The sequence below is a fragment of the Glandiceps talaboti genome, chromosome 14 (genome assembly GCF_964340395.1).
Source record: "Glandiceps talaboti chromosome 14, keGlaTala1.1, whole genome shotgun sequence".
Taxonomy (NCBI): domain Eukaryota; kingdom Metazoa; phylum Hemichordata; class Enteropneusta; family Spengelidae; genus Glandiceps; species Glandiceps talaboti.
This window is the reverse complement of record NC_135562.1, coordinates 9,622,797-9,694,885: the sequence shown is the minus strand read 5'-3', so window position 1 is coordinate 9,694,885 and position 72,089 is coordinate 9,622,797. Positions and strand designations below refer to the sequence as shown.

At 37.0% G+C, this 72,089-nt stretch overlaps 4 protein-coding genes across 16 annotated transcripts in view; 3 read left to right on the top strand and 1 right to left on the bottom strand.

Annotated features, from left to right (window-relative positions):
* Positions 1–3,352, top strand: part of LOC144445939 (uncharacterized) — a 287,770-nt gene extending 284,418 nt beyond the window's left edge. For all 13 annotated transcript variants that reach the window (XM_078135586.1, XM_078135585.1, XM_078135584.1 and 10 more), the window contains one exon: positions 179–3,352. In XM_078135586.1, coding sequence (XP_077991712.1) covers positions 179–1,080 — 902 coding nt within the window. In that variant the 3' untranslated portion in view covers positions 1,081–3,352. The remainder of the gene's footprint in view (positions 1–178) is intronic.
* Positions 3,353–29,218: 25,866 nt separating this feature from the next.
* On the top strand, positions 29,219–48,056 carry LOC144445607 (TPR repeat-containing protein DDB_G0287407-like). Its single transcript, XM_078135217.1, has 24 exons — positions 29,219–29,921; positions 30,462–30,638; positions 31,501–31,644; positions 32,711–32,999; positions 33,326–33,433; positions 33,821–34,089; positions 34,968–35,129; positions 35,517–35,621; positions 36,010–36,077; positions 36,387–36,471; positions 36,587–36,726; positions 37,017–37,128; positions 37,539–37,684; positions 38,203–38,362; positions 39,459–39,554; positions 40,259–40,413; positions 41,264–41,357; positions 42,125–42,280; positions 43,270–43,388; positions 44,076–44,220; positions 44,839–44,950; positions 45,724–45,967; positions 46,441–46,648; positions 47,148–48,056. The coding sequence occupies exons 1-24, from the start codon at positions 29,583–29,585 to the stop codon at positions 47,406–47,408; spliced, it is 3,894 nt and encodes a 1,297-aa protein (XP_077991343.1). The 5' UTR covers positions 29,219–29,582; the 3' UTR covers positions 47,409–48,056.
* Positions 48,057–48,761: 705 nt separating this feature from the next.
* LOC144445658 (palmitoyl-protein thioesterase 1-like) lies at positions 48,762–57,394 on the bottom strand. Its single transcript, XM_078135285.1, has 8 exons — positions 57,237–57,394; positions 55,987–56,096; positions 55,543–55,670; positions 54,778–54,848; positions 54,123–54,316; positions 53,106–53,204; positions 50,707–50,778; positions 48,762–49,734 (listed from the first exon to the last, which is right to left on the bottom strand). The coding sequence occupies exons 1-8, from the start codon at positions 57,352–57,354 to the stop codon at positions 49,612–49,614; spliced, it is 915 nt and encodes a 304-aa protein (XP_077991411.1). The 5' UTR covers positions 57,355–57,394; the 3' UTR covers positions 48,762–49,611.
* A 2,177-nt stretch (positions 57,395–59,571) lies between these two features.
* LOC144445228 (pancreatic triacylglycerol lipase-like) lies at positions 59,572–65,783 on the top strand. The gene is made up of 6 exons (XM_078134769.1): positions 59,572–59,620; positions 60,176–60,468; positions 63,180–63,411; positions 64,053–64,192; positions 64,511–64,577; positions 65,578–65,783. Exons 1-6 carry the CDS (start codon positions 59,572–59,574, stop codon positions 65,781–65,783), a joined length of 987 nt encoding a protein of 328 aa, XP_077990895.1.
* The last annotated feature ends 6,306 nt before the right edge of the window (positions 65,784–72,089 follow it).

Sequence of the window (72,089 nt, the reverse complement as noted above, 5' to 3'; positions counted from 1 at the left end):
TTGTCTATATTAATGTGTTTTATACTAATCTTAACACTTTCAGTGATCTGCATGTCCTTAAGATTAAGCTTGCCAAAATATGCGTCTGCCAAAGCTACATTGATTGGTGGAAAAAACCAACAAGTAAGAATATTAAGTGTCTTGACAAAGACTAACTTTAGGATTCCTTTGTTTTTAGGTGCTGGTCCTGGTCATGTGCACCATGGCAAACAGACTCGCATAGATGGTCAAAAGACTCGTACAACCGCTGAAGTCCAGTCCAAAACCATTGGTGGTATGACCCGAGGTGAGATCACATTCCGAACAGAAACCTTGCAAACCAGGACCGTCACCATGCCGACCGTTAGTAGGACAACATACACACGTACGCCACACAAAACAACACCTAGAACTACTCCTTCCACACCAGCAGCCAGATCATCGCTTAAAAAGACTCCAACTCGATCCGCCAGTAGAGAGAGTTTATCCTCAACAAAGTCCGATAAAGAGTCAGTATTTGATCGATTGTCAACACCAAGAAAAACACCAACTCGGACAGCTAGCCGGGAGTCTCTGTCTTCGGACAAAGATACTCCAACTGGATCAAAATTTAAGAAAACACCAGGATTAAGGAAAACTCCAAGTAGAAGTGCTAGTCGGGAATCACTGGGGTCTGAGAAAGATGGTTCCGGAAGCTTCAGAGCAACAAAACCTAGTATGAGAAAGACGACAAGTCGTGAGTCACTCGGATCTGAGAAGGACACCCCAACAGGCAGACGTACTGGGCTCACACCTAGAAGGGTACCCAGTAAAGATTCACCAACGTCGGCAACAAAACGACCAACAACCCCAGGGTCTAAAATCCCTACCCCGGGATCTAAAATCCCAACAAAATCTTCAAAGGAGGCTGCAACCAAGACAACACCTGGTAAAGACACTAAACCTAAAAAGAGAACAACTCCAACAACGACGCCATCGAAAGAAAAGCCCACCGAATCTGAGGGCGTGGCACAAAATGGCACTGCTGGAGTACAAAATGGAGACAAATCACCTGATCAAGTTCCAAGCCCTGACAAAGTCGGAGGCGAGGACAAAGAATAAAGAACTCATGACACTATTTGAACTGGACTGAATTTAGAGATTTTTTATTTTAACCACAAGTGAACTGAACCTTGCATAAATATTGAAGACTTTCTGAACTGACAAACCTTACTGGATTTGATGTATCTGTACATAATATGGACGCATTGTGTCAACTTTATGCAAATCAAAACGAGGATAAAATTTGAATTTTGTATATAGCTCTCTCTTGCCAAGACTCGGCCTTGGCAATTTCATACTTTCTGCAAATAGTGTACCATGAAGAGGTATTGGTCTCACCAGTATTTTATTTTAACATAAGAATGCTGCAATTTTTTTTCCAAGTTTTTTGTTTCGCTCAATTTTGATGAAGTTTTTATTTTCTCGTCAAGCTGAAATATTTTATCTGTTTGTAAAAGATTTTTGGAGATTCTGGTTACTAAAAGATGTAAATAATTTGTGCAGCAGATCTAAAAAAAAAAAAAAAAAGAAGCAGTCTGTGACGCTTTATGACTATCTGCAGTTTAAGATATAACTGTAACCATGGAGATATTGTAACCATGGAGACAAGAATGGAGATATTGTAACCATGGAGATGTATCCATAGAGATGTTATAACCATGGAAATGTAACCATGGTGATATACATAGATGAAGATATTACAACCATGGAGATAAACCCAAATTTAGAGATGTAGCATAAAAAGAGAAGACAAAAATGGAGACTTGGTTCGTATTGCGGATCATGACACTAAAATAGAAGTCACCACAGAAGTTAAAACAGGACACTCAACAACAAAACAAGGAATAAAAAAACAGGAAACCCATGATCAAAGAAACTATAGTGGAGACTCGGGACATTAACATCAATATTTTTACAAAGTTTTCGTTGACCATGGGCTTTCTAGGTATAAGTATATTTTGATCAGTATACCATTCGTCTGCTTGCCAGTTTTATTTTTAACATAGCCACAGTAAGTTTTTTAATGTACTCGCTCATGACTTGTAAGAATTGATTCAAGTAGTAACAGTAAGATAAGAGTGTGCCAATTTATATTATCCATGTTACTGTCTTGTTTACCATTGATATTTCCACCTCCTTGTCCAGGGTTTTTAGGGGGCTGGACGTATAGCTTGGTAAACAAACAGCTGATCAGTCTTAGCTAGTAAATTGTTATAACACCCAAACCCTTCAGTCCCCCCATTTGCAACCAATATCTAAGAACTGCAACATAATTTTCGACACTTGTGTGAAAACTATGCCTCAAAATGTCCAGGGAATAAGAACCAAAATGTTGCAAGTTTTCAACATTACTGTGTATCAAATAAAATTGTTGCCAAGTTCCAAAAGTTGCAGATGGGAATTGCCAACTGTACCACAACGTACAGTTACCAAAGCATACATTTTATAAGTTAGTATAGTCGTCACTTTTTTAAAGCTAAACAAAAAAAAATAAACAAGACATATAAACCATCATATTTCTTAGATCACTACAAATAGCTAAAATGCAACAATATTGTCATGGAAACCGTAGCATAGAGTACTGAAAATGGTATAGCACAGTTGTAAGTCATATTAGTAAAGGTATATAAGGTGGAGGAATGAAACACAAACAAACAATCTTTTTTGACATTTACTTTCTCAAAAGGCAAGAGTATTTCTAAATGAAAGGTTTTCTATGAAAAAAAAAGAAACTCGAGACTGCCTTCAGTCTTTTGTCTATCTAGTGTGTGTAGTTGTCTGTGAGAATGATTTTTGGAGTGATAATAACTTTCACTGGGTGCTGTCTGTAACATATTTTTGTTACGTCGTCAAATTCAATTTCTCTTTCCAAAAAAAATTTACATGCGCTTTCTTATAGTTGTTCAGTTGTTTCATCATATAGCCGAGCAAGAATTTTTTATTTCGAAACATTATAACAACTTGTATAACTGTAACCAATGAGTCGTTCTCATTTTGAAGGGTCTGGGTTACCATAGTAACATGTTAGAAACTGTCCAATCAGTAACATTCATTCTGTATGTTGAATTGTAATTCCTAAGTTTAGAGTTATTGGTATATATTAAGTATGTACACACAGCAGTGATTATTCAGTGCACGCTGGGAAAGCTTAGGGGTTAAGGGTTATGTGTCAAAGTTCATATCAAATTGAGTAAGTGCTGTGATTTTGAATACTAATGATGCTAAGGATATAATGAATGTATTTGTGTTATTTCCAGCCCAGGATTCATCATGATATGCAAAAAGCATTTTAATCTTTTTATTTTGCAATAAATTAGCAACTTCACTATAATCTTTTTTGACTGTTTCTTTGTGAATCTGTGAGTGTATAGTTTGTTTATGGTGCTGTGTGTGACTCCGACTAACAAGTTAACAGCTATCTCTGTCTGACAGTTGGGCCCCTTTAATTAAATACTTTGTTTGCTGTCCTTGAATTTGCCAAAAACTTACCAGGCAGACAGTGAAAAAAACCACAATGCTAGCATGTCATGTAAAGTTCACTATTCTTTTGATTAATTTTCTGTTTGTACCTAAATCTACTAGACTGGTGAAATATAAATGTCAAAATCCAAAGCTTGATTGTCTTAAACAACTTTTTAGAAATATATGTAGTTGTTCTGAAGATTTTTGAATGGTCGAGTCTTTCCATTTACAATAGTGTGAAATATGGCCTTGCACAGAAATTTTGAGCAAAAATTTTTTTTTTGATATCTACCGACAAATAAACTACGCAGACAGCAAACAAAGAATTCGATTGGTTGCGCCTTAGTGCTATAAACAGACTGGTTGGTGTATGAGTTCAGAATTTTTACACTTTTAGAATTTTTGTAACTTGTCTTTCTGACGCAGATGTAGCAAAATACAGTCCCTGACGAGCAAAAATAATTGCAGTTAGTTATTTTAGACTATTCCTGAAAAATCTGTAAGCACGTATGTACTCCTTCATGTGACAGTTACAAGGGGAAAACATTTATGACTTTTAAAATAGCTTATATACACAATTATTTTGCATTTTGGCATGCATGGATTATTTTATCTCGCTTGTGACTGACTAAGGATAGCCTTCCTGTAAGGGTCTGGGTAACCAAGACTTTGTAGTTGTGGTAATATCTAATCTGGGGGTGATTGGAAAGATAGCCCTCCTGCAGGATTATGGGTCTACAAAGTGTAAATAAAACTATTCAGCAGACAGCACGTCATGAAATGAAGTTCGAAATTTCATATCATACTACCACAGTTGATAGTCTCTGTTACCCAGTCTCTGACCGTTGAGGGCGTAAACCCCAACGGCAATAGGTGCCCTTCATAGTATACGCAAATTAAACCACCTTGATTATCTACTTGCCAGCCATCTGTCGAAACATGTTATTCTAATTTATACTTAATTGAAATTCTAAGTGAGAAAACATGCTTTTGATCTCCATAAACTAGTCAACAAGCCTGACCGGTCAACCTTATATAGCTGACCCCGGCCAATTAACTTTTTTGAGATCACCACTTTTGTGACACAGTAACAGTTGTTATATGGCTATATTGTCTTAATTGTAACCTATAAAGAGATAGTAAGGCAGATACAAATATTCGCTTGATTATTGACTGCCTCGTAATTATGTAAATACATTCTAGGTAAGTGAATCAATGAATTTTGCAAACATACAACGTATACAACTGCGAGATATTATATATATATATATATATATATATATATATATATATATATATATATATATATATATATATATATATATATATATATATATATATATAGACATAGACATAGACATAGACACAAGGCATACACAAACACATTTTCATAGCCGTCACCCACGTCACCCACCTCATTATTAAAATAAGGTTTAAGATTTTATTGCGGTGAAGCCGCCAGATATTTTGCAAAATGTACATGTATCTAAGTAAACGATCGCTCCTGGGGTTTAATTTGGTTCAAACCCTGAGCAAAATATTTCCTTCCGGGCCCCTTTCAGACCATCAGAATTTTCATAACTCTCCCTCGCATCCAATTATTCCCCCCCCCCTTTTTCTCCTCAGGCCTTAAATTCTGCTTGTTCCCTTACACGAGGAACGGGACCCAGGTATCTAGCCAGGCATTCTGCATATGCAAATTTAAAGAACAATTTTGAAAATGTTGCGTCAATGTGACCCAGAAATTATTTCAGTCATGAATTATATTTGCTTGCCATTTGTCTGTTCTCCTCATATCCGTGGACTACGTTGGGTTAATGTAAATAGATGAATGGACATTAAATTGATTGTACTTTCAAGCAAATTAATACCAGAATTAATAAGACATTTGGAAAAGAGGTCATCACTTGATCAAATATTGTGTTTGTGTTGATGTATTAGTATTACTATGTATTATGGCTTTGATGGATTTTTTCAATTCAATTAAATTTTTGTGTGATGTGTGTGTTTCCGTTAATCCGTCCGACCCTTGTCATGTCTAAGTTACCGACTCACAACATTTTTTACGTTCAAAAGGACAAAATGGTGAGAAATTTAGTTCAATCTATGACTTTGACGGATTTTTTCAATTTATTGTGTGTGTGTGTGTGTGTGTGTGTGTGTGTGTGTGTCTTTCCGATAATTCGTCCGACCCTTGTCTAACTTACCGACTCACAACATTTTTTACGTTCAAAAAGGCAAACTGGTAAGAATTTAGTTCAATCTATTTCTGTGTAAATTTCTTTCCAGGAATCTTTGGTCATTTATTTAAAAAATACTATTTCAGTGAAACTATGTCTTCTCAGACTGCAAATTGAATTTATAAGGTACAGACAGTCTTGTATATATATTGTGTTCGTCTACTTCAAATGCTATAGTTGTCATCATTTACTTTACACCTTGCCAAACTATTATAGTAGTAATTTAACAACAACAACAACAACAACAACAACAACAACAAGAACAACAACAACAACCATACCTACATACCCTACATTATGAAGCCTTGTTATCGGAAAAGAACATTTTTTTAATGTTGCCTTATGTAATACAGTACATGTGTGCCCATCATCATGCACTCGCTTACAGTACACAATATGTAAAATTTGAGAACTTACAGTGCATCTGGGGTGAGGGTGGGGTTGTCTCGCAAATGCAACACTCTCTGAGAGTCTCTGAATCGGGAGTCCATAACTACGTACGACAAGCTTTCACGGTGTCGTAACTACATTAGAGACATGCAAATTTGAGAACATCTCTGCGAGTTTCCGTAGTCGTCATGGTAGTCGGTAATCTCCGGCATATGGTCTCGGGATAACTGTCGCTAAAAGCTGGTACGCTATCGTGTATACGTATGTAAACACAACACAAAGACAACAACCCACAGTCACTTGTGAACCAATATTTCGTTCAAGGAGCTGACAATCTATTCACGGATGGTCATATTACAAAATGACGCTATTAATATTGGTATTTTATGAATATTCCAAAAAAAATACCGTCATCGGTGTCTGCACCGGAAAGACCACAGTTGGGAAACCCCGGAAGAATCGATCCCATGAAATATCGATTTCGGAATTAAAACGGACTGTAGAAATCAACGTGGCATAGGGTTGATTTTAGTCTTTTTCCAATGCAGACACCGGTGACGGTATTTTTTGAATATTCGTAAATAACTAATGACGTCATTATTTTGAATTCTGACCATGCATGAATAGAATATCAGCTCCTTGAATGAAGTATTAGCTAACAAGTGAACATACAGCAATCCCATTATACTCTTCTACTTCCATGGGATTATCATGACTAGTAAATGTCCTTTGAAGCAAAAGTTGCACGACACAGACTGTTTTCAGACTGAATTACCGCACGGAGCTCGATTCTGATGTTTGCTACTGTAACACCAGAATGTCGACGTCACCCCAGATTATAATCTTGATTACACCCACAAACAAGGATGTGCTCACAAATTAGCATGTCATTGCGAGCAACAGGTCAAGTGATTGGCCAATTCATTTTGAATATGGCACTAGAGGAATCCGCGTTTCCATCAATTTGACTCGTCTGTGTTACACCTCTTCACGTGTCTAAACCCTTTGTGTCACAAGTAGCTGCAATAATTGTAACGTTTGGTGTGATTTTGAGGGTTTTTTCGTCTGTTTTTGTGCCTTTTTTCGTTCCGAAGTTTAACCCGAATCAAACGCTACAATTCCTCTAACGCAAACGTAAATAGACGAGACCACGTTGAAAACGTGAGCGAGGCGTCAGCGTACTGCCCGTTTCAAAATGCTGTATGCGTTGCTATATTTGCCGATTTTGGCGGAATTGGGGTACCTCTGAACACTTCTTGGGTCTTGAAGGCTTGGTAAATTAATGTTGGCGTTTGGAAATGACGGATATTTTGCCAGGTAAGGCGTAATTTAGCAGAAAAATCCGCCCAACTTTGCGATTCAGATCTGAATCGGTTCCGTCTATTTGCGTTTGCGTTAGAGGAATTGTAGCGTTTGATTCGGGTTAAACTTCGGAACGAAAAAAGGCACAAAAACAGACGAAAAAACCCTCAAAATCACATCAAACGCTACTGTAACAATTAATGCAGCTATGTCACGGGTACCTTATATAATACCTGATTGCATCGACATTGTGCAATATTGCATTGGTAGGATACAATATTAAGACAATGCCCTCCCGGAATGCTCTCCACTTGAAAAATCACTCATTTCATTTGCATCTAATAAAAATATTGTATAAAGCATAAACTGTGACGTGTTAGTTTTAAGTATTATGTCGCCAACATAGATGTAGTAATATTGGTGTTTCGCTTTGACCTTCAATTTTTCATTATTGAGCTTTTTATTCTTCCGAGGTTTGCACTCAAAAACTAACTTTAGAGCAAACCTTGGAATAATAAAAAGCTCAAACGAAAACAACAAAGAAAGCTAAAAAAACAACAACCCTAAACTACCATTATTGTAACTACTAGTCTCAAACTGACGTACTAAGTTCAATGCCCACACCTTGCTTAAATCAGAGCATCAAAGAATATGTGCTGATCAAATTCAAAGACTTTTTGGAGGTCGAAAATATAACTTTAACACCAAAGTTAGAGTCAAATATGAATCGCATGACAATACGATATTGCTGTACACACAAACAACAGAGTCACAATTGTGGTAAATGATGTCCCAAACTTGCTGCTAATTTTCGTAGGTTTTGATAATTTCAGAAGTTTGAATTCTATACTGACAAAATGCGAGTACGATACACATTTTGAAAAAAAACGTACCACACTCGGCACATGTACTACAACAGTGATTAATGAAATGACATCGAATGTACGTATACGTATACAGACTTAGAGAGAGGCGATAGTGATAACCCCGTGGTCAGTAAAACAAACTAGGATTTGAGGCACGCGGCGGAGATGATTTCAAGTCTTGTGGACGAAAACAAAATTCTTAGAAGGCGACGTAAACATTTAGAGGTTACAGGGATTCAATTTTACTCACCAGTCTGTTCGTCAAATCGTGGAGAAGACAAACCAGACTACTATCTCTACAAACGCCCCTCAACGTCCAGTGCCAACTACACGTGCTTCCATCAAAAAGCAAAGCCAATAGTTGCAAAATTGATGGAAACACGTGTTCCTCTAGTGCCACATGGTAAAAATGAATTGGCCAATCACTGGCCTGTTGCTCGCAATGACATGTTAATTTGGGAACACATCCTCAAAATATATTGGCCAATTTGTGACCACACACAGGTGTATTTGATTTCCATTCAAAAAATGATAATTCAAACACATTCATTAGCTTGATGTCTCAGCTCTTTTATTTGATGGCGTTACTCAGCTGCTTTTAACAATATTGGACCTAGAAATAAGTGTGTTAAACATTTGATTGGTACATGGTGTGAACGTGGAGTAAGCTACTTAGGGACGATAGACTATCGCACAGTGTAGCACACGCTCAATAAACGAAGTTCGTTCGTCCCCCTAAACGAACGTTCACACATGCGACATCGACACATTATATATGATGTAAACTATGATGAGAACTGTAGCGGTGACACCACTACGATCGATGCTATGTAAAAACATGATGATGACCCCATGCCCCCCCCCCCCCTCCCTCCCTAAACGAACAAAGTTCGTGTATTGAGCTTGTGTGACATCGATCGTGCGATCGTCCGTAATGAACTCGAGTCGTGCTATAGTTTAGATGATTGCACCAACAGAGTGCAACATTTTATCGCCTGGCTCAACAAACTTACTAACATTACATTTTATCGTCTTATACCCGACAAGTATCTCTGTTGGCAAGATTTTTGTTTAGCTAGGCGTTAAAATGTAGCAGTGTGGGTCAGATTTTTGTTGGCCTAAACGTTAAAATGTCGCAGTGTTAGTAAAATTTTTGTCGAGCCATACAACAGTTTGTTTCATGTTTCGTTATTTTAATTGTAATATTTCTAGTGGTGTCTATCATCATAATTCTATTTAAAGGTCATCTCCTATAAGAAAATTTCACATTCACAAAAGATTTTCTGAGTGTTACATTTCTATAAATATTCAAAAACTTGTATCAAATTGAATTGTAAATAATTGAATAAATAACAAAAAACAGTTGTGTATACCAGCACAATAAAAAAGCTAGAAAAATCATTTCAAAATCACTTCATACAAGGAATGTTTACTAAATGACAGAACTGTCTATAAAGGCCATCGGTCAGCCAATGCGCATGTCCATATGCTTGATTGTTGAAGAAGGCAGTGCGTCGCGTCACGACTGTACGTCAGCCCTTATTTACCCTTGGCAACCACATCGTTAACTTATCTGCATAACGCTAGACTTCACTTGGAGAAAAGGTCTTTCATAAGCTATATAGTACATTTATTTGATCACGATCAAAGGTTTCCAATGTTTGAGCGTTCCTTGGTACTGGATAGCTTGTCGTAGTGTGGAACCCCGAAATGCATGTGTGTGTGTGACTTGGGTGGCTGCCGTGTTTTGACCTCTCCTCGTCAGTTTTCACTAAATAAATGTCCATGATTCAAAGAAATATTTACAACGTATAAAATGTAGCATAAATCTGTTGAGATTGGCCTATGCTAATGCCTTGTTAACTCCACTCCTATGAAAAGTTGGAATCTAAGTTGCGACTAGTAGTTTGTAGCATGGGCACTTTGAAGTAGTGGTATCTGTGATAGAGACCTTTTTGACGAACAGGACACAACAAGCTGTGATAAAAGCACAACTAATATCATATCCTATGCAAGCATTTTACCTAGAGCTCCCAAAGAAAGCGTCTGTAAAATTCGACGTGTCGTGTTAACCTATTTCAACAAGAGAAGAATTGTTATGACAGTTATGTATGGCTGAACGACATGACTTATATATCTTCAATCTAAAAAACTTCATGTGATACTCCATAACATACAGGTACATGCACCATTGTGGAACTTATCTAGCGTTTTATTCCATAACATACAGGTACATGCACCATTGTGGAACTTATCTAGCGTTTTATTTCTATCCGGCAACAATTCACGAGGGGTAGTCTCGTTTACCCAGACTCCTCTGACTTCCACCAGCCCCAGTAGGCAGGGAGAATGCTGTATACAAGTTATTGGTACAAGATGGCTGTGTAGAGTCGAGGCTGACCGACAACACAACCTCTGAAGAAACAAAGACAATTTTTAAAAAAAACATACCTAGATTTCCGTGAAAAATGTACAATTACGAAATTAACATAAGGAATTTTTCAGAAACTCTCCAAGTCTAATGACAATCTTATGTTAAAATCACTTAAACGCTGCATTTTTCTGGACTCTATAGTGCCGGTGGAAGTCAGAGGATCTGGGTAACTGAGACTAGTGGTAGATGTTTGAAAATTTTGTTGATGGTGCCGAGTATATATTCTAAAACTTATCAGTTCATCCATAACCTTGTCTATGGTTTATCACATCTGAGTATTTTTATCAATTAACTTTTGGTTTGTTGTTGTTGACTGGTCAACTCATTTTAGAGTAGGCCGGTGAGGATGGAGAGACACAGTGTATCACAGTCAGTTGGATAGTCTCGGTTACCCAGACTGTCACTGCTGGGGGCTCTTCTACGAGACCACCCAGATGAGAGTCTGGGGAAATGACACTCCAACTATCCCGCACCAGAAGATACACAATGCATTTCTTCCAAGTCATGAATAATGGGCTTGTTAGGCCCGTTCGTTATATTATACATGTAAGATGTATCAGTCACTTGAGAAGTGGTTATCTGCGCAAAGATTCAGTCTGCAATGTTGGACGTGGAAGTATTCCCCAGCATGCACTGCTCCGGGAGATATATCTGGTGGGTGGGTGGGTGGGGGGTGGTAGTTGGAATGTCGTTTCCTCATACCTTCGTCTGGGTGGTCTCATAGAAAAGCCCCTAGCAGTGAGAAGTCTGGGTAACCGAGGCTATGTCTGGGTGGTCTCTTAGAAGAGCCCCCAGCGGTGAGAGTCTGGGTAACCGAGACTATCAATTGACCGGTAAACTGTTTCCTTGTCGCAGGGGTCAAGGAACTTTTCAAATGCCTACCATCGTGACTGAAATAAAATGTCTTCCAGTTAGAAGCAAAACCTGGATAAGTTCTGCAATGGTGGTTCTGCAACTAGAGTTGCTTTGTTTATTATCTCAAAGTCATTAGTTATTAGTTAGGTTTCTAAAATGGTATGTCTTTCATTCAAAAACTTTTTCAGCCTCTAACACTAAATTTTCAAACTATACATGAGGCAAAATATGTGTGTTTCAGATGAGATGACGTCACAGAAAATGGGACATTAGGTAAGTTGGAGTTTTATTTTATTTTATTTCATTTTTGTGGAGAAATTGATTGGACCCTAACATTAGCTAATCGTTGGTCACAATACTTCTAGGATAGTTTGGGGAGGTTTATAAGAAATTAATGTCATTGAAGACAGTTATATGTGATGTAGATGAACACATGCAATATGCAGACTGTACTGTACAAATTCAACTTACGGTCTTAAAAGACTCTGTTCCTCTGGAATGGGATTTTAAAAAAGAATTAACCAGTTGGATATTTTGACGAGAAAATGTACACGGAAATAAAAATAAAGTTTACTTTTTGAATGTAAAAAACAAACTGTTTAGGGTCGGCGGCTTAAACTAAGGTTGGTCGGGTTTTCGGAAACACATTAATTTTTTATTTGGCCTTATGTAACTGACAGTAAGGAGTCTGACGTCATATTATGCATAGAGATTTTGTAGATTTTCATATCATTAATAATCATGAGTTTGTGCTCGTTGAGTTTGTAACTAAGTCAATCGAATCCCACGACGGAACTCGAAAACTGAGATCGTACAGTTTGCGCCATCTATTAAAGACATACTTCTCGGTCAAAAAACGATGACTTTCCTTTTTATGTTCTTCACTTTTATTAAAGATGAAACACTCGTCGCCAGGACTTGGACCAAAATAATGATACGGCAGGTCCTTTTCAGCACGGTGTGTACTAGAAATGGGAAAGAAAGCACGAAAATATTAGTGACATCATTCCGCGACTCTAAGATACGCCCTCACCGGCCTGCTACTACAGTATCTAAAGATACTGCCTAATTATCAAAATCATTTAATTACACATATTACTCAATAAAACTAACAACTATACAAACAGGCTTTGTCAGATATATGTGCTTTGTCATGGTTGATGTATATGCCGAATTATCTGAATTTGAAGTGTGCATTTTTAAGTTGTAGCCTCATTACTGCAACTCATTAATTATGCAAATTATTCATTAAAACTACAACAAACTATATACGACATATGTGCTTTATTATGATTAACATATGTACCAAATTATGTTGAATTTGAAGCCTGCATTCTTAAGATAATATATAAAAATACCCCAATGGCGTTGTAGCAAAACTGTACAGTTTTTAAAAATGTTTATCCATATGCTAGTCCATGCTAACAATACGTGTTTATTTGCTCAATGACTATCCAGTTGCCTATCCAACCATGTTGCTATCTTTGTGATATACCGATCACTTGGCTGTTGCTATGGGCGTGATCATGTTGCTAGATATATTTGCATACATTTTTGAATGTTTTTGTTCACTTGTGTGTGAATTCCTAATATTATCTTTGCAATATATGTGATCATTTGGCTGTTGCTATGGGCATGGTCTTGTTGCTAGGCACATTTACATACATTTTTTTGAATGTTTATTCATTTGTCTATTAATCCCCGTTGTTATCTTCGCAATATATATGATTATTTGGCTGTTGCTTTGGGTGTGGTCATGGTTGATAGGGATATTTACATACATTTTTTGAATGTTTACTCACTTGCCTACCAGATGATGTTCTTATTTGATCAAAATATACTGCCATTTGGTTGTTGCTAAGGGCGTGGTCACGGTTGGTAGGGCAATTGTGTCAAAATATTTGAAGAAAATCTGCAGAATAACACTTCTAGAAACATCTCACCAAGTTTCAGTCTCATTGACCAAGTACTTTTTGAGATATAAATTTTTGACCAAAATTAACATTTTTACACCTAATTTGCATATTACTGATGAGATCATCATATGCTTAACATTTCTACATCTATACACCCACGGATGTATCCATGTTAAATTTCAGCCCAATCTGCTGAGTAGTTTTGGAATTCTACGTATTTTGACCAAAAAGACACATTTTAGCCCTAATTTGCATATTACCAAGAGACTCATCATGTCATGAACAAATCTTAATTCACTCACCCCTAAGAATGTTCCCACCAAATATCAAAGCAATCGGTCCAGCAGTTTTTGACTAGGAAGTTGTTCACACACACACAGACACACACACACATACACATCCACACAGACAGACAGACAGACAGACAGACACTTTGCCATGCTTATAGCACTACTGAACCTTATCAGTTCAGTTGTGCTAAAAACTGACATACACCATCAGTGTTGCAGCCAGAGGTTTTTTTGGGGGGTCATTTGATACACATTTTTTGGACCTGACCCACAATTTTGGAAGTGACGGGTCATAGATGACCCACACTAAAATTGTATGCAAATATGTTTAGCAACATGACCACGCCTATAACAACAGCCAAATGATTGCGTATATTGCATAGGTAACAACAGGGTTGGATAGGCAACTGCATAATCATTCAGCAAATATCTAGCATGGATCAGCATATGGGTAAATATTTTAAAAACTGTACAGTTGTGCTACAATGCCATTGGCGCTTTTTTTTTATAATGTCCCAAAAACATTTAAGATGACCCAGAGAAATGAAAGTATAGGGACACTATGTCCCACTCTTTCAAAAGGCTGGCTACAACACTGTACCATAGACCCTCAAAATATGTACATACACACTCCCTATTTATCATTTAATTTGTCTGTCACATGTTGTAAACTTGAGAACAATACACTTGTTCTCTATAGCCCCATTCAGACATCTCAACCATTCTGTAAACCAACAAAAGGTGGTTGTGACCCCGGCTATAGAAAATACTTCACGATATTAAAAGCCGAAAGGACTGTATAAATTAGGTACGCTTCAATGGTATCTTGTGTTGGTGGTGGCACTGATTACTAAAAATTGAGGTCACTGACAGTCTACTGAAATGGATTTTAACTCAAAGAAATAGTGAATGTTAGCAAACAATTTCAAAATTATTACACACATGATAAAACTGTCACTTTATGTTGTAGACAAATACAATTAGTACAGTGATTATTTTCAGATGTTCATATCTATTCATAAAATTCACATTATTGTATAATTGTTTTATCTGTACATGTATATGTATGGTTTGGTGTTAGGCCTTCATTTTAGAGAAAATTAAATCATTACATGTACGTCATTTATCATATCACAACTTCATTGTTTCCAGTGAGGCAGGTGTAAGGGTGGCAAATGTGGTAAAATTGTCATAGATTTTCAACATAATTTTTTACAAACTATAGAACCTAAGCAGGCTTGAGCAATCAACATAATACCCTTGTCGCATGACAATCACATAACATGAATGTATGCATTCGACCAATAAACCTAAACATACAAATTTATATGTCGAATGAAACAAAAAAGATTCAAACTCACATCTGTTTATTTACATTTCATGTGAGTGCACGACAAGCTATCAGATTTTTTTTTGGAATTTGTAACAGAGGAACGATGTATGAGACAGTAAAACATCATGCCATGCCACCTCATTGAATCTCTATAGTCTCTCTGGTTTGGTAGTACATGTATCAAATTACCTGCAGTACTGTGGATTAGTGATTCCATATACTGTTACTTTACTGCATGCTTTCAACGCTAATATCATAGTAAACCATCCTGTAGATAACCAGGTTTTTGTTTCTATCCTGTCAGAATCAACGAAAGAGTGACGATGTTATTTAACTTCACAGGGGCGTGTAGTATTTCTTAGATTGTTGTTTTCCTTGTCTACGGGCTAAATATAACAACATTTTGACTATAATTTCCTACCTGTGAGGGTGTTATATCTACTTGTATAGAGATTGATACATTTGTAGCAGCAGGATTCGTATGATATTTTCCTTAGGAAAACGGCAATCTAAACAATAATATGTGCCCCTGTGTGTAACATTAACGAGGGTGGGCAAGGAGTTCCTAGTACAGTTCACGGGAAAATTAAGTGTTCAATTACAAATCATGAAGAAAGAATTTCAGCTTTTACATTTACGATTTAAAAAAACACAATTTACGAATTACAAAATAAATCAATCGGAATTTACATTTTACAATTACTTCTGTAAGGGTATGTATGTATGTATGTATGTATGTATGTATGTATGTATGTATGTATGTATGTATGTATGTATGAATGTATGTATGTATGTATTTATATGTGTGTGTGTGTGTGTGTGTGTGCGTGCGTGCGTGCGGGTGCGCGTGCGCGCGATGCGTTTTTGAGAATACAGCTGTAGGTACTTGGACGTTCTTCAATTGTTCTATGTAACTTTCTGTAGAGATTACTTACTCACCTATCAAAACCAGTTTCTCTACGGAACACCGTTTCTGCAAAGTCGTACTGCAATTGATTCAACGTATAGAATCGGATGTCGGGGTGGAATTCTTGCAGCTGCTTCAATGCATTGTAAACATGGCTTTGCTTACTTTCGAAGGATGCTGGATTACCCCACAAGATAACAATATCAGGTTTTGAAATCCCAGTTAATAGACTCTTGCGTTCTGCAAGTACAGTCGGAACAGCGACATGGGAAATCATTCGAATGGTTGTTTTTTCACCAACGTCTCCAGAAAACTTCTGAGTTGGGTGGTTGTTCATTCTGATGACACATAACGTGGAGTCGATGTCGTGGCCAGCAGCTTGCTTTAATAAACGAGAAGATGACGAAACGAGGGCACATTCGCTGCAGTGAAAGTTGAGACCCTAAAAATGATAAAGAATGTCCATCTTAGTAATTTACACAAAATTTATATATTTATAAACATTATTAACATATATTGCCCTTGCTTCTATATCGACAACTGTATAAGTTTAAGAATTATGGACGAAAGTTGTATTTTTGTTTTTGAAATTTTTAGATTTATCTTTGTGGTGTAACAAGTCTCAGTTTACAGCTTAATGAAACACCGTTCTACAAAATGTCTGCTAATCTGCATGTGCCCAATGTTATGTTTTTACGTGCTGAGTCGATTGTTATTTACAAAACACGCCGACTGCAAGTTAAAGCTGACTAGGTCGATAGAAGCATATGGTAGATACGTTATGCAATAATCGCATAGTACATGTAACGAAACAAATTTAATGACACAATGAAAAGTGTATTACATTGGCCATATATATGGATGAGGATTGAATATTTATTTAGGATTTTTAATTATATAATATATACCACAGTTTTATTATTATGGTATCCTACTTGAAAAATCGATATGAAAAAAACAAATGCCAAGTCCTTGTTTGTAACTCAATACATTGCAAAAGATTGAGATAGTAAATGTGTAAAGGGTTTATTATTGTACGTACAATAACAGACACCTTACACATTTGTTAGCTATTTTGCAATTCTTTGATGACTTTAAGTTGGCATATGTTGTTTCATATTGATTTTTCGAGTAGGATGCCATAATAATAAAACTGTTTTATATAAATGCAAAATGAGTACCCAATCCTCATACGCTACTATTGATGAATAAAAAAGAGCTATTGAATTAATTAATTAAACTTGATATTCAGTCTACAGCCTTGAATGAAAATGCAGTCTCGAAACACTGCTTTGAACTGCAGTGAACGTTTCATCTCCTGTGTACGATTGAAGCGTCAGCAAGTTTAGTATGACGTAATTTAGTATGAAGTTTAGTATGACGTAATGTGTCAATTCTATAATATGATCGTATTTTTTTATTGTTCTAAAAAAGTATTATTCCCCAATATTTTTCGTCGTTCGGCCATGGAAAATACAAGTGCTCTATTAAAGGAAGGGCTAGGGGGGGGGGGCGGCTTGTCACTACGAAAGGCTAGACAAGTAGTGACAACCCCCTTAGGTCACAATTATTTGAATGAATGGTGGGAACGATAATTACACCTGCAGCATAATTTATGAAAAATCGGGAAATACAAGGGCGACTTGGAACATTTTGACTCGTATTTTGAACACCTTGCCCAATGACGTGCATGCACATGGGTTGTTGCGAAGTAGAAAAAACAATAATTTATATCATATTACTTATATCACCAGTGATATCGCAATTTCCATTCTCGAAATTGTCATGTGACTCCAACTAGCTGCCGACTCTTCCGACGAGTTAACCTATAGATCCCCCCCGGCCCCCTCCATTGTCAATGATAACCTGACACAGCACAGGCGGTTACACGTGAATATTGAACTGATAACATTACAAATGCTTTCAAATACATTTATCATGTTGATCTTTTGACAGCGTCCTTCCTGTTTTTTTTTTGTTTTGATTAAATAAAAATCTTAACAAGCCTTGTGTGCCATCCATGACTAAGTAGTAATCATGAACGTGGCTAGAATCAATAATCCGACTGTTACCGGATATGGTTTTCTTTGTACAGTCGAGCACACACAAGTCGAGGAAACATAACAAGGAGTTTCGTCATTATGGATCGAAGATAAAATAATGTTTTGAAAGTGTCGTAATTGGGCTACCCGTAAATATCTCTAATAAATAAATAAATAAATAAATAAATAAATAATATATATATATATGAGCTCCGCAAGGGTGGCATCAGTCTGTATATTCTGGTGTTGGATCTGTGGCTGCGATACACGTTCTCAATAAATAAATAAATAAATAAATAAATAAATAAACACACAAACAAACAAACAAACAAACAAACAAACAAACAAAACAACAAACCAATCAATCAATCAATCAATCAACAAACACACGCACACGAAAGCTTAATTTAAGTAAACAATATCGGCATTTCGAGCTCTGCAAGGGTGGCATTACTCTATATTCGTTGTATCTGTGGCTATGACACGTTCTCAATAAATAAATAAATAAATAAATAAATATGAAAGCTTAATTTAAGTAAACAATATTCGCATTTCGAGCTCCGAAAAGGTGGCATCAGTCTGTATATTAGTTGTATTTGTGGTCGTGACACATATTCTCAATAAATCAGTAAATCAATTTAGTTTAATTTAAGTAAACATTATCGATTGTAAGCATATGTACATGTATATTCGTTGCATCTGTGGCTGCGACACATGCTCACCATGCTCACATACCCTTAATCCTATGAATAGTGAACGACAGTAGAATAGTATTTAGCGACGATCAGCGACGTGGAGGCTTTCAAAATAACAATAGTTTTTCATTTATAACATGATCCGTAATTAGTATGAGCTCGTCGTGTGACAGCCAGAAGGCAAATGTAAGTATTTCGAGCGCCTTAAGCAAGAGTGGCATTAATTTGGATCTGTAGCTGCGACACGTTGAAAGCGAACGAGAGTAGCATAGTATCTAGTGATGATCAGTAACATTGATGCTTTCAAAATAAATTTCAAGGACATCCTTTTATTACATATGCCTTGGCTTTGCTTGTGCGTGAGAATGTTATTCAGGCAAACTAGAAAAGAATTGGGTGTTAACGATGACCTGACCTGACCCTACTTTAAACCACCGACCCTAAACATTTTTAAAACTTGACCTTCACGCACGTCTATTTTCGTTCCCTTGAGATGTCTGTACATATTTTATCAAAACTATCACAAAAGGGTTATTCAGACCGACATTTCATTTGGTTTTGGGAAGAAAAAAATCACGATATTTCCCCTCCTCCGCATTTATACCATAGAGGGATTTTTTCATATAGTGATGACATTAGAAACCCTGATGCTCAGTTATCATCTAGATATATAGCTTTGGATACAGAGAATTCAGTTTTTAGTTTACAAGACACTTTCACTTTCAAAACAGTTTTACTGAAGTCTCCATGAGTCAAGTTGACTTAGTGAAATTCTACTGCGAAACACCATAAAATTCAGGTTGTACACAATCGGCATTAAGGTCACATCTGACACATGTAAACACAGTCTTGTCCCTACACTGTATAGTTACGATTTACACTTCCACTCACTCGTGGTTGGCATCCAGATAGACTAGTTCCTACGACTTACATCTAATGTGCTCAGAGTTAGTTTACTAGTCAGAGACCATTTTGGCATCCAGACTAATGTAAACAACACTTTGAAACATTTAGTCTCAAAGTTCACTAGAAACGCCATTTTAATACACCCCCTGTAAATCACACGACACAATTTCCTGACTGTCTTACATACACGGTTGCCCCGGAATGTGTAATACATTTTTTGCATACGATTTACAAGTTTTACATTGCGTTATATTAGCAAGAAATTACGATTTTACAATCCTTTAATTTGCAAATTCTAATTGGTTTCTGCGTGGTTGTATCCAACAGAGCCAGTGGACAGTTTGTAACCATATCTGATATCCTGTCGGAGACATCAGAGGTCATTTCAACTTCAAGAATATTCTCGCACATCTCATGATGTCAGTAATATAATCGCTTACATAAATAGATGTTGTATATATCTATCAACACGATCATATATACCCTATACCAATATTAGATACAACCCATTTCCTATACTCTGAGCTTTTAACATTACTTATCCTGTGAAATAAAGTATTCTGATTTTAGCCACAACTGGAGTGACTCCCCTGTCTCTCTATCCACCGTTCCCCCACACTCTGCCTCACAACAACCTGCCCTTCTATTAAATGTGCCTAGCCACATATCCCTTTCAAGTTACAAATACACGAGTTTGGCTTGAGCTAGCTGTTTGGGTTTTTAAAATATTATTAAGGGATCAAAATACATGTACTTGATAATCAGAATCCTTCATTTGACACAGTCTGTAACTGATAACAAGGTCAGTCAGATATTATGACATGTGGAATATTACAAGAAATTACACGTAATGTTGGATACATGATACATGTAATCACGTCTGCGAGTAGAATGGTGCCTCTCATGTCTATCTCTGCCCGAATTTCAATATTTACCTGTGATGTTCCAAATTTCACATAACCCCAAGGGTCGTCTTTTAACGTATCCGTCAGGTGTGATTGGTTGTTCTCTGATGCCATTCCACGGATAAAATCAACCAAGGGCTTCCCGATAATATCCTGAGCGTTGACCGGGACAACACTTTTGTTCGAGACTTCATCGTTGACATGAGAGGCCACGTCTTGCGCACTGGGACATTTCTCCGTTCCATCAGGGAGCCTGCACGACGCCTGCTCTTTGCCTGTTTCTATCGTCGGAGTTCCTGTTTGATTTCTTGCATAGATCATAAACAATGCAATTGTAATGTGTCCGGCGCTGCAAGCGAATATAGCGACTAGAACTGAACGACGACTACATGCCATGATTACTTAACACGTATACACACAACTTCTGCACATCTCTAGCTCTGTATATACGGGATGTATAGATTATTCTAAGCCCGCATGATTGGACTAAACCATTTAGGGTGTCCTCGGTTTCATATGGCAGTGCGCTCTTATTTGGACTAAACCATTTGGATTTAGGGGTTGTCCAGTGAATGATAAGTTTGATTAAAACCTGAATAAGGAGGAAGTACTGGCTGCAGTTTAACATTGGTATACCATTTCTACTGACAATCGCGCGCACTTTTTGTCTAGGGGCGAGTAATATTTCATATTCCCGCTATCCTAACTGACTTTTGATTTTTTTTTGCAATGCGAGTGAAAACTCACAAAATTAAAATATCAGTTATAGCGGAAATAATGTTGTATCATTTATTAATTATCTGTAGAAATACTATTTTTATTATCTATTTGTTTTATTTAAGAAATTGCAATTATTTTCCCCCTCTAACGAATTTTTCTTCTCTTCTACAGCAGGTGTCAGCTAGCTAACCAATCTGATTAAAATCCGATGTAGATGTCGGCTAATCGTGCATTGCTATCTTACCATCGTTATTTTGCCTGAATTGACCTTGGTACATGTTTACATTTTTTAGCCTGAGGAGGCGATCAGGCTAAAAACGTAAACATGTACTACGAAGGTCAATTCAAGCTAAATAACGATGGTAAGATAGCAATGCACGATTAGCCGACATCTACATCGGATTTTAATCAGATTGCTAGCTAACATACACATGTATTTTGAATTACAATATTATAATCGAAAGTGAAAATTGACTAAGAACATGAAGGTATTATTAGGCCTAAAATATACTCTCGTATTTTACTTTCGAGAAACCTGTTTGTTTTTCGTCAAAAAAAACCAACAACTTTGGCTCGCTGATGAGAAATGAATACCAAGGCCTGCCTTGTTTGTGTACTGTAAACACCGAGTATCCACCGGCTGTTACTAACGGAGAAGTACATGTACAATGGCGTGACCAGTACCCTTCTATATGCATGAATGTAACAAAAGAAAAGAGGCCGCACACAAGGGAATTCGGGAAATACTACAAGTGCACACCCGGATCCAGTACTCTCCTTGACCTGATTTACATGCTATTATCGTACTGTCAACATTCACATAAATCCAGATGTAAAACAAACACTTCGTTCAATACATAGATTTTATTGAGATGTTTGAGGTGTGCCCAGCAACACCGGTCCGTTGGTCAGACACCGACAGATTTCTGAACGAGAGTTTCTCAGAACTACAACAACCACAGGGTGCTCAGGCTCAGTTAGTTTTGTTTACAAATACATACATACATACATACATACATACATACATACATACATACATACACACACACATACATACATACATACATACTTACATACATACATACATACATACATACATACATACATACATACATACATACATACATACATACATACATACATACATACATACATACATACATACATACAAACATACATACATACATACATACATACATACATACATACATACATACATACATACATACAAACAAACAAGTAAACAAAAAAATATAAAATAAACAAGTAAACAAACAAATAAATAAATAAACAAACAAACAAACAAACAAACACAATAACGTTATTTGCATTTGTGACCATTTCGGAAGGGGGGGGGGGGCAGTGTTTGTTCGTTGGTTTGTTGTCGTTTATTCATGTATGTATCTACTCATGTGACGGGTAGTTTGTTTGTTTGTTTGTTTGTTTGTTTGTTTGTGTTTGTTTGTTTACTTTTTATTTTTTTGTTTACTTGTTTGTTTGTATGTATGTATGTATGTATGTATGTATGCATGTATGTATGTATGTATGTATGTATGTATGTATGTATGTATGTATGTATGTATGCATGCATGCATGTATGTATGTATGCATGCATGCATGCATGCATGTATGTATGTATGTATGTATGTATGTATGTATGTATGCATGTATGTATGTATGTATGTATGTATGTATGTATGTATGCATGTATGTATGTATGTATGTATGTATGTATGTATGTATGTATGTATGTATGTATGTATGTATGTATGTATTTGTAAACAAAACTAACTGAGCCTGAGCACCCTGTGCAACAACCTGTCAGTCCTTATAACCAATTGGAATTTGGAACAATAAGATATATCTAATTTTACTTACATGAAATTAACCTGTCAAACGTCAGAACTAGCCCGCTAGTCAATGTTTATGTCAAATCTACCTATGGTGTAGCATACAACATTAGACTCTATCACAGTCCTTGGAGCTTCGCTTTACTAAAATTGACGATAAATGAATTATTTTGTATGTACCGATACCATCTACATAACGTACTCCATGATCGTACTCGAATAACCTTGTACTGTGCGCCCTGTGCATCGATACATACAAAATAATTCGTTTAGCTTTAATTTTAGTAAAGCGAAGCTCCGAGTGCTGTGAGCTATGAGAGAGTCTACATACAGCATATACTTTACGTTAGAAATCACATGTTTGGTTGAATTTCTCTAGTTCTTTTTGTCTTGACTATTATCAGAACGTCTTAGACATTCAGACTCATTTTACGCAGCACATATGTCTCTTCGCCATAATCACTGTAAAATGTACTGTTCGAAGTATACAAAACTTTTAAAGTGTTTGAAACAGTTCCACGTTGTATTTGTAAGTATGTGGCGATATTTAGAAGGCGGTCATGAGCCTCCGAAGAAGGCGAAACAGACAGAGCAAGAAAGACGCCAACAGCAGAAAGAATACGACAAGAGTAGAAAGCGATTGTTTCAAGTTGCTTGGTAGATAGCTTCAATAATTGTAGCGTTTGTTGTGATTTTGAGGGGTTTTTCTTCTGTTTTTGTGCTTTTTTTCGTTCCAATATTTTACTGGAAGCAAACGCTACCATTCCTGCAGGGCACAAACTCAAATAGACGAGATCAAGCTGAAAACGTGAACGAGATGTCAGTACTACTTGTTTCAAAATGCGTTGGTACTTTACCGATTTTGACGGGATACCTCTGAACATTTCTTGGGCCCTGAAGGCTCTGGAGTTGGGAAATGTCCGACTTTTTGGCAGGTAAGTCGTAATTTGGTATGGCAAGCCGAGTAGGCCAAAAAGAACATATTTTGAAATGGCTTTTTTTTCATATTTTTTACTGTTTATTATGTCCATTTTTTTATATTAATTCTCTCCGATTTAAAAAAAAATATTTCTGCCAATTATATATTTTTTGTTTCTTTTTAAATATACTTGTCTTATCTTATTTATATTTCAAGGGTTTTTTATTTCATTTTTTTAAATTTCTCTTGGTTTTTTATTCTTGTGGCGATTTTTCCTAGGACCACTGTGTGGACTTAGACTTGAAAAAAAAATCACCACAAGAATTTAAAAAAAAATATCGAGAGAAATGAAAAAAAAAATGAAATAGAGCAAGATTTGAAATATAAATAAGATAAGACAAAAATATATTTAAAATGTGATAAAAGTGGCAGAACTATAAAAAAAAATCGTATAAGCAACATAAACAATTTGGAAAATAAAATTCCAATTCAAAATATTCTTGTTGGCCTACTCGGCTTGCCATTAGACTGTCCTGACCAGAAAAAATTCTTTTTGTTTAAGCCTTACATGTTGATAACAAAAATACGCACACAAACCCCACTTTTCAAGTGCATATATTTAACAATAGCAAAAACAAAGAAATTCATATACATCTTCCGGGTCCCTGTGGTCTAGGTGTGGCACTTTCTTAGCGCCAGGCATAAAATATCACAGGGAAGGACTCATATTTACTTTATATATAATAACAACTAATATCAATATCATTTTTGCGTAAACATGACTCTTACTTCCATGAAATTGTGTAACCGAATTTTAGTCCTGTAGGTTCGGAGAGAGTTCCTAATATTAATGTGCTGTTAATTGATGTACGCAATAGGGAACTTGCAAACCCGCCATGTTGAATGTTGCATCATGGGAAATGTGATGATAAATTCCAATCAATTGGTATTGTAATCAATAATGTTACATTGTTTGTAACCACAAATAATCAATTCATAGTCACCCTGACCATTATGGGGGTTTATTTTATCGGTAGCTCCAGATTAGGTATTACGATAACCACAGATAATTCCATAGTCCTTTGCTTCTGAGCATGCTCAGTCTGGATTGCAAGTTCCCTATTATGGTGTGTACAATGAGCTGGTAATCTATGAACATAGCAATGTCTAAATATAAAAATTTAAAAATATATATAATGATAGGATTGCCGGCATGCCGCCCATTAGAGCAGAACATGGACATTCTAACTATGCCAAGTGCAATGCATTGACAAATCAATATGGTGTGGATACATAGTTTTTCTCTGATTGTAGGCATGTAGACACTGGAATGGAATCTCGACGATGAGAAAACAATTTTAATTTATTTCAAAACTTACAGTAAACCCAAAAGATCTATGGGCAGGGTCAAAGGTACGTTTGTGAACTGTCTGTTCGCCCCTCAGTAATAGGTACTACTGGGTAACTTTGTTCAATAACTTTGGAAATCTTGTACATAGGGGCACCACTCGTGCGTCTACACCAGTATTAGTATGGGCAAGCTCTCTGATGAGACACTGAACCCATAATAACATTCACCTCCATATTCAGGGTTATTTTGTAATACTAAGCGGTACAATAAGTCCAGGTCTGCATTCATAGCCATACAATCGCCATGGACGTACGTACGTGCTAAACAATAGCAATTCACCATTCTACATATAAGTACCTATTGTGAGGCTAATTTAACTGCTACGTTCGTATATGAAGACTTTTTGTGACGTCAAGTATTGTCATTGCTATTATTGTGTGACGATTGTGTTACTACGTTTAATGTCAATTTGACGTGGTATCGTTTCGGTGCATGCGTATTACAATATCAGTCTTTCACTACATTCTACAGAAACTCCTGAAGTTTACGCTGACAACCAACCAGTCAGTACAGAGTCTTATACTGTTTTCTTTGTATACGTCGCTCCTTTACTTCTAAATAAAAGGCAGCCACGGACGCACTTGGAGAAAAGAAGACCACCATTCTTTGAAATTTCCTCGGTATCTGTTTGTCGACGTTTGTGTTAACGTTAATTTGGATTCATCCAAAGACGATGGCTCGCAGTTCACCTGGAGAGTGTCTTATGGTTTTCACAATAATATTTGTGTTCTTTGGCTTTTTCTTCATGATACCTGGTGTAGTAGTGTATTCAGCATCAGACAATAATGCCGGTGTGGGTATTGGTTTTCTTGCCCTTGGTGGAGGCATGGCAACCATAGGGTTTATCTGTTGTTGCCCTTACTGTTACATGAACAGACATAAATGTACGTCTACAAGTGGACAGAGACCAACCAGTCTTGCCGTTGTAACGCCAGTAGTTTCACCCAGCAGTCCCAGTCAGCAAATGATCAGACGACCACAAGGCGTTAGTAACCAATCGTACGACGCTCAACAACAGAATTATAATAATTACCAAAATCCGAATCCTCCTATGCCCCAACCGTATTCAGGTACAGCTCGACAGTCACACGTGTCACCATACTTAACGGACTCACCACGGTACGGTTGGTAAGTGTCTATCTAGTTAGTGTTCCTATATCGAGTTGAGAGAAACGCTTCTCGAATAAACATTGCAATTAGCAAGGTCATATTTTGAATCGAAATTCAAATAGCTAGTCTGAAGACCAACGATTTATTACAAACCACGACCACTGTTATGTTATTGTTCATAATATTCTAAGATTAATGTAAAATGTCCATTCTTCATTACACCACAGGGTGCTCAGGCTCAGTTATTTTTGTTTACAAATACAAACAAACAAGTAAACAAAAAACACAAACAATTAAAAACAAACAAATAAACAAGTAAACAAACAAATAAACAAAACAAGTAAACAAACAAACAAAATAAACCGACAAATGAGTAGATACATACATGAGTAAACGACAACAAACCAACGAACAAACAAACACTGCCCCCCCCCCCCCCCATGGTCATATGTGACCATTTCGTTGGTTCGTTGGTTTGTTGTCGTTTACTCATGTATGTATCTACTCATTTGTCGGATTATTTTGTTTGTTTGTTTGTTTACTTGTTTGTTTGTTTGTTTACTTACTTGGTTTTTATTTGTTTGTTTACTTGTTTATTTGTTTGTGTGTTTGTTTTTACTTGTTTGTGTTTTGTTTGTTTGTTTACTTGTATTTGTAAACAAAAATAACTGAGCCTGAGCACCCTGTGATTACACATGCAAAATATGGCAATGTTTCTTAACTCTTTCAGGAACAATTTTGTCTCCCAACCACCTACCAATAATCTACAGTATTACAACCAATGGGTACCATCAAGCCAGCCTGGCTACATGTACACGACAACACCACATCACGAACTGCCCAGTCAGCCTGGCAACACGACAACGCCATGCCACGTACCATCAAGTCATACTGGCTACACGACAACGCCATATCATGCCCAGCCATCAAACAACGGACAACAAATGCAATATTTTGATCCAAATACTCCTGCCATCCAACACCATCTACCATCATCCTATCATACTCAGCCATCGGCTCCTCCTGTGTTTGAAAATGATGACAGAAATTCTGGACTCCCATCATATGATGAAGCAATGGGAAGATGATAACCAATTTCAGAAATATTCATTTTCTGTACGTAGGAAAAATATGTATTATACCAACCGGAGAATTTGGATACTTTTGGAAGAAAATTAAAACAAAACCACCCTGATAAATGTATTAATATAAAAAATGTAAGAGAAAGGCTAAACTTACTTTGACGAATGTCAGGAGCACCAATAGGCCATTCCAGACTGCAAACAGGAAATTGAGAATACAGCGCCCTCGCTCATCACCTCATCGTACCGTTTGTTTCTTTGGTATTCTGTAGAAGTGTCAACCAGGGATGTTTTTCGTATTGTTCAGATATCGAGGAAAGCAGCAGTGCTCTGTAACCAAGTAACTTATACCATGTATACCCCAAGATACACACAGACGTAGACAGGAAGTAGAGCGCCGCCATGGCAAATTTTGGAAAGGCCAATTATGTTTACGAACGACGTCATTTACACCGATAGTTACCTTGACAACCGTGACTGGTTGAATCTGTGACTCTGCTTTCGTACACCCAAGTGAAACATTTATAGTCATAGATCCAGCTCAGCCTAGGAAGTTATAACGCTTTGAGCAAGATTTTTAAAGATCAATTTGGTCCTGAATTTTAATTTTTGGGAGCAAAATGCTCTTAAAATTAAAAAACTTTGTGAAATAATTATATATCAAACTTTATTTTGTTATCAATGTTCATTGTACAAATGCATGTTTATCTATTGAATAAAAATTATCGTAATGGATAACGCAAATTTCTCATCATGGTAATATTCTATATGTAAATAGTTTCATCAACATTTGAGTCGCTTTTCCAAAAGAATTCAGAAAATTGACTCGTTGACTGCACCTCACAATATGCCTAACTGTAAGTATATAAAGGTACACTAACAGAATAGAACTATGGAAGCATTTCCTTCAACAATTTAGTTACCTTACAGAATAAACAAAGTGATCTCTAGACCGGTTCCAAGGAGAACAAATGTCTCACCCAAACATCCATTCATGTGCAAGTGTGCTCTAGCTTTTAAACACCATGTCATGGCCAACAAACTTATTATACATAGTCTAAGAATAGAAATTAATATCAACAATACATGCACATATGTCTTCATGATGTCATGCTTTATGCGTTATATTGACATAACATACGCTTTCCATTTGAAATGTTTCCCTTTATACTAGCCTGTTTACGCCGGCGGTAGCGGTATATTCTGTTCAATCTCTCATACCTCAACAGAATACACTAGTAGTCCCGCTTGTGCCATAATCATACAGGCTATATTCCCTTAATATTTTGTCAAATGGTACAAGCTATATGACTTGTCTCGGATCATGGTATTTGTTTTTTTTCCCTTTTCTCATTTTCGCTAAATCCAGGAAGGATGCATTTCATTGGCATTTATAATAGTACAGAAAATTAGACTCTAAGCCGTTTTGTTTCGCCGAATATCATAAGCCACTATGAATCGTCATTTCCATTCTTATGGCCTACCTAGTTCAGTTGTATTGCGTAATTAGCATGACAATAGACAAGGTCAAATGGCGCTGGGCGTTCCTATAGTACTGTCATAAAGGCTATGTATGTATGCATGCATGGAAGTAGAACCCTACTTCCATGATGTATGCATGTATACGCATTCTCGCAAACCAGAGTTGTTATTTCTTCCGCGACACTGCGAAATAACGAAATCTTGGGCGAAATAAGTCTTGGACAGTGCCGTAAAAGAGGCTGTGGTTTACGACGATGGTATGTATACTGTAGTGTACATGTACTAGTGTTTACGCTTGTTGCCATGATTGTGAATACCTACCTGACGATCACACTGACATTCGTGTTTACCTACGTATAGATCAACTGAGACGCTAGCTAGCCACAGTGATAGTGGTCGTAAACGCTTTCTGTGAACGGTTTACTTCAGCGTATTACGGTAACCATGGAAGAAAGCGAAAACGAGCCACCTACGGCACCGTTGTACAGTAGTAATGACCGTGCATCAGACCCGATCGACAGCATGCATAGTAATACCAAGGAGACGAGAATAGCTCGAGTATTTTTCAGCTCTCCGTTCCGAGGTCTTGAGATGGAACGGGAGGAACTGACGAAGAAATACTGGCCCAGATTATCGAGCATGTGCAGCAAAGCTGGCTACGAATTTGTACCAGTTGATTTGAGATGGGGTATCACTTCAGAGAAGACATCTAATGCTGGTACGGTAGAAGTGTGTCTCAGAGAAATCGACAGAAGTGACCTCTTTGTGGGATTTTTTGGACAAGTGAGTATGATTTGTGAAGGTATGCATACATACATACATACATACATACATACATACATACATACATACATACATACATACTAGTACATACATACATACATACATACATACATACATACATACATACATACATACATACATACATACATGCATGCATGCATGCATGCATGCATGCATGCATGCATGCACGCACGCACACGCACGCACACACATACGCAGACAGACAGACAGACAGACAGACAGACAGGCAGACAGACAGGCAGACAGACAGACTGGTTGATTGATTGATTGATTGATTGACTGACTGACTGACTGACTGACTGACTGACTGACTGACTGACTGACTAACTAACGGAATGCTAGAGTGACTCATTCTAGAATTGGTCGTTCGACGGATCATCATGAGACCAATTGAATCTACCCTATAGTTGTTTCTATTTCATTAATATTGCACTGGAGAGAATGCATGGATAATACAATCTTAACAATGAAAGCAAGTCATTCCTTGGCTTCAATTCGTACCATACACGTATTTTCCAGCGATATGGGTGGAATGGTGTCCACGATGAATTGTTACAAAGAAGTTTTGATGTGGCAGCAACCAAGTATCCCTGGCTGAAGCAATATAGAGACCGTTCAGTGACCGAAATAGAATTCCTTCACGGACATTTGAACGAGCCCGGATATAAAGCTGCCTGTTTCTTTTTCAGAGACAAGGTAAGCAACTATAGTTTTCTTCAAAAATGAGATTTATGTGCATTAAATGCATTAAATGTATATCCGTTTGATTGGTTATTTTGGTATGTTTACATATTTGACAATACAACCCTTATAACACAGTAAAGCGTTTTCTGTATGTACCACAATCGTTTATAGCATCCATATCAACTGTAAAAATATACTGTTTCATTTGCTAATTGACCACATTAGAAAGGCCACATGCTAGGCTTATAAATACACCAACTGAAACAGTATACTTTTACACTTGATATGAATACTATAAACAAGTGTAGCACATTGAGAAAGTGCTTTACTTCAGTGTTATTAGTTGTATCTGTCTTCTGTCTATGCATCGAATTGTCAGGGGAGGGGGTGGAGGAGTTGTTCTTTGACTTTCATGAACGCCATTGTTTACCCACTTTTGATGCTGCAACATAACAATACATTAAACAATACATTAAATGAATGGTTAAAATAGAAATATACCAATAATTAGACACTGTACATGTTATTTAGGGGTCGATTGTATCCATAAGTAATAGAGTAACAGCAACAGGGTTGAAACGGTTAACGCATAGAGGGAATTTTCTTTGAATAGAAACCGCCCCAAAAATTGATTGGATTTCTCGTACAATATTACTAGTATGTGACTGTGCAGGTACACAAATACCCCACAGGTGTTTCAATGTTCTGGGTGTACGATATTGTGAGGACTAGTTATGGCATTATATTTGGCAGAATAGTTTTTAAACATCTTTTCAACCTATTGTCATGAATTCGTAATTACTGTGTTGACATGACACTATGTCCACACCTAGTAAAAAAAATGTTGTTGTTTTACAATATCGTCTTCCACAAGGATTTTGATGAGAGCATGGTAAGGACTCTTAAATCATCAGGTGATGATGTAGAAGCGAGTAAGTATGATTCCAACACTGATGGCGCCAATGCTGCTGAACTATTAAACGATCTCAAAGAAAGGCTCAAGGAAACAAAGGACAAGGTAACGTAATATTTCATTTGCAAACACGCATCATCATCATCGTCGTAAATCACACAGCCTCTTTTACGGCACTGTCAATATGTTTGATGTTTCGACGGATGTGCTACAGATGAAAATAAGCTGTAGTTTGCAAGAACGACATTGCATAGATTACGTTCACAGTATCGGCTGGTATGATTGGCAGGATACAATCTTTACCTTGGGACACACGTCATTGGTGACGTCACATTCATTCGAAATATCAGATCATGAGATATAATCATGATAATGAATGTGTTTAATCATAGTCTTGAATCTTTGGACTCTCATGTCTCACACGTATTTACACTTTCAGACAAATCTTAAAGGCAAATTACAAGATGCCTATCATCTCCTTACGTCATATGCGGAATGTGCCACACAGGGAACCCGGGAACTGTGTCAAAACAAACAAACAAACAAACAAACAAACAATCATCAAACAAAAAAACTAACAAATAAGTTTATCTGAATGAATGAAAATAAACATATACAAAGAAAAATATATGTATGAGTAAACTAAAATACCATTTAAGTTGAACACATGAATAAATAATTAATACATGTACATTTATATATACGGGCCTGTACTACTGTATGTTTCTATTTACCCATAGAGCCCATAACAAATCTGTGTTATTTTATGGTTATAAGTATTGAAAAACATGTATTCTTTGTTTTTAACATGGTTCTGGTTCCCTATGCATATACGGAAGCATACTGTATTGGCCTATACAATTTAATTGCAAAACGGAATGTCATAGGGGAGTAGGGTCTGTGATTCACTTTATAACTCACTCACATCTGTCAGTCACCGAGTCACTGTATATGGACAAAAGTGTAGTACGTAACCAGTTGTGTTACGTTGTAGACAGGTATCGACGTAATGACGTAATCAAGTTATTTAGTTGTCTATTACAAATGATGACTTGCGTTATCCAGTCTTTTTACAAATCATCTCCTCTACCTAAAACAAACTTTTGACACATATTTTTTTTTGTATTTGTATATTTTAAGAATAACATTTCGTTTCATTTTATCATTGAAGTGCTTTGACTTAGTGGAAGATTACCCTGACCCGGAAACAGGTGCGCTGTTGATGTATAGAGCTATCAAAAAGCACCTGGAACGAACCGTTTTAGCCGAACCAGCCAAAGAGATGTCAGATTATGAGAAAGATTCGTTACTTCACGACGCATATTACATTAGTCGACTAGGAGTTGGTACAAGACGGGAGTACGTAGGAGGTGACACTTACTTGAAAGAAGTGGATAGGCATGTTCTAAGTCATGTCGAAGGCTATGTAGACAAGTCGCTCCTTGTTATTGGAGATCCAGGTAACGTGTCTTTTCTTGTCATCAATATGGGTTAAATATTTCACATCATAGATCTATAAATGCGAAGCCTGAAAAAAGTAGTTGTTATCAAAAGACAGAAGAGAATATGCACATCTTCCGCCAAAAATGATATATTTATCATGAAACTAGTACGGAAATCGCAACTTTTATTGAAAACTGATTTTCAAAGCTGTAGTCTTAAACATTTGAAAGTAACACAACCGTGAAGGAGGAAACCATTCTCATGATTCTGACACGAGGACCTGTTTGGTGGAATGAAGAAAAATCTTGACAATGAAATATTATAGTTTGATTGTATTCTCCAGGTTTCGGAAAAACTACACTTCTTGCCAATTGGCTACATCGACACAAGCAGGAGTACCCGGATGATGTTATTGCTTATCATTTTGTTGGGTGTTCACCAAAGAGTACAAGTAAGGCGAGATTGAAATTTATGTGTCAAATAAGATATACCAGAGTTGTAACAGATATCACATTATAATTCTAACTTGCAAAATAAATGATGTGATCAACACAATCGTCAAGGAATAAGGGATCTTGAATTATGAAGCGATGATATTGTTAAATAACTTTTTTATTAAAATTGTTTGCGCATGCGGAAAACTACATACATTTAACGCTTTCCAAGCAACAAGAACAATTTACCCTGACATGGATCGATGTAGAAAATGTTGCTTCAAGTGACTGTTAAAGCATAAAATCACAGAAATGTCTTATAATCAGGCAAGAAAAGTATATTAAATTATCAAATTAGTCAAATGTTTCAGTTGGGATAAATTATATTCATGATTTTATTCAAGGGGAAAGGGAAGTTCTGATTCGATTGGTTCAGCAACTTTCATTAGGGTTTGAAGAAAAGGGTAACACGGAGAAAGACGTAGAAGTCTCACAGAAAAGTGAAGAGAAAAATAAACTACGAGAGAGACTTTCGAAACTAAGATCACAGAAAATATACGACATCTTCAGACAGCTGGAGGACATTATTCAGAAAATTTCCGACAAAGGAATGCGTGCTATAATTATTATAGATGCTCTGAATAAGTTGAATCCAACACACCAAACTAAAAAGGTAAGCTGAAGAATTCGAAGAATTCATTAAAAAAAACACCCCTTCTATGTGATAGAGGGAGTGTGGTTTAGATTTGAAAGCAGGAAATAACATAATGTAGTGTATCAGGTGATTATATAGTACCACCTCTCTGTTTTGAATTCTTACATGACATTAATAGTATTGTTATTGTTCTAAAGTTTGCGAATGCTCACTCACCGTCTTTGTTTGTGGTATTATTAAAATGAAAACACACACGTACACACACACACACACACACACACACACACACACACACACACACACACACACACACGGACGCACGCACGCACACACACACACACACACACACACACACACACACACACACACACACACACACACACACGGACGCACGCACGCACACACACACACACACACACACACACACACACATACACAGAATGTTCTCCGCTGTCAGGGAAAACATTGAAAAATCAACACTATTATTAAGAGGTGCAGACTTTAGCCATCATGACATTCATGTCAATATAACGCTAGTGCGCATGCTTCGTTGAATATATGAATAGCTTGATGAAGTGACGTTTAAAATTATATATTTTCGTAAATACAAAGTGCATACCCTTATGGAGTCACTATCCTGTAATCAATACGTCACCTGTCACAAATCTCACATTCTGATTGGTCGAATAACATATACGTATAATATCAATCAAATCGATGCTAGAATTGTTAGTAGTTACTAAATTTGCCATCACATTTCCCATTTCTGATTAAATTGTTAAAATATAGTAAGGAGAGTGGGTTTACATGAATATATGACAATAACCCTTTGCACAATTAACATATTGTTTAAAATGAATGTATTACCAATGTAGCAAACATATTGTGTATTCCAGGAGTTGTATTGGCTTCCTACTGATCTCCCGAAGGGTGTATCACTACTTGCTTCCAGTCTTAACAGCGATACAAGTAAAACAAAGATATTAATTGAGGATCGACAGTGGGATACACTGGAAGTAGGACCACTTAAGACAAATGACAGACAGAAAATTATCAAGGTGAGTTGTCATGGAAACAAGGCTTAGTTTGATGGATATTATGAACTATGAATTTATGCAAATTGTTATATGGTAATGTAGCAAACGTAAACTGACGGACAGACAGACGGACGGACGGACGGACGGACAGACAGACAGACACAGACAGGCAGGCAGACAGACAGACGGACGGACGGACGGACAGACAGACAGACAGACATACAGACAGACAGACACACACAACACACACATACACACACACACACACACACACACACACACACACACACACACACACAACGTAAGCAGCCCTGCAGGTGCTGAACATAACTCACTTTCTCATCATACATAATTTCCTTTCATATATGTTCGATCTCAATATCATTTATTATAATCTTATTCATGTAGGAAATGCTAGCATTACGTGGTAAAGAGTTAACACCATCCCAAACTGACATGGTAGTCAAGAAAGAACAAACAGCTAATGCTCTATTTCTTAAAATCTTTTTACAAGTAAGTATTAGTTTGTGGTATTCTAGAAGAACGTTTGAGTATATTGTATTGTTTTGATAGTTCCTATATTGCACAACAACAGAGCTGTTTCATTTAAGGATTTAAAAAAAAATCATTTTTATTACCAAATTTAAGGTTTGTTGTGCGAGTTAGTTCGGTGAAAGGACAAAGCTTGTATATAGTGGTATGATGATTATGACTAATGTAATACGATGCCATGGTAACAAGGTGCCATGGTAACAACCATTCGTGGTTTATTAACTTCTGTGAAGACTTACATCACCTAGCTAGTAACTGAATGACTCGGTATTTATACAGGGTATCGCATACTTAGGTAGTGAAACAGTCTGAGTCACAACTTTTTCTTAAATTATCTTAATTCTTACAGGAGTTGTGTAATTTCGGAGATTTCTGGAGATTCGATGAACACCTTAATTTCCTACTTGGAGCAAACAGGTAATTATAATTGACAGTTCGATGACTAGTGTTGGTCAATTTAAAATGTATAACCACTACATACAAGTATCACGCCCTCTAGCTCTAGCGAGTTATATTTTGCCGCTATTTCAACACCACCTACAATATGAAACAATAATGATTGCAATAGTACATGTACTAGTATTTGCATATCGAAGAACATTTGAAATAGCATTGATACCAGGTTAAAGAAATAAATACATGTGTTTCGTACGAATTATTCAGACGAGTTTTGACCATTTATATATAGCCTTATGTTTTCCCTCTTATTTCCATGCTGATATACAGCACAAAGGAATTATTTGCAAAGATACTGGAAAGACTGGAAGCCGATTTCAATCCACCGGATTCTAATGAAAACATCACTTGCAAGGTATGTAGTGTACTAATTTTAACTCTGAATTTTAACAGTGATATACTACTCATTCATGTATTGCCTTCATTCATTTTAAACTCTGATATTTTACTGAGATTGTTTGGTCTTTCAGGTAATGTGCAACATCCTGGTGTCTCGGTATGGACTTACAGACCAAGAAATCAAAGATATAGCCGATATCCCAGACCACCTGTGGTCGGCTATCTTTTTCGCGATGGAGGATTTCTTTATCGACAGAGCTGGTTTATACGCGTAAGCAAATACCTTATATTCAATATTAAGCTATGGTCGTTCATAGCTACAAAATGACATACATATCTATGATAGTTCATAACATATCGAAAGCCACATATGAGTTGGATGTCTTGTCAAACCCACTAATTGTACATACTACTGTAATAGTCTATAAGTCGTATTGTTTTACACGTATCCGGACACCAAAAAGTACAATCTCAGTATACATGATACCAATAACCATTATATCATTTTAAACACGATCGAATGTTTTCGAAGCTAAGTATCCATTTGCATTATCTTGACAGCTTTGCATACGACGAGTTAGCTGCAGCTGTACGGGAACGCTATTGCCAAGTTGAAGAAGTTTCGAAAACTTATCTCTACATGGTTGCAAGACACTATAAAGCAAAACTAAATGTAAGATTCTATCTATCTATCTATCTATCTATCTATCTATCTATCTATCTATCTATCTATCTATCTATCTATCTATCTATCTATCTATCTATCTATCTATCTATCTATCTATCTATCTATCTACCTACTAGTATCTGTCTGTCTGTCTGTCTGTCTGTCTGTCTGTCTGTCTGTCTGTCTGTCTGTCTGTCTGTCTGTCTGTCTGTGTCTGTCTGTCTGTCTGTTTGCCTGTATGTAATGTATGTATGTATGTATGTATGTATGTATGTATGTATGTATGTATGTATGTATGTATGTATGTATGTATGTATGTATGTATGTCTGTCTGTCTGTCTGTCTGTCTGTCTGTCTGTCTGTCTGTTTGTATGTATGTATTATCTCTCTCTTTCTCTCTCTCTTTCTTTTGCTAGGATATCGGGCAACGACACAATGCAAGCAACAGAGAATTCTATAGAATTGCTGACGAACTGCCACTATTGTTGAAAAAACTTCAAGACAAGGAGCAACTTAAAGAAGTTCTATCGCATCTTGGCGTCTTTAAATCTTTATTTTCATCGTAAGTATAAATAAACACGCGATAACAATGTTGTTTATCATTGCCAGTAATATACCACTTTGTGTTATAATCTGATAAAAACGAAAAATTGCAAACAAATATTGGTATCACACTTACAATGTCAACAAGCGAAACGTTTTCTGATGCCGTGTTTTGTATGGATATATTAGGGACGAGATCAATACTTCAATGTAGGATAAAAAAACCTAAATTCTTTTCTTCTTCTTTTTTTTTTTTGGGGGGGGGGGTTGAAGCCATTTTAGTTATTATCCTACAAAAAAACGCTTATACTTTTAACGGGTCTGTTTTTTTTCTCCCCCAAAATAAATATTTCTAAAAAAAAAGTCAAATTGAGAAATGGATGAATTTTCGCTATGAAATATTTTCAATTTTAGCCAATTTAGTTGGGGGGGGGGGGGGGTTGAGGCCTAACTAATTCTTTTTTCCCTACTGTTGAACTTTATTGATCTCACCCCTTACTTCCAATGTATGCTATATTATATTTGTGTATTGCATAGAATGGATACTATGTATGACCTGTTCGACTACTTAAACTTCACGAAAGCTCCAGGAAAAGAAATAGCATCAATGTACATGAAATCCCTGGATAACCAGGTTGCATTGATATATACACAACGATTGGATGACTGTGAGATAACGCTGTCACCTGCTAAGGAGGTGAGTAAATAGATGCGTATATAAGACAATGACATGCATTGTACATATGTACGCGATAGGTGGTACTACATGTAATCGACCCTTGTGGGTATATTATCTTTGAGACAGAGCGGGAGGGAGGGAGTCGAGTGATAGATCGATGGATCGATAGATAGATAGATAGATAGATAGATAGATAGATAGATAGATAGATAGATAGATAGATAGATGGATCGATAGATAGATAGATAGATAGATAGATAGATAGATAGATAGACAGACAGACAGATAGATAGATAGATAGATAGATAGATAGATAGATAGATAGATAGATAGATAGATAGATAGATAGATAGATAGATAGATAATTAAATAAAACCCATGTATAGTCTTGATTTCATGTTGATTTAAACATTGCATTAAGTATAGAATATCCAGTATGTTGTATTCATGTTGTACATTATGTCACGGTGTTTTTACGATACTGCACTAGCTGCAACTTGGACTTTTCTTTTTATCAAGTAACCAAAAAAATATTCACTAAACATGGGTCAATTATTTATTTAAAAAAAGACACTGTAGCTGTTAATTAGTGGTCAATATTATCTGTGGATAGTCTACTGGCAAGTTTAAATCTTGAGCGAACTACTTGGTTCTGAATCCCTCACCATGTTAAAACTGTAATTATAGTTAATTAACTGGCGTATCATTTTTCGATCAGACAACCGCAATATTTTCACAGAAAATTGTTAAAATATAAATAAATTAGACATTATACATGTTGATCAGTGGTCGATATTATCCATAAGCAGTACAGAAACAAGTTGAAATTGTGATCGCCGTTGAGGGCGCTCTTTTTGGGTTCGGACCCAAAAATCAATTTGATTAGATTTATCGCTGATACAGCTACTAAAAAATACGTTTACCCACAGGTGATGCAATACCGTTCAGGGTGTAGGATATTACGAGTACTTAATAAACATTATTGTTTACACTGTTTCTGCTTCAGCTTTAATTAAAATTTCTGGGTGTATCCCAAAATTGTGTTATTGAATTTAGTTTGGAGCAAAAGCGATTATATCGGGATATTGATTTCGTTAGTTCATTTTCTCCACAGCTGCTTACACTCGTCTATGACATTGCTGAAGCTATAAGTGAAAGCGGGCACCCACAACACACTGAACCACTTCTTCAAAGGGCAATCCGACTACAGGTAAAGCCAAAAACGTCATAAAATAGAAAATTGTCGGTCAAAATATGTTGTTAATAAACTGAGGTTCCAGGGAATATCTCGTATAGCTTGTAGAAGTTAGTGCCACATTTTCAGATTCAGTTTGGGATGAAAGTAAAAACATTCGTGTAAAGCAAATTGCTTAACTTCTTAAGTACCCGACCCTTTGGCATCTTTAAATGTCCATGAAGTACAAAAGCAGTAGAGTTAATGTTCTGCATTTTGAGGTTTCTCACTAATTTAATATTAATTATTTCACGTTATTGGTAATAAAGGCATTCTTCGTAAAGTTAATCTAATAAAAGTAGAAATATATCACTCAAATAGGACAATTTTGAAGAAAAAAAGTGATATACAAGCGTGATGATGATAGGGCACTTGTGTGCAGACATGTATACTGGTGCGTAATGCACTACCACAGGGTGCAGTGAGCATGTAATTGATCAATCAAGCGATCAATTAATTACATGCTCGCTGCACCCTGTGGTATTTCTTTCTCCAACCGCCATCCTAGATCGATATCCTACATAACAAACACAAGTTCTACCTTCTCTTTTTGTAAAATAGTACTGGCTGTATGTGAACATGGTGACAAATGAACTTTGCTAATTTTCCTCACCTACAGTCGTCAGCAGTATGTGTCTGGCTTTGATCATTTTGGCTTTGCTCCTTGTATTCAATTCTAGCGTTATGCTTACAAGAAAGAAGACATGTACGAGAACAAGGCGATGGCTAGAATGTACATCGGACTTGTCAACAAACTAGCATGTATATACTGCGACCTTGAAAAATTTACTGAAAGTGAGAAACTACATGAAGAATGTCTAGAGATCAAAGAAAGGTAAGTTTGAAAAGATGTTTTGGTAAATCCAAAGTCGCGCAGTATTATCAAATTCTTATGTCAATATTTTGATGTCGAGGTGATTATACAAATACAAGTTTTATTTTTAAAGCATTATTTTGTATAAAACTAATGATAATTCTGATACAAAACAATTACATGTTGTAAAACTGATCATCTCAAACCTTACACAGGTGTGTCTTAGGACTAACTGTTATGGGCCCGGGGGTATATCGCATACTGTATCCATCTAACCTGACTCAAAATAGTCTAGCACCTGACAGGGACCGTATTAAGTGTTTACTTAATCACGATCTCTGTCGAGTCAATCCCATTGCCCGAGCAGAGATATATGTGCTCCCCCATGGCGTTCATGATGACATTGTCGCGTTCCCACATGATTTTAGTTTAAATAGACTGGAGGTGGAGTCATGGTTGGACATTTACATATATCAGTCCTAGATCCTAGAAACATGGGGACGATGACGACAGCCTGTCAATTTATGATAGATTACTACTGACATGCGCCGTTTGCGCTTCGCTCACCATGGGGGTTGAACCACATTTAACGCCTTGAGCAACAGGATTGACTAGACCGAGATAGTGATGAAGTACACACGTATTAAATACGGTCCCTGTCAGGAACTAGACTAGACTCAAACAACCATGATGAATGTTGTACCACACGGATATCAGACGTCAAATGTATCGATGGAAACCTCGCAGATTGCACGATCTTTATGAAACTTGAAATAGATCACGACTGCTATGGGTGTACAATAATTATAATATGTATTATTTAGTTGTGATTCTGTAAGGACAGTGATATTTATAACGTGATTTATTTCAGACTGGAGGAGAAATATCATCAACACAAATCCGATATCGGTGTAACATTGAATGGATTAGCACTGGTGTGTCAACGACAGAGAAAATATGACAAGGTACATCTTTGCAATATATGGTTTGCATGGACTAAGAATGTAGAAAATTTGTTTATAACCAATCGATCCTAGTATTGGTAAAGATGTAATACATTTCAAATTAAAACCCCATAACACCAATGAAAGTAAAGCGTTTTCTGTATGTACCACAATTATTTATAGCATCTATATCAAGTGTAAAAGTATACTGTTTCATTTGTTAATTGACCACATTAGAAAGGCCACATGCAAGGCTTGTGAATACATGTAAACCACTCGAAACAGTACAGTATACTTTTAGACTTGATTTGAATGATATAAATGGGTGTAGCACATAGAGAAAGTGTTTTACTTCGGTGTTACTCGTAGTATGAATGCTATACATGAGTGTAGCACGTAGAGAAAGTGCTTTACTTCAGTGTTACTCATTGTACTCAAATCGTCAACAGAATGTTAACTGGGACAAAAAGCCAAAAGACCTACACTCCAGAAAGATAGGGCTCATAAGTACGGTTTTTGCATCGATGTCCCCTGTCAAGCAAAACTACAATGCACCTTTTATAATATCCTTAGTATGTAAATTGAATCAAAATACAATTGTTTGTTTGTTTGTTTGTTTGTTTGCTTGTTTGTGAAAAGTCAAAAACTACTAGATAGATATGTCCAATCATTGACTGTGACACTGATAGTGTTTCTAAACAACTAGTTCTTGAAGATAGACTTTGCTAAAAAGTACTTGCACAGTATGCTGATGTTTTATTAGAACTGTTTCAACAATCTGGTTTCAGGCAATGGAATACTATCATCGTTGTCTTGAGATGCACCAAGCAGAGTTAGCAGAGGACCATCGACTTATAGGTGATACATATAATAATATGGGGAGTCTGTTATTTGGGATGAAGAAATTTACCGAGGCCATTGGGTATCTAGATAAAGCTGTCAAGGTAAGCTGATCACATGGCACTTCTCGAGATCTCATTTGGCTCTGACACTCAAAACCTTGCTGTCGTATTTTTGAATCAGACAATCGACAGCGTCAAGGTCAACAACACAGTAGTTTTTATTTATTGAAATATCGGGAAGCTATGTTTGTTTTAATTGATGTTGATTTTTGAAAAGTTATGTCAAATTGCGAGTTGGGTCGTTCTACACACGAGGCAGTCTATATAAGTGATTGTTGACACTTATCATTTCACGCGTGCGTGTTTGCAATCTAATCGATGATTTTCAACAAAACGAATGTTCAAAAATCGATATGCAACATCCAAAAACCAACTTCAAATTTACTTGCATTTCTAAATATTGATTGCTTAAAACGTATTCATGGTTTGAAATTACGTCAAAAAACGAATCATATCATCTCTGGATAGATTAGGATTTCACTTGGACGTCGTTAGTCACACCCCCTTTTCCTAGTAATCATATTATTGTTGTTATTGTGTGCTGTTTTAGTGCATTGACTTTTGTCCCAAAGCAGCCATTGATTTTGCTGAAACATCATACTTCGCCACGGTCTTCACGGTCTGAGATTTTGAATTCCGAAACGAAATTAAACTGACCAGCGTGAAAGGAATAGACACAACTGTGATTTTCAAGATAAACTCAATTGATAAGACCCCTGTATATAAACAATTACACTCTTTGGAAAGTTCAGTTCAAACAATCAACGCCAATGTTATAGACAATGTTGCAATACAATGGATTGAACCGTAGACTGAGATTGAACACAAGACATCTACCTGGTAGTTTACTAGTATAACCTTCTGTTATCAGATACCACTCTTGGCATTGATTGAACTTTCCAAAGAGTGTAATTGTTACAGGGGTCTAACGTCTTATCAAGTGAGTTTATCTTGTAAATCACAGTTGTGTCTATTCCTTTCACGCTGGTCATGTGAATTTCATTACACACTCTGTTCATCTTTCATACCAGATATACGAGGTGAGTTATTTTGGAACGTTCCACCCTGATCTCGCCGGAGCCCTGAACAATCTCGCTATTTGCTATAGGAACTTGAAAGAGATGGACAAAGCTGAACCACTATACGAAAGGTAGGACACAACGTATTATGACATTTCATGCAAATTGTGATAGTGCCACTAATCGGAAATGTTCCCTCTTCATCTCACACTCAATACGGTGTAATTAATTAAATACAATGTATACACAACATGTGCCAAGTCCTTGTTTGCAACTCGATACATGGAAAAAACATAGTAAATGTGTAAAATGTTTGTTATTGTACGTACAATATCGATCAATAAACATTTTACACATTTCTATTAGCTTTTTTGCAATGTAATGACTCAAGGTACAAACACAGATTTTGTCTATGTTGTTTCACATTGATTTTTCAAGTAGGAAGCCACGATAAAATTGTTTTGTTAAAATTAAAAATCCAAAATAAACATCCAATCCTCACCCATATGACCTCTTTAAAATGAATGAAATCTACACAGTGTCACATTATACCATCTTACAGATTGAAACATCTTGGTTGGGGGAATGACAGCTAATACGTTGACAAGTTGTCAAAGTCAAAGTCATGGTCATGGTCATGGTCATGGAGACGTAAGCTTATCCTACAATGGATACATCCCATGAACAGAAGTTCATGACGTCATATTCAATATCAATCACTTTACATGTTATTTTCCATATACACATGACAAGCAAGTACATGTATTGTTTAACAATGAACTTGGTTTTTTTCTTCGTCTTTTTTTTTCTGTACACAGAGCCTATGACATGACAATTAAAGCTTATGGAGATAAACATCCCGACGTGGCAGAAAAACTGATAAACTGGGGGGTATTTCATCAGTGTCAGGCCCACTACGACACAGCACTAGGAATGTATAAAAGGGCTATGAGCATATATAAGGTAGGAAAAGTATTGCTGATCGTATGCAATGCCAATAATATGGCGCTTGGGGCTTTAAAAGATGAACCCTTTTAGAAAAAAAAACGGTTTTGTTAGCTAAAATGTAATATGATCGTACACCCTGAGCAGTATTGAATCAGCTGTGAGCAAACGATTTGCGTAGCTGTACACATAATATATGGTACAGCAAATTCAATCATTTTTTAGGGTTCGTACCGAAAAGTCAGTTAATAATGCAATCACGTTCAACTTGTTGCTGTACTACATTGGATAAAATCTACCTTTAAATAACGTGCAAATTAGTGGTGTACACACACACACACACACACACACATACATACATACATACATACATACATACATACATACATACATACATACATACATACACAAACACACACACACACACACACACACACACACACACACCCACACACACACACACAGGTATACACGCAGTCATTAAAAGCCCATAAACGACAACGATATGTGTAGCTCCATTTCTGAGTATTTTTATTATCTGAAAATGTCCATGAAATGTGGCTGCGATCTAATAAAGATGTTTTGATTTCTCTCTCATGGATCTAATAAAGACATTTTAATTTCTCTCTCTCGTAGGAAGTCTTTGGAGACGAACATATACAGACATTATTTGTAATGGAAAACATCTCCATTGCGTATATTTTGGATGAAAGACACGAAGAAGCACATCCATACTTCTCTAAAGCAGGTATGTGGAAATTAGTTGCTAGAAATGTTGAATGATATTCAGTACATTTTCGTTCTGAACCTCGGAACGATATTCCATGATGAGCCTCTCCAGAAGGAATGGACGTTTTTGAACATAATAAATCTCTTTTGAATTGGAATGGTTACGAATGTCACATGTGTACTAGCTAGGTGCAACTGGGATTATTTGTTTTCTATAAATAACCACATATATATTTTCACTAAAAATTGGTCAATTATTTGATAAAGAGAAGAAGACATTTTATCTGCTAATTAGTCAATATTATCTGTAGGTGGCGTAGTGGCAAGTTTAAATCTTGAACGAAAGCTTGGTTTTGAATATGTCACCATGTTAAAACTTACTTATCGGTAGTTTAGTTGTAACTGTAGTGTCATTTTTCGATCTGACAGCTACAATATGTTCTGCGAAAATTGTTAAAATACCAATATATAGACACTGTACATGTTAACCAGTGGACGATATTATTCATAAGCAGTACAGAAACACATTGAAATCGTGATCGCCGTTGAGGGCGCTCATTTTGGGTGCGGACCCAGAAATCAATTTGATTTAATTTATCGTGTATACAGCTACACAAATACGTTTATGCGCACAGGTGATGCGATACTGTTCATGGTATTCGATATTACGAGTAATTTATTGTACATAAAAACACATTTTCATTAAAAAAAAACCAAAACCCCACAAAAAACCCGTTCCAGTTGCAACTAGTGCAGTGACAACGTAACAATGGAAACTTTTTGCACTTGCAGGAGAAGTACTACATCAACAAGGCAGACTGGACACGTCTTTACCGTACCTTAACCAGCATATGTTGAATTACTACCTAAATAACAAAAGGGAAGATGATGCCAGGAAACTTTTAGAGCGATTAATGGATGTGAGTTTTGTAACACCTCTGTGCTACACGCTGCTGGAGAAACTTGATAAATTGTTACCTGAAGGTGAACGACCACAGAGACCATATAAACACACGGTTGAATACGCTGTATCCAGGTAATGTTGTATATATGCTGATATCTAAAGACAAGTAGAGTATATCAGAATATGTCTAATAATTACAATATCCACGCAGGGGGTCTTTTTTGCTGATGCACCTTAGCTTTACCACGAACATCACACATTAGAAATACCATACCTGTTCACATGGTACAGTTATAATCTTGTTGGGATCGAAGCTTCAGCCCATCTCCCCACATCTATACAGCCATTCTGGCAAGCCAGGGCACATATTTCTGTTGCTGTACCTCTTGGCGGGTATACGCTTTGGACGGTGTCGTAAAGGGGGCTGTTGTGGTTTACGACGTTGGTCTGCAGCATGTATTGAATACTGAGGAACTATTATGAGACGAGGGGGTGGTTGTCAAGTACTATAATCAAACAATGTGTAGTCAGTTGTATTGTTTGTTTGTTTTACTGTATCTTGCTTGACAATCAACAACTTTTCCGAACACTGTGCTCGTTTTTAGATTTCCCAAGGATGTAGACTTATTAAAGGGTGTACTAGAGTTAGCATTACCGAGTGGTGATGTCCACAGAATGCTAACGGTTCTCCAAACTGGACGATATGACTGTAAGGAGTATAATGAGACCTATGCAGAATGTATGAAGGCAGGGTATACACTGGACGGCATGGAGATTTTAAAGTCTGCGATAGAAAACTTTCCAGACGAATGGGTTTGTGGATTTTTAAAATCAATATCTATTAAATTTGCTGAGTTTTGTAGTAAATTCTGTAAAGGGGGAAGTGGGCTAGAAATTTGACTTTGAGAAACTGAATACTTTTTACTAATTAAAAAAATGATGTAATCCTTCCAATAGGCAGGGGAAGATAGGTGGATTGAATATATGGGGAGCTGGATGGGTAGGTGGGTTGGCACAGTAAATGCAAACGGGCCGGGGGAACCAACCCTATGCTGACGGATAAAGTCACAGTATGTGAGAGTGAATAGAAAGTAAAAGTTGTCTTTGTGGATCAAAATAACTCTGAAAGAAACATATTCATGATATTTATCAGACATTGCAAGAATACTGTCGTTGGTGGCGCTCGTATATGGATGAGCACATGTGCGATGTGTTAATCTCATATCTCAAGTGTTGATTGTCCGAAATCTCATATAGTGAGATGTTTTATTTGTATTATCTTTAACTTATATACCGATTTATATTTTAACAGATGACATACTTAAATCTGGCGATGGCACATGCGGATTTTAAGGAATATAACGATGCGTTAGGTTTACTACGAAGAGCTATAGAAATACAACCCAGTAACATTGACTTGCACGAAAGTCTCGGTAAATTGTTGGTGGCTAAAGGTGACAATGATGCAGCTAGACAGGAACTTACAATAGCCATACAACTTGCCAAGGATGACGACAACGTAAGAGTTGAGAAGATAAATCAAATATTAAGTCAAATTGTAAAGGACACGTAGAGAATGGATAAATTATTGTTTGAATTGCTTATTATATATGATTCTCATACTCATTCAGAATCGCCATCTTTTTCCTCACTTGGTCGTAAACCCAGATAAAGCTACCACTAAACATGTAAATGTTTGTGTGTTTTTTAGCTAGTTTCATTCACTCAAGCAGCTATAGTACAGGAGTATTTCATTTTTTAAACAAGATTCCCAAATTTAAACGCAGATAAGCTACCACTAAATGTTCGTGTTTTGTTTCAGCTTGTTTCATTCACACTATAGCTAGCAGCCTAGATTCCCAAGTTGACCCCGGTGTTAAAGGTTGTAGCACACATTCGTTTATGTATACTCCAGTGGTACTGCAATATGGAACAGTCCATAAGGCAATGCCCTTAATATAATTATTGTCTTAGTCTAAAAACGCTTTCAAGAAATAAGTGAAAAATCATTGTCATATACGTTTGGCAGCAGTAAAACAATCTCGCAAACCACAGCTGTTATTTCTTCCGCGACACTGCGAAAATGCGGTGTGTCTTGGACGAAGTCGTAAAAGAGGTTGTGGGTTGAACGGTGCCGTAAAAGAGGATGTGGTTTACGACGATACAGTAAAACAGATTTGATGTATTAGTTACATTGTTAGATATTTAAATCGAGGACAACTATGGAAATAACTATTTCAACTACTTTCTTGTGTAATTATCATAGGTAGTACTTTTACACATGTTTTTACAACATTTTATTGTAGTATAAATAAATAAATATATTGAAACATTTTCCGTCTGGAGACTCGATCTTTGTTCAATACAAAAGGCAAAATATATATTTCATTTAAATGCGACCCTTGTTTAAGCCCCCAACCCTAAACATCTTTTAACTGACCTTCATGCATGTCTGTTTTCTTTCCCCAGTGATGCTTGTACATATTTCATCAAACTATCGCAGAAGGGGTATTCTGACGGACATTTCGTTTGGTTTCGGGTCAATATGTGTTGAACAACATCTGTAGACTAACCCTTCTAGAAACATTCCAACCAAATTTCAGTGCTATATCCACCTAACCATGTAGTTTTCGAGATACAAGTTTTGACCAATATTCAAATTGTTAGACCTAATTTGCATATTACTGAGATCCTCATGTCCTGAATAATCCTTCATCCACACATCTTTAGAAATATCCACACCAAATTGCAGCCCAATCTGCAAAACAGTTTCAGATTTACAGAATTTTGACCAAAATGTTTCATTTTTAGGCCTAATTTGCAGATCACTTGTTGGCAATAGCATCAAATCTTTTACTAGCTAACCATACATATGGTACAAAGATTGTAAAAATTGTGAAATGAGGGTCGTGAAAGTGTAGGAAGTAAGAAAGAATCTTTATTACAAAGGTTTTTAATTTTTACAAAACACAAAAACTCCTAGCTTCAGAGTCATTTCCTGTATCATATTTTACAAAATATCAGTAATCCCTTTGAACAAAGATAATTTTGGAAAGCTAAAACGAACACAAACTACAACTATTGTTGCAAATGTAAGCAAGATATAAGCTATCAATAAGCATTGATGTAATTACACACACAGTAGGGTTACATCTCTGATACCAAGTTTTTCTCAAGTGGTTACAAATTAAGTGTTAATATTGTCTTGACTTCAGGGTGATTATATTCTCATAACCATTGTATCCCTATCACCTACTTCTTGCATAATCTACCACATACAATAACAATAGTTTTAGTTTGTGTCTATCTTAGTTTGCTAATAGCTAGCTTTCTAGCTAGTTGTAGCTCAGACCACAGACTACTATAAAGAGCAGTTCTCTATAGTTCTCAATAGTGGTCTGGGGTTTTAATTTGTATCTATCTTAGTTTGCCAATAGCTTGCTTTCTGTAATAATATTAGTAAGTTTTAGTTTGTGTCAATATTAGTTTGCCAATAGATTGCTTTCTGTAATAATAATACTAGTAAGTTTTAGTTTGCGTCTATCTTAGTTTGCAAACAGCTTCCTTTATGTAATAATACTAGTACGCTCTTTGTCGTCTATCTTAGTTTGTCAACAGCTTGCTTTCGGTAATAATACTAGTAAGTTGTATGTCGTCTATCTATCATCTTCTACAAAGCCATTTCCTCATTTGGTTGAGCTGCAAATGTTACTTTCGATGATTCATTCCACCAGAGCTTCCTGAATAATTGTACAAATTTTACGAAGAAATACCATCTACTGCAGGTATTGCAGGATATTTGATTTGAAAAACTCATCGGTGAATCGGAGATGGTCTGTGGGGGATGCCAGGAATTTGACTTTTCCTGCTTCATTCATTGCTTTCAGACCAAGTTTGTCCTGAGAAATGATAGGAAATATAAAAGAGAGTTAGTAATGAATCACATAATGTTAGAAACAATATTACAAATTAAGCATAAATTTGGCATGATTATCAAGTATGAGGTGTGTAGCAGAGCTGTAGAAAAGGTTGGTCTCCAACAAAAGAAAAAATAATAATATCTCATACCTACTAGTCCACTGATAGGATTTTAATCATCCAAACCATGGGATTCATGCACTGGAGATATTTAATTAATTCTAAATGTTCTGTACAACGATGTGTGTTATAACACATCATTTTCACACAGCCTTCAGTGATTGGCTGAGATCATGTCACATGGTATGGACTAGTGACCCATAGTGACCTCATAGAGCTTGCATTAACCATGTTCTATTTTAACTAGGGCAATAGTGATCCAGCATGAGAGTCTTCTGATTTGCTTTAGCTATGGAAAGAATATGTACCTGAGAATTGATGTGTTATAAAACACTTATTAGCTTGCCTTATTTGGGCACTAGTAGACATCATATTACCCCCATGATGTTATATAGCAATTATCTCCTGAGGCTGAAACAGTTGCTGCAAAACAGCCCTTGCATACTAGTGCCCTCATGCCAGTCAATAAGTGTATATTGCCATCAATAAGTGTATATTGCCCTCATGCTAGTCAATAAGTGACTTAGTGTATATTGCCCTCATGCCAGTCAATAAGTGTATATTGCCCTCATGCTAGTCAATAAGTGTATATTGCCCTCATGCTAGTCAATAAGTGTATATTGCCCTCATGCTAGTCAATAAGTGTATATTGCCCTCATGCTAGTCAATAAGTGTATATTGCCCTCATGCTAGTCAATAAGTGTATATTGCCCTCATCCCAGTCAATAAGTGTATATTGCCCTCATGCTAGTCAATAAGTGTATATTGCCCTCATCCCAGTCAATAAGTGTATATTGCCCTCATGCTAGTCAATAAGTGTATATTATACTTACCTCTGTATACAACGGACTATCTTGTAGTTTGTAAACATCTTTAGCTTGGCCAGGCTTGTAGAAGCCAAACCACTGGAAATGATATAAATATATAAACAAACACATGGTAAATAGTAATAATAACAGTTAGTGATCATTTTACCATGCTCAAGCCTAGATATTGTCATTGAACAGAAAATATGGAGTATGTACCCTGGTTGTTCTAAGTCACAAACCTGTGTCTATGTCACTGGTACTACAGTGCTCGAAATATGAGTCAGGATGAAATGCAATAAGTACTGTATGTTACATATCTATTATTATATCACACATATAAAATCATTCCAAATTGCCATTATTTTCCAGAGTTTTCATGAATTATGCTTGAGGAGGTGTAATTATATTATTCCCCAATAATTTTCATCATTCAGCCACAGAAACTAGGAGTGACCTAAGGGTTTGTCACTAACAAGCGACAAGGCCCCTTAGGACATTCATATTTTATTTGCCTGAATGAAGAAAAATATTACGGAATAATATCATTTTTATGATAGAAAAACTAGCCATAACAACAATGAGTACATTATTGTACATACATGGCAAAAGGATCATGAAATAGCCAAGTTAGTCTAGTTTGTACCCCTAGTGAGTAAGGAGTAGTAAATAGTGAAACAATACAGTCATATATGTACCAGAGATTACTTGCACTGATGTGCGCACATACTAGGTTGTATTTTCACTATAGTGCAATACTGAAAACATTATTGCATATCTGCATGCAAATGGTACGCAAATGTGGACACGATTGTTCGTTACACAAATCGCGCCATAAGATTTTTAAGATGTTTAATGGAAATTTGCCGTTTCAGATAAACATATGTAATAATAACAGAACCCCATGCCACATGAGTTCCAGTGTGGCTACTCAGGGGGTATTTACACTCGTGCTTGCAGTGTTTTCTACTGCATTTTCACTCGCTACGCTCATGAAAGTATAGGTGCAGAGAACACTGCAAGCACTCATGTAATTACCATCAAGTACGCCACACTTGCACTCACGTGTCACAGGGTTCTGTCATTGTAGTTCTAGCAAAAATTGCTCACATTAAGAACCAGGGCTGCATTATTACATTGTACTGAACTGTTAAAGAATATTACTAAATATAAGAATTGAAATTCTTAAAATCACATTACTTCAGTGTTTTTATTTGATCAACATAGTGTATTTGAGATTTGAAGAGAGTGAAGTAACATTTGCTAGAAGACTATATTTATGTAACATATAGATGTCGAGGTTCGAAATTTACTTTTTTTACCAGTGATTCACGTGGACCGCTAAGTTTTCATTTTAGTGGTCTACAACAAAAAGTTGGAGGTCTATCTCACCTGAAGTTTTTTTACTCACTTTCTGTATCTGAGTCTGGTCTTGTGGGGGCCATATGGTTGTATGGTGGGTCTCCCTGCTCTTGAAAACTATGTACTTGCTTTATTTCATTTTGTTTTGATTGAGTTGCTTACCGTATACACAATGACACGAACTGATTTTGTTTTCTTTCAAAGCACAGCCCATCCTCACTGAAGCCGTACCCAGTGTATTGAGTACTGTCGCCAGCTATTTGATAGCACTACAAAGCATTTACGATAAACATAAGCTAAACCCGATCTAAAAAAGTCGGTGGTCCAAATGGGCCACCGAAAATTGAATTTGGTGGTCCAAAACGGAAATTAAGTGGTCTTTGGACACAAAATTTCAAACCCTGCATGTATGATCCAAGTTAATCATTTTGCAAGTTTAGGTTGTTGTTTTACTTGATAGATAAAATCACTTTTACTGTTGAACACATCACGATTGTTATTGTGGGGTGTCTAAAAAGCTGAATGAATGTAAACAAAACTATCTCTTCGATCACAATCCTGTTGTGTTCAGCAATAAAAAATGCTCTTATCACAAGTATAACAACTTCAACTTGCCAAAATGTAGTTAGATATTATACCATGCATGAGCCAAGTTAAACAAAAAATGTGGAATATATACTCTGGTCATGCTATTCCATGACAACATGTGTCAATGTCACATATCTAACTCACTGGTTCTGTTGATGTTCGAAATATGAGTCAAAATTGCCATTACTTTCCCCGACTTTTCTTTGATATTACTGGTGCTGGTATAATTATGTTATTCCACAATATTTTTCTTCCTTCAGCTGAAAAATACTCTTGACCTAAGGGGCCCTTGTCACTACTCGTCTGGTGACTCATAGTGACAAGGGCCCCTTAGGTCACTCATATTTTCCTTGGCTGAACAACTTAGAAAAATATTGGGGGATACAATCTAATTATTCCCCAATATTTTTCTTCATTACGACAGAAGTAAGTGTGGTGTGTGTGGTACATGTTCAAACTGACTGACTATTTGTTACCTCACTCTCCTTTGGAACCACCATTGTGTCTCTGGTAAATTGGACCAGGATTAGGCCATTCAACTTCTGTAAGTTGGCTTTGTATGTCATGTTAACAACCTGCAAAACAAGATGAAAGGGTATGACATAGTAGGGAGTTCACGTACATATTTTCATGTTATAATGTATGACAAATTATGTCATTGGTTTGTTTATAAGTTATATCCTAATACCAGGTCTGAGTTCAGTAAATTGCGAGAGATGGTGAAGTGTGCTTTAGTAAGTAGAATACTGTGAGTACCAGCTTGTCTTTTAATATGCAGAAACAAAATTACACCCCCCCCCCCCCTTCTCCAAAACATATAAACTCGGTTTGTGTACCTTTAACATAGTCTATACTGAACATAATAACCCTGGTCAGATCATGTTTGCCTTGGATATTTTATCATCTAGACACACCTAGGAACATCACTTCTCCTGTAATAAGGAATTTGCTAGGTATTTTCTGACTGAGGTTTTGAGGGCAAATTTGCATGTTAATAATGATCTGCCATTGACAGATTCCCAGGAACATCAAAAACAAATATTGAACAAATTTGCTCAGTTAGTTTCAAATTTTAGATTTTTGACCCAAAATAACATTTATGTATCTAATTTGCATAACAATATAAGCAGTCCAAAATAGTTATTGGAAACTCCCTAGCAAAGTCATATACTGTAAACCTAGATATTTTCACTATTACAAAATTTTGTGATTTTCTAGTCTTCAGCTTGTTCCCAAAGACTAATGTTTACTAATTACCAGACTGGTACGTTGTGTTTATGTACAAGAACACATTTTAGTCACTACTTATTTTTGTGTTTTTGTTTTCCAGCGAAAATTAGCGAAAATAAGTCTTTAGCAAAAATTTCCATGAATTTTGAACCAATGCCATCCTGATACATGATAGTAAGTGAAACCAACACATTTGCTCTCATTTGACTTCATAGTGAATTCACAAGGTATCCTTTCCCTTGAAGTACATCAGTAAGACTTACATTTTCTTGGTTGATGTCTGCCAAGAAAACACTCTTCTGTCTGTACAGTTCTTCATTCAATGGGTCATGCCAGTACTCTGCCTGGCACAGAGAATTCTGAACAAAACTTTCGTAAGCACCAAGATTTAGCAGCTCTCTGACATAGTCACACAACGTCGAGTTCTCACCAGGGCAACGGGGGAAACCAAATACACCTACAAGAAGAATAGATCAAAGCTTAAAAACATTGTCATAAACTCTGCATTCTGGTGACTCCGTGAGTCATGTCATGATTTCACACCATTAGATGCAAACTGAGTATTCATGGCTTCTAATGGTTTATGTCCTTCAGATAAATATTGATGAATACTCTAATGCATCTAATGAATATGCATGTGTGCTAATACCCATGATGCAATGGTGTACAACTGAAAGAACACTAGAGATGAACAAGAGTTTGAATTTGGTGTTGCTTGGCAACCGAGCACTATGTGATGTAAAGTGAAACTACATTGTGTATACAACTATAATAATATATATATATATAATGGCAAAACCACTGTGAACTCATGATTTCAGTGACCCACTGCCCTCTTAGAAAAACACTAATATAAGCTCTCAAATGCCATCAATAATATATTTCAGAGTGTTCCTTACTTCCTTAGAATTTATTTACCTTGGTGTTGACCTCCAAAGCTGATCAAGTTATTCATACGTGGAATAGGACAGCGCTGTGCTACAGCACGACTAAAGAAAACAGAGAAAATAATTAAATATGGTAATTAGTGACTGTGTAGTCATGATGGGCAAATGATTAGAGTGGCTGGCTTGGAATCTGCAGGCTGCAGGTTGTGTAGTCATGATGGGCGAATGGCTAGAGTGGCTGGCTTGGAATCTGCTGGCTGCAGATTGTGTAGTCATGATGGACGAATGGCTAGAGTGGCTGGCTTGGAATCTGCAGGCTGCAGGTTGTGTAGTCATGATGTGCGAATGGTTAGAGCGGCTGGCTTGGAATCTGCAGGTTGCAGGTTGTGGTAGTCATGATGGGTGGATGGCTGGAGTGGCTGGCTTGGAATCTGCAGGTTGCAGGTTCAAGCCCCGAATGGTGAAACACTGAAACACTCACAGAAATTGACAGTCGTGTGAAGAATGAAAACACTGAAACACTCACAGAAATTGACAGTCCTATGAAGAATGAAAACACTGAAACACTCACTGAAATTGACAGTCCTATGAAGAATGAAAACACTGAAACACACAGAAATTGACAGTTCTGTGAAGAACGAAAACCCTGAACCACTCACAGAAATTGACAGCCTTGTGAAGAATGAAAACCCTGAAACACTCACTGAAATTGACAGCCCTGTGTAAGAATGAAAACACCGAAACACTCACTGAAATTGACAGCCCTGTGTAAGAATAAAAACACTGAAACACTCACAGAAATTGTCCTCCCTGAGAAAATCCCATGGCATTGTAGCCACCTTGCAGCTTAGGATCGGCAGCTAGTTGTTTACATACATCAGTCACCTGGTCATTAGCATTCATCAAGAACCCATTCATCATATCCTGGAGGAAAAATATTCATTTGTTTAATTATACTTGACTCATCATGGACAAACTTAGAGACATTGATAGATTTCTATTGCATAGAAACAGCCAATCACATTTTCATTATTAAAGGTACAGGTTGGGCTAGGATTAGTATTTCAGTGTGAAAAACAGTTGTCTAACAGAGTTCTAGAAAATTTGGTTTTGACACACAAAAAAATGGTCTTATCTTAGCCTTATGGCTGCACTGATATAATGCTAATGCAAGAACCTGGGATTGAATCATGGTCCTTTAAAGAATGGTTATTTAAATACAATTTCTGCTTTTTCTTACCGATAACACATTGCTGCCAATCATTAATGACTTAACATACACTCCTGGAATTAAGTTCTCAACCATGTTTTTGATTGACCCCATACTGAGGGGGTTACAGCAGCTGTCACCTGAAAGAACAATTGGAATAATTCAGTTTCAAGAAATATGTTGATATTTAATGCTTAGTCTAGTAACTATACACTTAGTCTTTTCTATGACTCTCTATGGCTATTTGAGTAGCTACTGAAAAGCATTTGGCATCAGCAAATGCTATACCGCCAAAATGGCTTGTGACAAGAGGGATGTCTACAGGTTGTTTTTTTTTGCACAGAAACATGGTTTAAGTTTATGGCCCATTAAACTCATACTGAAAACATCCCTGATTTACACTTCTATAGAATATCAAGGGACAAAGCTCTTAAGAAACGGTTTACTATGAGGTGATGATACCCCCAATTAGAGAGCACTGTACACTCAATTTCCTGTTTGCTGTCTAGACTGGCCTTTACATTCTCATTGTATCATATCAGAACACAATCTGATTAAAATCCGATGTAGATGTCGGCTAATCGTTCATTGCTATTTTACCTTCGTTATTTTGCCAGGAGGAGGAGGCGATCAGGCTAAAAAATGTAAACATGTACCAAGAAGGTCAATTCAGGCAAAATAACGAAGGTAAAATAGCAATGAACGATTAGCCGACATCTACATCGGATTTTAATCAGATTGATCAGAACACAACATGAGGAAGTAAGTTACACTTTAATTTGTTTTGTTGTATAGAGGGGGTTTGTCTTTTCAGTGAACGATATCTATATAGTGGTGTCAAGGACCGTCCTAAAATATTGGTTACATTGGCTTGCTGTTGTTATCGCAAACTTGTTTACATTTGCTCATTGATAGACCTTGCTTGAATGAGTGACCTTACATGTTTAGATAAGATACCGAAAAATCACACAAATACGTGGAAAATTTGTGAATGGTGGTTTTAAAGTGTTTTGGCGGCTAAGTTGAAGATGAGTCTGTACATGTATCTCAAAAACCACCTGCCGTTTTCTATGCGCGAAATATGACCAGAATATACGAACTTTACGCCGCGCCGTCCCTCTGTCTGTCATTGAATAGTATCCAGGTATCCACTGACACAATGACAGTCGCGTCGTATGGAGATCGCTGAATTATGAACTTCGACTCAAACACTCCTGTATGTTCGGGACAGTTTGCATCTTTCTACGGGTCAAGACACTATTAATTATGGTAACACTTACCCATTCCATGCCAAAGAACAACTGGTAACGAAGTGTTGGTGCTTATCGTTTGTGTCTGTGAGATATCGGTGAAAATAACTGCCAAACACAATACCACAAGAGACTTCATGATCGCCATGTTTACCACTGCAATGAGTCTTTGTCATGTGATTTGTTGTCAGGTGACCTGGGACTACAGGACTTTGTTTATAGGGGTGAGAGCATACTTACCCTCTCTGCGCGCCCACGGGTAGCTATAGTCTTGCTACATGATCAAACCTTCAGTTGCTCTGTCTTAGTGCCTGACTGTGAGTGTGCCGCTATTGTGTCACTCAGTGGGGATGACTGTTCAGCATTGATAAGGATACTTTTAATGTTGTCTCGCTCATAAAAAATGTGTGTGTCCCCGGTAAAGTGTGTTCATACTATTTAGCAAACCAATTGAAAGGCTGTATACTTTACACTTGATATGAGTGCTATAAACGAGTGTAGCACATAATGAAAGCGCCTTACGTCAGTTTTACTTGTAATAACTCGAGACCTATAGTTATTGCAGCTAGCTTGGATAGCTATCAGTAAATTCGTATTGGTTTATTAGTCGAACACTGTTTATATAAGATCTTATGAGTTTTATATGATGAAAAATTACAGGTAGCGGGTACTATCTGCTAGACCTCGGATGTTCTTCCGATAGAATACGACACACGCCCGAACATCGCTATCGAGGATGGAACGCGAACTTCGTTCCCTTATAGTATCGAAAGAAAGCCCGAACGTCTAGCAGCAAGACTACATGTTATCCTACGATACATAAAAGCCTACTAGAGAACATATGTTTTTTATAGGGCCTACCGGTTGAGGCTTGTTTACTATCATGACATCTGTATCCAGACAGCGAAAGTTCTTTTCGCAGAACAAAAGTAAGTGTGGAGACCGCCTGATAGGTACAGGTATTAACTTTAACGATGGCGTCTACACAGTACAAGGTGTATTATAATAAATGACGTCACATCAGTTAAGTAAATTGAATGAAATAAAAGTATGTTCAAACTATCAAACATGTTCTTGATATCTTTGAGTGCACACCTACAACTGGATCTTATAGCGACAAGTTTCATGGCACACCGTCGTTGGCGGCGCTCTGATACATCCAACGCTCGGAGCTAGCACCACTCTGAACATCAGTATTTTCGTTTATTGGCAGCCCTACTTATTTAAATTTCATTTGTTTTTATCTCAAGCGTAATAATATATACCTGTCATTCCTTATAACATCCAATAATAGAGGTCTTATAAAAGTGGTACGACTGATGAGATGATACGTTATCATATCATATCACCTGACAATATGCTGTTTTCTCAAACACTGCGTCAATTAAATTCAACAAGTCACACCAAATTTATCTTGTTTTTGCTGCGGACCATCACAGCAAGCATTCAAACAGGTTGGTAAGTTTTAAACGAAACAGTCTATACAATATGCAATATTGACCCTTTTTGAATATATATTCTTTGATTCAGGCTCAAAGTCGTCTTCTGAGTCTACGGACGAGTGGAATGGGACTCTCTTCTAAAACTTCTCAATGGAAATGATGAATATCAAATTCTGTTGCGATTGATGCCATATGCTAACATGTTTTAACGAACAAATTGCACGACAGACGTTATTATAAGTACTCGTTTGTTAACCGTTTCTGTGACGAAATATAAAGTGCATATATTTAGCCCCCTCCCCCCTAAAGATGGGCTACTACGATGGGCTCCGTCTGCTGCGCGTCTATGTCACGAAATATTAGTGAAAACGTTCAAAAATTGCCATTACTTTCCCCCGATTTTTCTTTGATACTGCCTATGCTGGTATAATTGTTATTCGCAATATCTTTCTTCATGCAACCGGAAATTACTCGTGATCTAAGGGTTTTGTCACCACGAGTCGCTAGACGAGTAGTGACAAAGCCCCCTTGGGCCACTCTTATCTTCCTTAGCTGAACGAAGAAAAATGATGGGAATAACATCTGAATGTAGCTTTTAACTATTAATAGTATTATGTCACATGTGGATCGTACCTTTTTTTAAAAGGGAATTTGAAGTTCTCTGTAACCCTATCATATGTAGAATTTTATGTAGTCTGTTTTGGTATTGATTATTTGATGGAAGTCTTGTCGACTTCTAAGCTTATACCACGCGAGCCAATAACGCAACAACATTAATATTCACCCATTGTTCAGAAATCATGTTTTGGTATGAAAGTCACAGATAGACGATCGAGGAAATAAATGTGATGAAATTGAACGCAACGTATACTTGCATGATGATTTTGTGCTTATGTTTCGTTGCTAGGTGAAAGTTTGGAGAAATGAGGACAATCAGTACCCTCTGCGCCTTGGTTGCCATGGCAACCATAGGTAAGTCAATAATGCAATGGATACGTCTACTAAGTTATGAAGCTGTCATTTTGAGAAGTGTGTTGGTAGTTTTCATATACTTGAGATTTCAAATTAGTACTATTTGTATTTCTTAAAGTGAGAGAGAGGCATACAGAATGGGTTGCGTGCAAGAGAGAGAGGGAGAGAGAGAGAGAGAGAGAGAGAGAGAGAGAGAGAGAGAGAGAGAGAGAGAGAGAGAGAGAGAGAGAGAGGGGGGGGGGGGAGGGGCCAAGACAGACAGACAGACGTTGCGATCAAGTTCACACTAGTCCACGGCACACGGTTATGCAATGCTTTGGCAGTCCTACATAAGACCACTGCACTAGTTTGATGATCTAAGGTTCTTCTGCGTACTTAAATAATTCATGAAATAAAAGTTGACCATTTCTCGCTAGTGTTACTTTGTCTGTCTGTCTGTCTGTCTGTCTGTCTGTCTGTCTGTCTGTCTGTCTGTCTGTCTGTCTGTCTGTCTGTCTGTCTGTCTGTCTGTCTGTCTGTCTGTCTGACTGACTGACCGTCTGTCTTTCAAAACAGGTCACTGTGACGTTATTTGCTATGAAGACCTTGATGGTCGCTGTTTCACGAACGACCCTCCATTCGACAATACAAATCAGTTGCCGGACGAACCGTCATCAATTAACACCAAATTTACCCTGTACACCAGTAGTAATCGTAACACTGGCCAGGTACTCAACAGACACGACCCTGCCGGACTTGCTGCATCAAACTTCGACAACACGCAGGATTCTAAGTTTATTATCCACGGTTGGTTGAACTGGGGTGATATTTTTTGGATGCATAACATGAAGGATGCCTATTTGGACTTTGTAAGTTACTATATATGTGCTGTATTGCTTCACAACATTTGTAAACGTTAACTCAAAGTTTCATACAGGTGAACACTGCTTGATATATAGACTGCGGTCCTGTGAAAACGTTTTGACTACCTACCGCTCTTTTCATGTTAGCGTTCACTGGCCCTGTTTGATACATCATCAATACGAAACTGCATATGCTACACTTTAAGATAGCAATATTGAAGGAATACAGTTTTTTACGACATTTTGTCTAATTTAAATAAAGCAAACACATATGAAATGCAGACATCGAAATATCGGTGCCTGCGCGCGTCTCTATCTAGTTGCAATATGTTTGAATGGTTTATGTAATTTAGATAAGATGTTGCCATCTTTTTATCTTAAAGTGTAGCATGTTCAGTTTGTTATTTGTTTCTGCATGGTTGTATCAAAGAGTGTCAATAAACGCTAACATGAAACGGGCTGTACTACTGTGGAAAGCGAGTACTAGGATATTTGGACACAATTAAAACTTTTGTTTGTTAGCTGTGGTCGACTACAAAAAGGGGTAATTTGATATGATGCCTCTGTCGTGTGGGTATAATCATGGAAGCCTAATGATATAATGGATAGTGTAAACACTGGAAGTCCTTCAAAATGTACTTCACTCCAAAACCATAGAAGTCATCAGAAACGCCACCCCACTGTGAGTATGGTCAAACCATAGACAGTGGAGGGGAGAAAACCAACGTTTAATAGTTCAATAGCTTATATATATCAGCATATGCCATAACAATAGCTTTAGTTTGTGTCACAGTGGTCTGAGGTCTATCTTAGCTGCAAGCCTGGTTTCCGCTCTGACCACTATAGTCACGGTTCTGAGCTCGAGGTTTCCACTGCCATATCAACACCTCTGCAACTGTGACTCATTTTCGGTCACCAAATGCTAGTACTTTCTTCTCTCCATTTTAATACATAGTACAACAAATGAGAAACAAGAACGATTAGTTTGCAGAAAAATGTATAATGTAGAGAAATTTTGGTTACGTTTTTGTCAAGTTAGACGATGAATTGTAGAAATACTAGTATTTATCAGGCCAAAAGATAAAATAGAACAATGTTAGTAAGATATGTGTCACACAGCACCAGGTGACGCTCTTTTTTTCAGGTGACACCGTAACTAGAACACGTCGGTACGTAGATATATGTCATCGTTATCTTGATTGATGGGAGTTTTGGCGCGAAAATCACAGGTGCAGATGACGTAGTCTGATAACAACGTTAACTACATAATGTACATAATTTCGATCGTTATCCTCCTCATCCACTCGGTTACCCAGCCTCTTGCCGATGAGGGCGTAGCCCGTCCCCTTGCTGGGGGCCATGCCCTCAACGGCAAGAGGCTAGGTAACCGAGACGAGTCGATCGTGTGATTTCTCGTAGTTACTAGCGCCGCCAAGGACAATATTTCGTAGTCTAGACTATGCAGCCATGGGACAAACACCAGAGGGGGCAGCGCAGTACTTGCAAATCATCTGTGAACACTCAGTGTATTACCAAAGACAACTTTATACAGTAAAGATTTAAACATTTAGGCCTAAAAAAATTGTGTGGTTTCGATTACGCTCAATTTTAGGATACTAGGGTGGGGTAGATAGATTAAAACAGTTTTTCATGTGTGTGTGTCTAGTTCAGGTAGTTATATATGTTGTCCGTTGTTTTCCATATTGTCTCTGTACGTATTATGGTTTCTTATCCGATATACAGCCATTACAGATTGGAAGAATAGTTTTAGAATAGTTTGTCTTTTTAAGTTGATGTCATTTTCCACATTCATTATTTCTCGCGAGACTTCACTATAATTCTCGTGATTTTATTATTATATTTCTCCAATACGTAAAAGAAACTGCTTAGGGTCAGCGTAAACAACTAGATGGAGTCGGGTAACCGGAACCAAACAATTTTTTAAGGCCTTAGTAACCAATTTGTCCAAACATTCTCAGAAAATTCTCGATTTTGTTCAAAAAGTATACACTAGAATCGACCAGAATTTATCTTTCTAGCACGAGACAGACATATTTAACGTCTTAATACGCCCTCAAACGTATTGACTACACACCATTGCAATGACTGGTTAAAACGAATTGAACAACACAACACAACACAACACAACGCAACACAACACAACACAACACAACACAACACAACACAACACAACACAACACAACACAACACAACACAACACAACACAACACAACACAACACAACACAACACAACACAACAGATAAATGTTCGTGAAACAGTAGCAAAATTAACGCAAAACAGAACAAAGCCTTCGCTGGGTGTAAGAATTAGATATATAGCTTAGGCGAAAACTGTACTGTAGTAAGAAACACTACCGGCTAAACCGAATCAACTCAAAACAAGACCTTAAGAAAGATTCTAATAGAAAAAAAAGGTTTATAAGAGAAAGCGCAAGTCTTCATAACTGAAAACACATTTAGGAAGTGAGGCGCACTCCGTGTTGAAAGTCAGATCCCAGAAGGCGCATACTAGTATCCATGATTACGTTTATAGTGATTTTGACAATGGAATAGCGATCATCAGGGGACACTTACCGGGGACATACATGTATTATGCATTCTTAGAATGTTATTGCCAATTGCGGTTGCAACTAAACACAACGACACCAAATGATGTTCAGATTTATATTCTTATTCATATTCATCGTGATTTATAGCAAGACGGAGTTAACGTGTTCTTAGTGGACTGGCAGGGTGGTGCTCAAGCCCTATATGGCAAGTCAGTTGCCAATACCAGAGTCGTCGGAGCAGAAGCCGATCTCTTTGCTAAATTTCTGATAGCAGAAGCCGACTATACACCAGGTCAAATGCATTGTGTTGGACATAGTCTTGGAGGGCAGACATGTGGGTACTTCGGTGAAGGTCTTCCGTTTTTGGGCAGAATCACAGGTAATCAAACAAGGAAATTCGTAGCAGGACATGTACTACTGTGGAAAGCTTTCTGTAGATTAGCGAGCATTTTACAACACAAAACTTAAGTTGAACGCATTCAAACAAAAAATTAGGATTTATACCTTGCTCGTTCTACGTCACGACAACATGCATGCGCACACATCATTGTTTAATTATAGTGCTCGAAAATGAGTCAACAACTTTCAAAATTCGCATTATATTTCTCGAGTTTCTTAGATTTAGTTTGCATAGCCGTAGTTAAGATGTACAATTAGTCTCCGATATTTGTGTTCATTCAGCAGGAAAATACTCGTCTTAGACTCGTAATGAGAATGCCCCCTATGTCAATTGTATTTTTTCTTGGCTGAAGAAAGAAACGTATTGGGGAGCCAAGGATAAACATTAAGTTACTATCAAGGGCACAGGGCGTTATTTTTAAAATGTAGGATATGACCATGTTTATGTAGAAATATCTTTTGTTACCTTGCGTTGCCCGTTATTTAAAATATCACTAAAACTTGCCTGTGGTCCCTTGTGAAAACGTTACATATTTCCTTAGATTTTGTTTAGGTAAAATTTATCAATCAACTAACAATGTCACAATTGAAATCTGACCTCTGAACTTTGAACCTGTTTAGGACTCGATCCTGCTGGTCCTAGCTTTGAAGGTGAGCACGAATTGGTTCGTCTGGACCCACGTGATGCCCAGCAGGTCGACGTCATTCATTCTGATGCAGAATCGTTGATTCCGAGCCGTGGTCTTGGTATCTGGCAGGAAGTGAGTTTCTAAAAAGATAGAGGAGAGAGAGAGATCTAGAGGGGGGAGGAGTTAGGAAGGAGAGAGAGAGAGAGAGAGAGAGAGAGAGAGAGAGAGAGAGAGAGAGAGAGAGAGAGAGAGAGAGAGAGAGAGAGAGAGAGAGAGAGAGAGAGAGAGAGAGAGAGAGAGAGAGAGAGAGAGAGAGAGAGGGGGAGAGGGTCAGAGAGAGGGAGAGAGGAGAGAGGAGATACTGACTTCCTTCATTTAATAGAACAGGTACCTTAATTATAAATCTTAATGTGCAATAATTAATAACTTCCAACTTATTTATTTTTCAAGTGTGGCCATATTGACTTTTATCCAAATGGTGGCATAGATCAGCCTGGCTGTGACAGGTTAGGAAATGGTAAGATCGTTTAAAATGTAACTGCTGTATGTATGTATGTATGTATGTATGTATGTATGTATGTATGTATGTATGTATGTATGTATGTATGTATGTATGTATGTATGTATGTATGTATGTATGTATGTATGTATGTGTGTGTGCGCGCATGCGCGCGCGTGTGGGTGGGTGGGTAGGGTGGTGTATTTGTTATCATAGTTACTTTCAACTTTCAAATTTACTACAGCACGTTGGAGGTCATCGTTCACTGGTCCTGGATACAACTAACCAATAGCAAACTGCACATGCTTCATTTTAAGATAGCAAGGTAGCAATAGGCCATTCCAGACTGCAAACAGAATACAGCGCCCTCACTCAAATTGGGGTACCATCACCTCGTTGTGCTGTTCCTTAAGAGTTTCGCCCTTCGTATTCTGTAGAAGTATAAACCAGGGATGTTTTTCATATTGTTCAGGCATCGTGGAAAGCCGCAGTGCTCTATAATTACCCGAGTAACCTATACCATGTATACCCCCAAAGTACACACAGACGGGAAATAAAGCGCCACCATGGCAAATTTTGGAAAGGCCTAGTTTTTGCTACATTTACTCTGAATGAAATCAACCCATTAAACATACTGCAAGGAGACACACACACGCAGACGCCAATGTTTTGATGCCCGACACTTGATATATGCATTGTGACCGGTGCCACGCACGTTAGTTCGTTTCATTTAAACAAAATGTAGCAATAAACCCATTCAATTAAACGTTGCGTTCATGTGTGGTTGTATCAAACAAAACCAGTGAACGGTAATCTGCAGCGCTGTATTCAATATGCATCATATACTAATATTAGAATCATGAAGATAAAAAATAACACCGAACTCTCTCTCTCTCTCTCTCCCTCCCTCTCTCTCTCTCTCTCTCTCTCTCTCTCTCTCACACACACACACACACACACACACACACACACACACACACACACACACGCACGCACGCACCCATTTTAATCTCTGTAGAGGTTTGTGACCACATCCGAGCCGCCGAGTACCATTTGGATTCTATAAGTCCCACTTGCAAGTTTACTAGTCACCTGTGTGAACTTGACAACTGGAGCAACTGTGACTATGATACCGTAAATTACATGGGTGAAGCCGCACAACGCACACCGGAAGGAGTATTTTATTTGGAGACCCTGGATGATTCTCCATATTGTATGGGCTAATAATAGGCCATAGGTCACGTCATAAGGCTTATACCAAACGACTACACCTGTAATGCATTAATTGGGATCAATTCCATGATGTCTTCAAATCGAATAAAATAAAAATTGTGTTCTAACAGACTAAGTATCAAACAGACTCTCGATACAATCAGCCTAGGTATTTTCGCTTCTAGAATATTTTGTGATTTTGGAGTCTTCAGTTAGTTCTGACAGACTAGTTTTTACTACTTGCCAGACTGGTATACTGTGTTACTGTCGATAAACGAAATTAGATCTTTAGCGAATTTCCATGTTATCATGGCGCGCCCCTGACACAGGACAGCACTGCACTTATAAGCGACAGAAACTCCATGGCTATATCTTTTTGTGGTATTTGCATAATTACAGGGTAGTTTCAGTTATTCAGACTCTCGTCGTTGGGGGCTTTCACTAAATACTTGCCACCCCTGCCTGCGTAACCAAGACTACTATAGGGTCACACTTGGCATGCGCAAAACGAATTCTCGTGGTATCTTAGCGCCCCTATACTATATAGCCATAGTTTAAGAAAACTCTCGCGTGATTTATGGCGCACCTGCGGGGACCATAGTCTGCCAAACCTTCCAAAATGTCACACTCAATAAAACCGGCAACAACTATATACTACAAGTTTTGAGATTGACCATTAAACTTCTAAATATGAAAATTGTCTTCATTTTGCCATTGCGACCATCGAATATGTACAACTATTTTTACTATTGATAATAGTGATGATGATGATGATGCGGGTGATACGTTCTTTCGGGTCTAGATGGAACCGCGTATCTCTGTTTGATGGACAGTATACTAATAAATGCATGCTGTATGTGGTCGTTGAACATCGTAAGTGTATCAACATCACTCTCACTAGTTCTAATAAAGGGATGAGGTATCAGACTCGGTGGGAGTAGGAAGAAGCCAGCACTACTGTTTCATCAAATCGTGATGACCACCCTCTTCCCAAGTTTGATCTCTTACCAATAGACCGACTGCCCCCCCCCCCCATCTTTCGGCCTAAACGTACATCGGAGAAAATGACCGGTCCCTGAAAACATTGTAAATTTTCACTGGATTTCCCTAACATATATATCTGTCTTAGAAGTAACTTCCTGAAGTACATGGTTTCATGTATGCGTAATATGTTCATATGTACCATCTTGTCATAGGGAATATATACGGGGCAAGAAGGTTCACTGGGCATTGACCATCGGGTGTCACCTATTATTCGGCTACTTTAGTCTGTGTCCACTCAACTGAATCAACAGGTGGTTGGGCTCTGTCGTAGATGGCGCTATATATGCTGGTCATCTGTTTGCGCTTGTACCGTTCTCTAATGAATGAAAGAAAAAACCCGTATGGTTTATACATATGGATAAAGCTAAATCGAGGTGAAAGCTAAGTAAGCGGACGAGTGTTTACTATTCTCCATGGATGTAAGACCTATTATTGAAGGTATCATTGACGTTACTGTCACGAACAAAAATTTGTTCTGAAATCATTCCAATTCATATAATTTTCATTAATTTTCTAAAGGGACCCGTGTACAAGATTTTCGTACCAAAATCTAACACGCCATGGTATCCTGGGTTTTAGCTAAATTAATTTCATTACATTTCATTCCCCCGAATGGTTATTCATTTGAAGCAATCGTTGAAGCGTATGTCAAAATTACATAGAAACTTAAAAACAAATGATAAAAGGTATATTGTACTACAAATTTATAAAACCGCAAGACTGTATGTTCACTAAGGTGATATCACCTCAAATTGTAAATGTACTAGGTTGAATAACAGTACACGTATGGCGTTTTGGGTAGGCGAGTTTTTTGTTGTTGCAGAAGCTACTCCGTCCAACTACAATGGTGAACCAACTAGGAGACAAGGACTCAAGAAACTCTAAAATTAGGTTTGGTGAAAAAAAGGACGTTAAACTTTATTACCAACGTTTCGACCTCACACAGGAGGTCTACCTCAGGCTGGAGTAGTATATAGTGCGTCAAGCTACTAAAAATCGGCACTGGTTTGGGTATTCAACTAAGACTAACGTTTTGGCTGGCAGTCGCGACATTTTGAAAAAAAACGACGCCAAAACTACCTTCTTTTATTACATAGAGACATTGACCAAAGACAGACTTTAGTATGTATATATATTCACCACGTACACAAAGTTAATATATGTTTTGCCACAGACAAGAATTCTATTCTTGTCTGTGGTTTTGCCTAATGTCTCGAAAAGGCCTGTGATCGTTTCTTGTCAAGCGCCAAAAGTTTGCACTATTCTGTAATGATGACAGTCCCATATCTCGCTCTCGTTAATATTGTATGACGAAAGACTTCAAATGCGTACAATTTATTTGATTTCAATTTCATTAAAAATCTCAAATGTGATCATTTCTAGGTCAAAATTTTGATATGAATTTGTTAACAATGATTACTAGTATATCTACAGTTCATGTCTAAAACGAAGTTAAAATGAAGCAATACTAGTATTAGCGGAAAAAATGATGAATTTTGTTTGACTTAATTTGGGCTGGTTTAATTTTTGAACATGATCAAATGTGATCAATTCTAAGTCAAAATGTTGATATGAATTTGTTAACAATCATTATATCTACAATTTGTATCTAAAAGAAAGTTAACAGAAGTCAATTTTTTGTAAAAAATGATGAATTTTGTTTGAAATATTTTTTGGCGGAAAATGACCTTGTTATGGAAAGATTAAGATCCTATTATACCACATGTTCACTGACGACATATAAATTTGTTAAATCGAGTCATTATCGACTCACATGACTTGTTGACACATATATATAATTAAGACACTCGACGCACCTCTCTTCGGCGTTGTGCTTCAACTATGTATAATGGAAACGCGAACAAAGTGGTGGACCGTATTAAGACATGGGCTCTTTGAGTACAGCCTGGTGCACACGTGCTCCTTTTGTTATAAGTTCACATTGTAACAATGGGTAGGAACAGAGAGAAGCAGTTCCAGATCAACGGAGCAGAAAATCTTTTTTGAGATTGTGAGCTGCGCAGGACAGTTGTTCATTCCACGCTCGGGGCATCAATGGTTATTTTCAATGCAACCATATTGCGTGTTGAGCCATGCGGACCCACATCCTAATATTCTGCAATGTGTGTCATATGACATTCTAGTAAAACATCTTTACGTTTTCGCTGCCAACTTGCTAAGGAGTCGTTGAGACAAAATCTCACCCAACAAGCCACACAAAGAGCATTAGCCGTATGTCCATCCTACATTCGTGAGACGGGGTAATACTATCTCTTGTTGGAAGCGTGTGCTCCCAATACCGCAAAGAAGCCCGGCGGTATCATAACGTCACGATTTCTTCTCCATACACTGTTGAATATTCAAATTAAAAAGTGTGTTTCGGTAACCCGACAGACCCTAGTTTAAGCCGCTTACTCTAAACATTTTTTTATTCAAACAAAAGTCAAAATGGTGAGAGCTTACTTCTATTTCCGTGTAAATGTTCTTTGGTCAATTCTTTTTTTTTATAAAAACATTCCTGAGAAATCGAATCTTTCAAAAAAATTTAAGTTGAGTTTTAACACAGTCTGTATATTGTGTTTATCTACTTTACATATAATTGTCTTAATTTACATCATTCTTTTACACCTCATCAAACTATCACAGAAGTATTGACCAACGAGAATCTTGTTTTTGGGTCTAAGCAATTTCCCAACAATAAAAAATTAAAAAATGCAATAAAATAAAACGCCATCCTACCTACCCTATTTTCAGAAGTAATGTTATCGGAAACAAACATTAAAAAAATTGTTGCCTCATTTCCATCCTTTATTCATAATATTGTCCAATTTTGGTTGGTTATCTTTCATTTCCGGCAAAACGATACAATGTATCAATGCCTCGGGAAATGATAAGAATAGCATACTTATGGCACCAGTTTAAAAAAGGGTGAACAGATATTTTGTAAAAAAAAAGCTATATAAGGCCTAAAATATAATTGTTTGGTTCAGGTTACCTGACCCCACCTAGTTTTTAACTGCCGACCCTAAACTTTTTTTTACGTATTCGAGAAAAAAATAATAAAACAGCAAAAATTGTGAAGTCTCACAAGAAATAGTGGATACGGAAACTGACATCAACCTAAAAAGATAATATGAAACTGTTCCTCCAATCTGTAATGGCTATACATCTGATAGGAAGAAATAAATAACACAGAGACAATATGGAAAACATCAGTAACTACCTGAACTAGACACTCAAAATAAAATATAATAAAAAAAATCTACCTACCCCATCTATTCTAATATTGAGCGTAATCGGATCGAACCGCATACTTTTTTAATTAGGCCCGAACACTCAATCCTAAATGATATAGACTACATCACCATGTCAAATATATGACCAAGTCGCAATATCCCGCCATTTCTTGAATGGTGTCGTCAAAACATTTACAAGAACACCTGTATGAACGTCGTATCTGTCGAGGAGCAAGAAAAAACCCCACGAAAATATAAAGAACTTTTATCAATTTGAAATAAAAAATGTAATTCGTAGGTGTTTTTAGTTAAGACAGTCATATACATTTGTAGCAGGTAAACGACATCTGGTTGGACAAAAATCTCACTGACATTACTACATTTCATCTCTGACTACTATCGACCACTATATTTCCGTAGTGGCGCGTGATCTAACAGCTTGTTTGGACACAAAATCTCACTATCATTGCTACATTTCAACTCTGACCACTATAGACCACATTTCAACTCTGACCACTATAGACCACTATAGATTTCACAGCTTGTTTCAACACAAAATCTCATAAATCATTTTGCTACAGTAACATTTCTCGTCTGGTTCGATGATACTACTATATATGTTGCTACATTTTATCGTCTGGTTTGACAAAAATCTTACAACATTGCTACATTTTATCGTCTGGCTGAACAAAAATCTTACAACATTGCTACATTTTATCGTCTGGTTTGACAAAAATCTATCACTTTACAATATCGCTACATTTTATCTTCAGACTCAACAGTATACTCTTGGTGAAATTGTTACACTTTCTTTGAATGTGATACCATTATCTGATCAGATTGTTACACTAGTATAAATACTAGGGAACTTTTAAACCTTTTTGTAATATCAAGTATATATTGTTACACCATTTATGAACATAAATGAAAAAGGCGAATTCGAATAGTTTGACATGGAGCATGAATTAACGGTTTATTCTTCTGCGTTACCTTTGCTGTTAAATTTTATGTCACCGAGGTGTAGAGTCCATGAAATTAAATAGGAATTGTATTTTCAACCAGAAATATTCTATTTTCAAATCAATTTGGTAAATTATTATAACGTTTATATGATGTTAGACCACGAGTGAAAATAATCAGCGCTGTACACGTTACAAACGATCGTAACAACATGGCTACATTTTCTCTACTATATTTACATTGTTCGTCAGTAATGAATAAGTATAAAAGGTAGAATCTATCAATATAGAGTCTAAGAATAGACCACATATAACCCACACATCGTTATTTATCACCGAGTCTCTCGAAGTATCGTGAATCTGATTGGACAATGTTTGCTCTTAGTACCATCACTATTCATCAAGTACCTCAGCAGGCGTCTGCTAACGTCTATATTTAGATTATATGGTAAATACAACACAACATCAAGTACCGCACCGTCTGTAGAGTAGCATCTACTAGGTCCACAAAGTTACTTTTTTTTCTTCAAAAAAATGAAAGAACGATATGATTATTTTCCCGCCTTAACTCACATTGGCGCCATATTTAAATCAGGGCACGTGTAGGTTGGTCACATTGTTGAATGACTCACGATAGAGCTGAAGAGAAATAAACTAGTTCACAATACATCTATTTACACATTTGGAATAATACGTCGGTACCACACATTATTCGTCGGAAGATGTACTGGTACAAGTAACGACAGAGCGTTGACCCCTCTTTTTTGTCAGAAAGTTGACGAAGAAAGCAATTGTCTGACCTTCTTATATATTATTAAAGGTCAGGGTTTCAACCCCTAGAATTCACATTAGTGTTCTCATATCAGTGGCGCCATGGGGACTACACAGGACCATTCCTTTGCTATCGATCCACTCTTTCTACAGATCTACCAGAAAACTCTATTTTCGCACCTAGAAGTAGAATGTTCTTTCTAAGTCTAATCCAATATGGGTCTTTAAAGGCCAAAACTACAATCCCTAGATCTCACATTAGCGTTATCTTATCAGTGGAGCCATGAGAATTACATGGAATAATTATT

Coding starts and splice junctions, on each gene's coding strand:
- LOC144445607 (XM_078135217.1), top strand. CDS start 29,583: ATGGAAGAAAGCGAAAACGAGCCACCTACGGCACCGTTGTACAGTAGT. Junction 37,685..38,202: donor TTTAAATCTTTATTTTCATC/GTAAGTATAAAT, acceptor TGTATTGCATAG/AATGGATACTATGTATGACC. Junction 41,358..42,124: donor GACAGAGAAAATATGACAAG/GTACATCTTTGC, acceptor ATCTGGTTTCAG/GCAATGGAATACTATCATCG.
- LOC144445658 (XM_078135285.1), bottom strand. CDS start 57,354: ATGGCGATCATGAAGTCTCTTGTGGTATTGTGTTTGGCAGTTATTTTC. Junction 55,671..55,986: donor TTGGCAGCAATGTGTTATCG/GTAAGAAAAAGC, acceptor TTTTTCCTCCAG/GATATGATGAATGGGTTCTT. Junction 54,849..55,542: donor TCTCAGGGAGGACAATTTCT/GTGAGTGTTTCA, acceptor TGTTTTCTTTAG/TCGTGCTGTAGCACAGCGCT.
- LOC144445228 (XM_078134769.1), top strand. CDS start 59,572: ATGAGGACAATCAGTACCCTCTGCGCCTTGGTTGCCATGGCAACCATA. Junction 59,621..60,175: donor GGTTGCCATGGCAACCATAG/GTAAGTCAATAA, acceptor CTTTCAAAACAG/GTCACTGTGACGTTATTTGC. Junction 63,412..64,052: donor GTTTTTGGGCAGAATCACAG/GTAATCAAACAA, acceptor GAACCTGTTTAG/GACTCGATCCTGCTGGTCCT.